Here is a 72,089-nt window from a genome sequence, read left to right on the forward strand (position 1 = left end):
AAGACTCAGAGTTTCTAGCTGTGTCTAGCTCCATGGCAGCTCCTCCCTCTCTTTCCACAAGGGATCTGTGCCCTATACCAGGGAAATGGAAGAAGCTAAGTGTGGAATGTGGTTCATTTGTCCTTTATATCCACTTAAAAACTTGGGATGCAAACCTGCTGCCGTAGCACTCTAACTGCAGGAAAACCCAACAAAGCATTGAGTGCTGGGCTTCGTGCTTTTGCACCCTAACACACAAAGGCACTTTTCAAAGGTCATGTGAACTTATTATCAATTTCCAAGTGCACAACGCTGTTTGGTGTAATGATATACATTGTTTACATTTGGAGGTCATTGTCCTCATTTATTGCACAGTGGTTTATTCTCTTAGTATTCAAGTTAGATAGATATTGAGTATTATAAATCAATAGTCATATATGTTTGTCATGTTTATATTTAGGCTAATCAGGTTCTTTAGATACATAGAGATTATACTTAGTATAGATAGTATGATCTTCAACCTCTTCGAAGAGCTGTAGAAAATGGCCTTTAATCTAACCTAGAGTTCCATGATAATGAGACACAATCACTCCTGGCAACACTGCTCTACTCCCGAGAGAACGTTGAGCACCAAAGACACTCCACTTGGAGCTTGTCTTCTTCTTGGCAGAACTGGCCTTTGGGCAAAGAAAAGCCCATACCTCGACTACTGACAAAGATACAGAGTATCTGTAAATGGATAAAACAGGATTGTCTTACTCTGCCAAGACAGGGTAAGATAGTTCTAAAAAGTTTCTTGCCTTTGAAAATGGCATGTCAGTTATATTAGGCCTTAGCCAAAGTTGGTTGCCTCAACATTGCAAATGAGACCTTGGGTGATTGCCCAGGTAGTCAGTTGTCTCTGTCATTTGTTGCACATTTTGGAAGTTTCTCGTTTGTACTTCCTGGTTGCTCAAGTAATATTACTTCCCTTTTCAGATCTTTGATGGAGTTGAAGATTAGATAATTGTAGTTACCCTCCTCATGATTTCGCTAAACTTAACTTCAATACATTATTTAGACTCCTTGAAATAGAATGTTTAGTATAACTTTTGTTATATGTTTCTTGCTTAATATTGTTTGTTGTTTGTAATTTTATATTTGGTATCTGTTCCTACTATATATAGTTGTATTGGGTTTAGTTCGATCTTGTTTAGACAAAGGGGGAGATGATGGGGATTTCAGCCAATCACATTCTGTTTAGGGTGTGTCCCCCTGGGGCCATAGAAACAGATAAAACATCCAGGTGGGCTTGCCTCACCCTCTTTGTTCCATGTGCTCCTGGATCACTGGAACCCTGGTTTTTTAAGTTCTCTTTCTTCCATTTATTAAAGCTGAATTGATTATATTAAACTGGTCTGGTTGACTCTAAGTACCAATCGACCATGCCCCTTCAGTTTGGCTACAGTCAGGCACACTTCCTAAACATGCTGTTCATTGTGGTAACCAATATTTTTATTGACTTCTCTCAACAACTCTACATATGTTTTTATCAATTTTGTAGATTCCATTGGTTCTATGTAAATCTTGGTAAATACCAAAGACTAGAGCCACACTTGAAGTCAATGAAGTTGGAAATGAAGGAAAAAATAGAATCTGACTATTTTTACTGTAGAAATCAGAAGCATTTATTCCCCTTTGAGGGAGTATAAACCCACAGAGAATGACCTGGGCAATGGAGACATGAGTTCCTTTCATTTACTAGAATATAAATTCAGACAATGTAAAATACTGAATAAATAACAGGAGGCTCATTCTCTGAAAAAGGAATTTCAACTGTTAGACACACACATTTAGGTAAATGGATTATAAAGTATAATTATGTAGTTTCAGTTACTTGGAAATATTCTGCTGTAGAAATCAAATGGGTTAGGACAGGCTCCAAAACCACAGAGAAACCCTGTCTCGAAAAAAAAAAAAAAGAAATCAAAGGGGTTAAATTAGGGTAATAAGACCAAGACATGGGTGGAAGGGAAAAGCTGATGCTGGCAAGGTGGCTTGGTGGACAAAGACACATACCTCGCAAGCCTGATGACCTGGACTTAGTCCTGAAACCCCAGAACCCCTAGTGTAAGATGAGAGACAGAGAAAGAAGGAAGGAAACAGTGTGGCCCAGCTCGTCTGGAATAGGATAGACACAATGAGACACCCTGAATCAACAAGGTGGGGGGTGAGAACCAACTCCCAAGAATTATCCTTTATTCTCCACATAAGTTAATAGAACGTGCAATTCTGCAGTCACACATACATGCATCATACATACAATAATACAAAGGCTAAAAGAAAGTAAAGGAGGAAGCTGAGTGTGTCTCTGTCATGGCAGTGGTGCAATGAACCAAAATCACAGGTCGGATTCAGGCTGATATAATGAAGACTTACACATACTTAGAATTGCTTAGGGACAGGAGTGTAGGTCTATCAGAACAAGTGCAGGAGGTCTACAGTAGGTGATAGAGAAGGACATCCTTCTGTCCATTTCCCTTGATGGGCATCAAATGCTAAGTGCCATGTACCAAGTTGCTAGGTTTCTCATGACTTGTTGAAAGCCAGATGAAGCATGGGTATCTGCACAAGACGAAGTTTAAATCCCAACTCCATCACTTACTGTGTTATTTGAGCAAATTTCTTTCTGTGAAATGAAGGTACACAATTATTGCAGGAATCAGTGGATTTGTATAACAACATGTACCAAGTACTCCCTGCATTTTCAATATGCCATTTAGCACCTTTTTCTTAATTTCTTTTAATTAGCTTATAACACAATAAGTTTTTTCTTCATATATACTTCATTTAATACTTGGAAGAGCCAGGAGTGTGACAACAAATGTCTTTCTCCTGCCTGGCCAGTATCTGCTCGTTCCTTTCCCTCTGCTTGCATTCACTGCAACCGGTCACCTCCTTAGTGACTCCCATTAAAATAGCTGCCCTTTCACTTCCTCCGAGGAACATTACCAGGAAACAGGGTACAATGATTCTGAAGAGGTCGACCTGATCCTTCCTTCCGTTGGTCAGATATGTCCTGTAGAGGGAGCCATCCCCTGTCTCTCTCATTTTACATGTGGCCCTGCAAAGGGCCTTTCTTGGAGGTGTGGTCAGCCTATCCCCTATCACTGCTTAAAAGAGTTTTTTATTTGACCTACTTAGAGAAGGGTTTAGATCAAACCAGACTACTGTTCATTCCTGGAAAGAAATGATGAGTTAATGGCAGTGAGCCCGCACACCGCCTTTTCTCAGCTCTTTACTATTCACTGGGAGTGAAGTGAGCCATGGTTTACCTGTTTCTGATGGACAACCACCATCCATCCCTAAATCTTTCCTGCTGAGTGCCCTACATCACCAATCATTGACATAAAACCAAGTTCATTAATGCAGTGGTGTAGAGCAGCAATGACCGTTGGCCGTGCTTTACTTGCTTAGGTCTAGCCGATTGTCGTGCCTGCTCCACTAGAAGTTGGCTAGAATCTGGCTGGTCTAGAGTGACTTGACTGCGACAACTGAGGTGTCCTCTCCCTCTCCACCTGGTCAGGCCCAGTTTTACAGAATCTTAGGGTCCGGGACCCATTGTGCTCTCATCCTTCGCTTACTTGATATCTACTACCATATTGTCTAATGAAGTCAGGACATTGAATTGGATCAGATCCAAAATCAGCCCATCTCTGTCTCAAATTTTGCTGTATGGGCTGGTGTATTTTACCCACTGTTAATTTTCTTCCACTGAGCCAACATGATAGAGGAAGACTCATCTGAGTATATGGTATCAGGGATTTTAGTTCCTGCCATGGCGATAAAAGCATGGCAGAACAGTTCTACATATGACCATAGACAGGAAAGAGTGAGACAAGAAAGGGACAAGGCCAAGGTACTGTCAGCACCTCTCCCCACCTGGTGACCCACTTCCTTCAGCTGGGTCTTCCCTACCCTCCCAGTTTCCAGACCTGTGTTGACAAGCAGTCAACACAGCTGGGACAGTTGCTATTCAAACCATAACATGTATTGCACAGATGAGAACAGTTTTGTCAAGAGAGCCAGGGAGTTTTATACCAAAGGACATTCTTGAGGAAAACTTTAGAATCTAAGCCTGTGTTCTTTAAGATAAGGCAGAATAACATAAGAATACAGCACCAATCAAGCAAATACTCTGAAAACCCACAGTTGAGAGTACAGAAAAAAAAACAGAAATAGATTAAGATATAAAAATACAAGACGGAAGTTGCAGGCTTCACCCAAAGACTACGTGAAGCCTCAAAGCTTTTCATGCTGCGAGTACTGTGGTCAGCTTCCTTGGGAAAGATGGTTCTGTCCAAAATCTAGAGAGAGAAGAACAGCTGCATCTGCGGGATTGGCAAGTCAGAGGGGTGCTACCAAGCTGCTCCGTCCTCCGCCCATTCTGCTTGGTTTAGCTGAAGAGAGAGAAGTGGTTCTAATTCACAAACTTGGAGTCCAGTTTTTTGCATAGCTGTCAGACTATAATATATCTGCACTCTGTACACATACACACACACACACACACACACACACACACACACAATCACCACCATCAGAAACAATGGCTGGAATAAGAAGGGAGGCCAAGCTAATGCTTGTCCTTTCATTTCCATCCGGAAGCATCTAGAATTAAACTGCAGAGAAATGGCTTACTTAATTCATGTTATTTCATGCAATATCATTAGCAGTATTCAGCTGTATCTTTATTACCCTTGTACATGCTTTCTCCGTAAGAGTTGAGAGCAACAATGGGTTTTACTTATCTTCAGGAAGCTAGTCCATTCTTTTGATGAAGGAAAAATGGCCCTAGCCCCAGGTTGCCATAGACACTGGAAAAGGCTGTCACCAAGCCGCAGCATACCTATTTCCCAGTGACACCCAGAATTAGAGGTATTGGAAGATCAAGGGGAAAACTAACTTGACGAAACAAAGAATCCCTACCGTGTCTCCTGACACACTGCTTTGCAGAAGCAGCCTCCCCTTGCCCTTCGCCTTTCCCTTCCTCCCTGAACTCACGTGAATGGATTCAAATCCCAAGACCTTAGCTAGAAAAATGAAAGCAGTAACTTCTATTCGAGGCTCAGATTCATGCATAGAACAAAGACCTCCTTTAAACAAAGTCAGCAGCTTTGTGAGGCTCCAAATTTCTTTTGTGTGCATGAAGTATGAAAGTGTGTGTATCAGTGATATGCATGTGTGTATACATGTTTTGCATGTGTGGACTCACCTGTGTGGGTGTATATGCACATAGAGGTGGAGACCCAAGGTTGATTCCAGGAATCATCCATGATTGCTTTCCCAGGTTACTTACCTAGGCAGGGTTTGCTGGCTGGTTTTATGACAACTTGACCCAAGCTGCAGTCATCTGAGAGGAGGAACCTCACTGAGAAAATACCTCCATAAGATTGGACTGTAGGCAAGTCCGCAGAGCTTGTCTCAATTAACAATTGATGTGCAAGGGTCTAGCCCACTGTGGGTAGTAAGCCCTAGACTGGTGATCCTGGGTTCTACAATAAAGCTGTCTGAGCAAGCCATGAGGAGCAAGTCAGTAAGCAGCATCCTTTCATGGCCTTTGCTTCAGCTTCTGCCCGCAGGTCCTGTCTAGTTTAAGTTCCTGCCTTGGCTTCAGGATATGTAATCCAAATAAATCTTTTCCCTGCCAAGTCATGGTGTTTCATTACAGCAGTAATAGCCCTATCTAAGACACAGGATCTATCAATAAAACCCACTTCTCACTGGCATAGAAAACTAGCCTATTCACCTCAAGAATCCCGTCTCTGCTCTGAGGCTAGAATCATGGAAATCTGAACTCCAGTTCTCTGGCTTTCTCAGCAAGTGCTTTGACCTCTGAGCCATCTCCGATGCCCACAAAAACTTCATGACATGCCTGTAAGTCCCCCAAAGTTAGACATGTGCTTGTGCCTCCAAAATCCCTCAGCTGTCCTTCAAGAGCCACACTATCTCCCCCTGCGTTCTTGAATGCACAGAGTAATTTCACAGCCGGGGCACTGTTTACATAGAAAACATCTCTTCAGCCTCCTGAGTTCAAAGCTTGGTCCTCAGCTAATTTTGAAAGGTACTGGAAACATTAGGAGGTAGAGCCTACCTACAGGAAGTAGACTGAGGGAGGTGTCTTTGGGAATGGTATTTTACCCTGGCCCCTTCCTTTTTGCCTGGTTCTGGCTCTTGGCTGTCATGAAGCTAATAGCTCTGCTCCACTGCATCTACTGCTCCCTTCCCTTCCACTGTGGTACATGCATCTACTGCTCCCTTCCCTTCCATTGTGGTATATGCATCCACCGCACTGTTCGACTGTGGTATATGCATCCACTGCACTCTTCCACTGCAGTATATGCATCCACTGCACTATTCCACTGTGGTATCTGCATTCACTGCACTGTTTCACTGCAGTATATGCATCCACTGCACTCTTCCACTGCAGTATATGCATCCACTGCACTGTTCCACTGCGGTATATGATGTATTCACTGAGGAGGTGGACACAGGGGGACCCCTGGAGTTCATCTACGAGCCTGACTGGCCTACTTGCCAAGTTCTGGGACAGTCAGAGACCCTGTCTCAAGAAACAAAAGGATGGATGGCACTGATGAAGGACACCTGGGCTTTCCTCTAATGTTGACAAGCAGAGGCACACTCGTGTGTGGGTGTACAGAGAAGATGAGTCATGCATGCTGCTGATAAAATCTAAAGAAAAAAGAGGAGGTGCTGATCGGACTACTTTGTGCTCTGTGAATCCTGCTGCATAAGTAAGCAATCAATTCACTTATCACTGCTGTCAATACCCAATCCTTCAGAAATGGTCCAGTGTAACCGGACAGACAGCAGTCACTCTAGAGAAAGGATGCATAGGACCCAGGTCTGGTTTGCAGCACTCATACCTAGCAGCCTATAGCCAACTGTAACTGCAGTTCCAGGGTATTGCTCTATCCTCTTCTGGCCTTTGAGGTGCCAGACATGCATATGTTGCGAATGTGCATATGCAGACAAATATTCATACACAGAAAAAATAAATACACCTGTTTAAAAAGGCATGGTGAATTGAGGCCTGGAAAGACTTAGGTTTGTCTGCATTTTAATGCAAACAAATTTCATAACCTGATGGAGTCTTCACAGGTAACATTAGCCCTTCACCTTTTGGCAGGTGTTTATATGTATATGTTAATCTGTACAATATACTCCTATGAGAAAGATTTACTTCCTACCCTATTTTTCCTATCCTAAATTTTGAAGATGAAAAAGTTAAAAGAAGGTTGAGTCCCTGAGTACACTAAGTTAAACTGCTAAATAGGGGCTTTCAGTAAGGATTGTATTTGGACAGCTGTGTAGAAAGTAAAAGAGTGGTTCCTTTATAAAGAAAAGGTAAATACCATGTAGGTTGTGGCAATTTAGCAGGGGTGCTGGGAACCATATGGAAACACAGCACCAGCCACAAACATTACAGAACAAAATCAAGTAGGGACTATTATAAAATAAGGGTAATGACTCGATCAGCAGGTTATGTCCTTAAAATTGAGACAAAACAAATGTCTGTGGTGGGATAATTCTGTCTCTGTGTACAACAATGTAACTATCACCCAAATCAAGATACAGAGTATTTCCATCATTCCAGAAGGAAGAAAGAACCACACTCCTCTGATTCCATCCCCAAAGATTAGACTCTAAAGTATCATCTGGCTAGTATGAAGGATGTGCCTATGGCTAGAAAGCACAGACGACAAGACAAACATTAGAAGAAAGAGATTAAATCTGACAGTTTCACAGGGACAGAATCGACATTGGGGCCCATTCCTCTATGCTTTCATTTTACATTTTCAGATATTCTCCTGAGCTCATATTGTAAACCCAGTTTTATACTCTGTATTTTAAATGCATCTTGGACCATACACAATTTCCCAACACACATTCTTTGTAATATCCATATTACATGACTTCACATATCTCATTAAGGAAATGTTCAATTCCCTTCACGTTAATTTTTTTAGTTTTTTGTGATTTCTGTCCTGAGCATTTTTTTGCATAAAGTTTTGTCTGATTTCAGGTTAATTGGAATAGGCATGAAAGTGTGGGTTAAACTGACATGCATTCTACAAATCCATGCTAGTCATTGTTAACGGGCTTTCCACAGACTATCACTATGCCATCCCATCAACTGTGGCCACAAGAGCCCAAGTGCACCAGACACAGGGCACTGGACCCTACTACTTCTTCTTCTTCAGACCTGGGATTGGGGATATAGCTTAGCTGGTAAAGGGATACCCTGTACTGTAACCCTAATACCAGTACAGGACCCCAGTCAGAGCCCAAATAAAAAATCTGAATGTGTTAGCATGTGTTTATAATCATAACTCTGGAGCAGTGGAGACCTCAGGGGCCCTGGAGCTCACTGGCCACCCAGTCAAGCTCACTGGCTACCCAAGCAAAATGAGAGACCCTGTCTCTAAGGACAAGGTGGACACCTGAGGAACAGCAACCCAAAGTGACCTCTGCCTCAGGATACTTGTTAACACACATGCAAATGCACTCTTGTACATGCATACATACACACACATGTACAAATGCACACACATGTGCACACACGCATATTCATGCACACATATGCACGCACACACACAGCCATTTTTTTTAAACCTGAAGAACTATCCAGGAAAACTGAGAAAAACTGTTGAGCTAAAAGTGTTCTTTAGCATCCACCCAAAGAAAAATGCTGCTTCATTTGTCCTTTCTAGTCCCACAAGGCTTATAGATGGTGAAGAGGTGACCTCAGAAATTCCTTTGGTTCAGCATCTGGAGTCATTGATGAGCAATAAGGACAGAGGGCAGAGGAAAGGTGTCTGTGTGCTGCCTTGGAAGTGGGTCACAGATGGCTCCCCTTACATAAACCCTGGAGAGGAGGGCGTTCTGCTCTCTATTCCCATCACAGAACAGCAAAGGAAGGAGGTGACAGGTTAAGTCTGTGACTTCGGCAGCATCAGAGGAGCCTTTGTGATGACCAGGACAGCATGAGAACCGGTAATTATGATGTAGGGCACAGTAGAGAGGCAAAGCAATCATGGCCAACCTAACATTTAGGTCAGTCTCCATTATGGCCTTCCTCTCCAATCCAACTATATTAAGTTGAAGGATGCATAATAATTTTGGTTGTAAATGTATCTGTGATTTTTACAGGAGACGTTATTAAGTGATGTGATGTTTACCGTAATGAGAATCACATTTCTGTGTCGGTCTCTCACTATCTTACAGAGACAGAGAGATAGAGAAGAAAGAGAGAGAGAGAGAGAGAGAGAGAGAGAGAGAGAATTATTGTGGATTTTAAAGAGAGCTTTTTGCTTTTCTCAACTTTCCTGGATGCTTTTATGCTTTTGTTCTTGTTCTCTCTCTCTCTCTCTCTCTCTCTCTCTCTCTCTCTCTCTCTCTCCCTCCCTCCCTCCCTCCCTCCCTCCCTCCCTCCCTCCCTCTCTCTCTTTTTCCCTTTCTCTCCAAATCTTGGTTATGATACAAAGGAATAGTGCTTCATCTTACCTTTGTGACTCCTGTAAGGGTATAAGGGAAGAAAGAAACATGGAAGGGGAAGGGAAGGAATGGGAAGACTTTGGAAGGGAGAGGAAGGGGAGAAGAGGAAGGAAGGGAAGGGAAGAGAAAGAAAGAAAGGAAAAGGAGGTATCGCCCTCAAGCCTCTGGCAAAACCTGCATACTCCCTCTCTTGATAATTCTGACTTTCTAGGCTCCTTCATTTTTATTCCATGGTTTCCCACTTACAGCTCATGCCCAGCCCATGAAGAAAGTGGTTTCTGTTTCCTTGCAAGTTAGACTGGGACTGAAATGGCAAATGTCTGCTGCCAGGTGTCCCGAACAGCGCAGGCTAACCCCTCTGTGCCCATACAGCGCAGGCTAACCCCTCTGCAGCACTCATGGAGGGTGTTCTTACTTTCTCTACCTGGCTGTGCTGTGAGAGCAGAAATGGAAACAAACAGACCTTTCTTCTTATCTCTCAGGTGGTCCTCTAAATTCCTGGTGCTCTCTCTCTCTCTTTCCCTTCTGCCACTCTTATCCTCAGATCCTAGTCTCTGTCCCAACTCTGCCCCCTTCTCTGTCCCCTTCTCTGTCCCTTCTCTCTTCCTCTTCCAGTAAGCCTCCCATGTGAGCCCTGCTGTATGGCATGATTCTCCTCCCACCAATTTTGAAATGAACATCCATGTGTCATGTGATCTCTTCCATGTATCTTCCTTTTCTTTTTGGAGGTAGGCTCTTCAGGTACATTAGGTTGACCTTGAGTTTGCTATGTAGCTCAAGATGACCTTGAATTTCTGCTCATCCTGTCTCCACCCCTGAGTTACAGACTGTAATTCCAGTTTATATGGTGCCAGGACTTGAATTTAGGGCTTCACATAAGCTAGATAAGTGTTTTACCAAATGAGCTACAGCCCAGCTTCTTCAGGGAATTTCTGAGAATTAGTATCTGAAAAGGTGGTCATATCAGCTTTGATCAAGAATGCCAAGCACTCTTTTTTAACAGGACAGGAGGATAACACTCAAAGCAAAATGCAGGTGGACTTGATTGGTTTTGAACTCTATCTCTCTCTCTCTCTCCCTCTTTCTCTCTCCCTTCGTCATTAATTACTCTGCTCACATGTGTTTTCTATTTATTTTTCCAACCTCCAGCTCAGAATCCCATACTCTGGGTTACTTGTTTGTATTACTTTACCAATGAACTCACCTCCCATTTCTGCTGGCCTTATTTATCTGCTTCACTGAACATGTCATCCCACATTAAATGTATGACTGTATGTAATATGAGCATCTTGCAGGCAAGTACACAAATGTAATTCAGTACCAAGCATATTACCTTGAACCAACATCCCAATTTATGTCAGTAATAATACAGGGAGCATTTACTATTGAAAGCCCCCCAGTGCTGGGGAGACTCTCATTCAAGTCTCGGGATAACACGACCCCCCAGTAACTCACGAGAGACCGTCCTTGCTGCAATCACACGAGGCTTTAATCGATGAGATGAGTCGGGAACCAGTGCACTGGGGCCGAGACTCATAACCCACGCAAGGGAAGAGTTCGACCCCGAGTGACCTGGAGAAGGGGTTTTTATAGGAAGAAACCACAGCCCAATAATCCGAAAGGGGCAGGGAGGGTGTCACAGAAAGTCACAAGGGGACAACTCCCTGCCTCTCAAGATCACTCAAGGTCATAATCAGCTAGTTCCTGAAACACATTATTCCAAAAATACCAATGATAATTACAAGGGGGAAACTCCCTGTTTCTCAAGATTATTTTCAAGATTATAATCTAACTTTATCTTCAGCTAGTTCCTGAAACACAGTCACTGAACCAGTTAATCCTAGATTCCTGATTCTTCTCTTCCTGCTTAGATTTTTGGCTGTTTTCTTCCTGCTGGGGGGTCTGGATTTATCCAGGTCTTTACTATTTGTTAAGCGGTATACTAAGAACCTTAAAAACAAAACACTCCTTATTTGTCTGGGAGGTAGTATCAACATAATTAATAATAACCATCTCCCATTTTTAAAATTAGAAAACAGAAGTCAATGAAGGTCCAACAGTTGGCCTGAAGCTACATATGGGGTAAGTTGTTGAGTCTTGATTTGAGTCTAGGTGGTCTGAGTTTAAGTAAAATTCATGAGTTGGAACAACCTACATCACGCAATATTTCCTAAGTAATATGGTCACACCAAGACTAAACAACTCAGTTAGATGAAAGGGCAATGAAAAAAATTATCGCAGATGACCTAAGAATAGTAGTCCCTACTGTCATAGTACTTAGACCAATACATCTTCAACAAATATTTACAGACAATGCTTTAGGGACATTGTTAGGTGCTGTCTTTCTGTAGTAAAAAGAGAAAACCTTTGTCTCCACAAAACTTAGCATCAAAATTCTTGCCAACATGATTTTCCTTCAGCAAGCATCCCCCAGAAACCTCTTCTTTGCCAAGATTATGGCAGGACCTGGAGACACGATGAATCTGGATTAATCAGGGCTCTTTAAGGATCTCATAAATGATTGAACGTACATGCAATACTAGTGAAAGGGTACTAAGTTCAAGCTACAGATGGCTTCTCAGAGGAGACACGGTGACACTGGGCTCTCGAACTGGAGAGCATTTCTGAAAGTGTAGAAAGAGGAGGAGGTATGACCTGTTATTTGGAGCAGATTAGGGCTTTGGAAATCTAGTGAGACACAGCCAAGACAGAAGATGGAGATACGGAAAACTGTAGACAAGAGGACACACTGGGAGCATGGGCCTACAGGAACTGTAGACAAGAGGACACACTGGGAGCATGGGCCCACAGGAACTGTAGACAAGAGGACACACTGGGAGCATGGGCCTACAGGAACTGTAGACAAGAGGACACACTGGGGAGCATGGGCCCACAGGAACCTCAGATTTCTGGATAATACTTCCAGACAATGAAAGTGATGCAAACTGACCTTCATGAGGAAGGGGCTGAGCCTCTTCTGAGAGGAGATGCCCGTCTCCATTGGGAGACAACTTCTGCATGACAATCATTGCCTCGCCAGGCCAACAGATACTTCGCAAACAAGTTCCTGGACTTCCAGACCAGACCCCTACTTGGAAGAAAAACGAAAGTGGGCTTAAACTTTTGGTATGCAGAGGATTCCATAAGCAACAGGAAATATCAAGAGGTAAGAAAATTAATAAAGACAGGCCTGAGAAGAATAATGAAGGGGCCCCAGTGGGTGGTTTATGATGTGTGGTATTTTGTTAATGTTAAGATTTCCCAGGTGTACCATATAAGCCACAGAACAAGGCAGTAGATGGAAGTTTTATTTCCTTGTTTAAAATAATGAGCCCCTGTGAGCTAAATAAAAACATAGGGGCTAGGAATATGGCAAGATGATTGTAAAGGCATCAAATTGAACGCAGGGGTAATGCCCCATCATGTATTAACGAAAACTCCCACTCTTATTGCTGTCTATGTATGCCTGCTATTTTCAAGATTATCAAGTGCTTATGTAATTCTACTGCAAACGTGAGATGTAGAAAGAATACGAGCCCCGTCTATGGATAGTGAGGCCTTTCAGGTAATAAGGAGGTGCACTGGGCTCGGATCAGGGGCTGTAACATCGCCTCTTGGTTTCGAGAGCTGCTAACACATCTTCTAGCCAAGTTCTTCTCCAATAATGTTATTCAGAAATACCATAGCCAACAGCACATCCTGTTACAACTTCCTTTATCTTGATTTAAGTTTTACTTTTGAGATTATAATTGCATCATTTCTCCTCTCTTTCCTGCCTCCAAACCCTCCCATATGCTCTTTCTTGCTCTCAGATTCATGGCACTCTTTAATCATGAAGTGTTGTCACATGCAAAATGCATAGTACTTAACATAACCTTCTCAGTCTGTATACTATTACTCATATGTGGTGTCAGGGCTGACCTTTTGGTACTAGCCAACCAATTGGTGTGCTCTTCCCTGGGGAAGACTATTTCTTGGTGGTCTGTCGTTCTTCGTGTATGTTTGAGATCTCTTGGAGCTATTGTGCCATCTGGTCTTTGTTGTGGGGCACAGGGTCATAGATGGGTAGGCATGTTGGTTTCTTTCCTACTTTGGAAGCTTGCATGGCACCTTCTGGGACGATGAAGACTGGTCCTCAGAAAGGAGACTTGCAGGTCAGTCCCAGCTCAGGGGCTTCTGGGCCCTTTGTCTTTGTGCATAGTGTCTTCAGCAAAAGGGATTTCCTTCTACCTTGGGGTTGGTGGGTGGGGCACAACCAAGGCCAATAGTAATAGCCTGTCCATTTTGAGTCTCTTGAACAGTCCTAAGCAACAACTCAAAAGAGGATTTCTCATGCCTGATGGTGGAGTTTTTGTTAGGCGGCCTTTGACTCTTAGAGGGAACATCGTCAGGCCACATAAAAATTTTTATTTAAAGTATGTATGTATATTTATACACAGCCTTTCATGTTTTATAGGATATTTCAGGTAAATGGTATATAGTATGATTCCGTTTGGTATTTCACGCATCCTTGCGTTCTCTCATCATCTTTCTTCTGTACTTATCTCCCCCTCTATAATTAGAGCCCTCGTTTCCCATTCCCCTGCTACTCTGCTCCTTGTTGCTCTCCAACTCCATACGCCAGCAGTGGCTTGGTTTTACTTCCCTGGTTCCTGTAGTTACTCCGGGGCAGTAAACCCATTCTGACCGCAGCTGCTATCACCTCCTCAGGATGGGGAGCTTGCTCTTTCTGGAGCAGCTAGGATCCCAGAGACACTCTTGTCCATGCTCTCCAGTGAATTTTCTCAGAAATCCTTGTTGCAGAGAGAAGAAAAAGGGAGGGAGGGAGGGAGGGAGGGAGGGAGGGAGGGAGGGAGAGAGAAAGGAAGGCGGGAAGGAAGGAAGGATGGAGAGAGAGAGAGAGAACCTATTTTTATTTGGTCTAAAGAGTGTTTTGTTTTGAGAAGTTCCTATTTTTTAAGTTTTAATTTTGAATCATATATTCATGTATATATTTTTTAAAGTTACAAAACCACTCCAGGAAGTCTGGTGTACCCTGACCAGCTTATTTAGTCATCTTACAGATCGGTGCTGCAACCTCAGTGCAGACATCTCTGCTAGTGAGCCAGTCCCTCAGACATAAACAGAAGAGCAGTGGGAGGACCCGGGGTTTACCAGAGATCCTAGATGTGTAGCCTTCTGTAACCCGCCCTGGCGGGTTAGTTAGTCTAGGGTTTGTAACCCTCCTGGCAGGGTCAGTTATTCCAGGGTCCCGGAGAGGTGCTATCTGAAAAGACATGGGCAAGAGAGAGGAAGGAGGCCAAGCAGAGTTCTTGTCAAAGCCTCTGCTTACTAGCATCATGGTTGTGGCTTATATAGCCCCTGGATGAGGAATTTGGGTTGGGATGGGGCCAGGAGCATGTCCAGGGCAGGAAGGGATCTTGCAGCGATGGTCACGAGCCGACACTTGGTCATGAGTCGGTCAGGAGAACACAAGTCCTCGGTCAGGAGGTCAGGAGTTGACACACGTAGTGTTCTCTATGCAGGCGGAATCGTTCCTTTTGTGATTCCAACCACAAACAGTTCTCTAGATAGTTGGAATGTGGGGCAGGTTCCGCTAACAGATAGCTCTCAAGATAGTTGGGTGTGGGGTGGGCTGCCAACAAACAGTTCTCAATACAGTTGGGGTGTGGGGCTCTCTGCAAACATCCCTAGGACAACGGTTCCTGCCATCATCCATGGAAAATGGCTCCTGACAGCCTTCCTTAGAGACAGGAAGAGTTGGCAGAACGCTTGCATGGGGACATCAGCAGACCAGAGGGGACTGCCCTGGTTATTTCTAAAAGTCTGTTCTTCCTCAATGAGACCAGAAATCCCTTGGCGTGGCTTGAGTCGAGGTCCCTAAGGATTAGGGACCCTCTGCATGCTGCTGTGGTGACACAGTGGAGCTGGGCCTCCTGCCGTTGCCACCCACAACACACCAGCTCACATTTTTCTTCAGTCATTTCCAGATATCCTGAGTTCCTGCGAAATAAAATGCATCGTTTCTCTGACATCTGCCTTCCTCCTCACCCCAGTCTTGAGCTCAATTTTTGCTCTGATGAGTTGGGTTCATTTCCCTGGCTCCCTGAAGATCACTGCCAGAGCTCAGAACATGTCCAGACTATTTCCTTAAACAAAAGACAGTCAGGTTTGAGGTAATAGAAAAGACATTGGGAAGGAAACTCCCAATGGAAAAGGACAGACTGTTAAGAGATCAAGTAGGAGATAGTCAATCTTCACATTTTAAATAAGGATGTCTGTATCTGCTCTGCCTTAAAGACAGATGATGGCAAAGGCTTCCTTACCCCTTTTCCTCCTTCCAAAAAAGCTGAAATTCTGTCCCTGAAACCCAAGCCAGCAGAAGACAGGATAGATAGAATCAATTGCTAACTCTCCTGTACAGCCCTAGTAGAAAGACACACACCCAAAAAACTGCTGCTAAGAGATTTAGGAACGGAGACTTGAGAAGAAATTGAGCAACTTTGAGAAGGAAGGAGTGTATTGAGATCGACCCTGACACGTGATTAAGAAGCCATAGACATTCAGGCTGGTGATGTGGCTCACTCGGTAGGATTCAGTGCCCAGCATAAGTGGGACATGATATGTAATGATAGAAACCTAGCATTTGGGAGGTGTCTTAGCTAAGGTTTCTATTGCTGGGATGAGACACCATGACCACAGCAAATCATATAAAGAAAACATTTCGTTTGGGTGGCCCGCTTACACTTTCAGAGATTTGGGCTGTGGTAGTCATGACAGGGAACACGGCAGCGTGCAGGTAGATGTGGTGCTGGAGGAGCAGCGAGAATCCTACATCTTGCAAAGGCTGAGCAAAAGAGGCCTCCAAGCCCGCCCCCACAGTGACACACTTCCTCCAGCAAGGCCACACCCACTCCAATAAAGCCACACCTCCTAATAGTGTCACTCCGTATGAACTTATAGGGGCCAGTTACATTCAAACTTCCATAGAAGGTGAAGGCAAGAAGATCAGAGATGACTGTCATCCTCCGCCATACAGCGAGTCCTAGGCCGGTTTTGGATGTGGGAGACACGGGTTGTTTGTAAAGCTATCCATTCTTCATGGGTCTGTGACTGGTGCTCTACCAGGCCTCCTGCTCTCTGTCAGTGCAGGAATACTGAGCTCCTCCCCCCACAGAAACACTCCTGCCTCTTGGATATGGTGTGTTTGCCTAAGCATTAACTCAGCCTCTCAGCAGCATTTGCCTCATTGTAGGCTCAGCGGCCCATGCTGGTAAATCACTGAGATCGCTGCCCCTCTAATGCGGAGTTTGGAAGGTCAGAAGAAGCCGAGCTGGCTCCCAGCTGGGCTTTTGAGAACTGACCTTTTATTTCCTTAGCTGCTCTGTGGCAGAAGTAAGCCCTCATTTCCCAGGAAGGTCCTCGTGATTGGATTTAACACAATAGCAATGGCAGAGACCTGGGCAAGGTAGAAACACAGCCTCACATTTAAGGGATGAAAGACCAGAGAACGCCAGACACCAACAGGAGCCACCTCCTCTTCCAAAGCCCTGACTTTCCAAACATGGCCAAGCATGAAAGACGGGCTGTCCTGAACCCATAAACTCATGACTTCACAAAGGTGTGTGTGTGTGTGTGTGTGTGTGTGTGTGTTTAGAGCTCTTTAAAGATCTAGTTTGGACTTGGAAGACTGTGGCAGGAAGACTGAATCTAAGAGTTGAATACCAGCCTGGGCAACATGGGAGAGCCTCTTACAAACTTCCTTTAAATGGTCTCAGGCAGCTTTTCCCTGATTTCACACCCAAATGCTCAAGACTCTGAGTAGGTGATGGAATACATGGCTGGTGACCCTCATCTGAAATTTAGCATCACTTTTGTGTGCGTGAAACTACAGATGCCCATGTTCTCCAGGAAGAACAGACAAAACCACACCCATATTTCAATAGAGGGAGTGAATATTCTTAGCCGGGAGTAAAGACGGTTCTTGTTTTAGATATGCGCTGTCATGAGTTGAATCTTGGATTGATGGTGCTTAAGGAATTTTTAATGAATTTATGCATTATGAGTCTTATATCTTGATCCTGTCCTTAAAGGCAAGTTCCAAATTCTTTATCTTAGTATCTAATGCAGGACAGCGGTGGGTCTGCATTGCTTCTGTTGCTGGTGGGTGAGTGTACATCTGTGTACTCTGAAGTTTGCTGTAGGCACACAGCGAGGTATCCATTCTCTGCCCACTACCCTGGGCATTGATCACCGCAGCTTCTTCATTTTGCACACTCTTGCACAAATATCTCCTCTTTCCTTACTTCCCAGACTCCTGCCACGACCTTCTACTCTGTTTCTATAAACTTGACTTTGCAAGATTTCACATTAAATGAGAGCATTGACATTTCTTTTGTACCTGGCTGGTTTTCCCAGCACAGTGTCCTCCAGGTGTGCCCTGGCTGTCACAACAGTGAGATTAGCAAGGTTCCGAGCATGGTGTCTTGTCTACTTTGCTTTGCTTTAAGGTCATTGTCTCCAGTTTTCTCATTAGTGTTTTAGGGGCAATGAAAGAATGAGACAAATTCTGTTTGGTGAAGCAATGAAGACAGTAATTAAGTGGTCATTTAGTCATTTCTGAGCTAGCTAATCCCAATTATTTTTAACCTTTTTCACACAGCCCTTTATTCCTGAATATTTTAATGAAAATTTTCTTTTTTATATACAGCCCTTTTCTAGAGGTGACGCTCTCTTCAAGCAGTTTGAAGAAACTGGTCTTGTAATAATGAAATGACTGTTTGCCCCCAATCACAATAACAGACTCTCACACATTGCGTGTGTGCGAGAGAGAGAGAGAGAGAGAGAGAGAGAGAGAGAGAGAGATGTGTGCGCATGCATGTGGAAAGACAGACAGAAGTCAATGTCAGATGTCGTCCCTTCAATTGCTCCCTACCTTCCTTTTATACGCAGGACCTGTCATTAAACCCAGAACTTGCCGATTTGGCTAGACTGATTGGCTGGAAGCCCTCATGTCTCTGGCCCTCAGCATTAAGATTACAGGCATTTGCCACTGTTTTCAACTCATCGGTGCTGGAGCTGAATTCAGGTCTTTGCGTCTGCGTGACAAGCACTGTAACAGCTGAGTTACTTCAGCAACCCTTTGTCACCAATGTGACCTCAAATCCCTTCTTTACAAGACAAGTGTCATTCACAAAGACCAGGTGACATTAGAAGTAGGTTCAGAAATGCTGTTACCTCTGGTCAATGAGGCTCCATTGGGAGGGGCATTCAAAGGTTCCAAATATCAGCAGAATCACTATGGTCTTGTTATGGCCCTGGGGCACTTAGGGGGAGCGCAAGCTGTGGGCAGTGAGGCTAGCTTGCTGCTCCATCCTGCTCTTCAGTTACGCAGCCTCTGCCTAGCTTCAGTTTCTTTTTGTTTCTCAATACCAGGAGCATTGAGATCCCCTACCCCATTGTACTTTGGGGACATTAATATGTTTAAAGCACTTAAAGCTGAGCTAAGCTGGGCAGACACTATTATTAATTAGTTATTAGTAACCATCTTCATTGCAGAACTCTTTCCCCCAGTTGAAAAGGACATCTTTTAATGTCCATCTTTTCTGCAGCCGCATCATTCTTAGGGTAACCATGGCAAACAGCCACATCCAGATGTTGCCACGACATTTTTTTTTCTTGAACAAAAACTTGAAAAAAATTCTCATTTGGGAACTAAAGATATCTAGTTCCACCTCCCCCAAACGTATTCCGAAAGGAATTTATTGGAGCCAGAAAGGGTCTTAAGCATGAATGCAGGGGATCGGATAGGGTGTCCCAAAGCAATTAACTACACAAACGACTAAGACAGAAACTCGATCTATGTGAAGCACAAGGTCATTGTGTTTTAAGGGGACAGTGGGGTAAAAGCAGGACTGGAAACAGGAGGGTCCAAAGTACCAGTTTGTCTCCTACCAGCTTGCTCCTTTGGGGGTCTTTTAAATGTATAGTTCATACTGCGGTAGAGCACAATACAGCAAAGGATGCAATCTAAATTTTTACAAATAATTGAACAGGTCTGGCATATCTTTCCCTGGTTGGTTCTAGTTTCCATTTTCCTTCCTACTCACAGCCCTAATGAAGAATGACAAGATCTGGATGTTAAAAATAACAAACCGCTTTCTAGGCATTGTGACCCACGGGAGACTGAGGCAAGTGAATTGCTGGGACTGTGAGGCTAGCCTGTGCTGCAGTGTGAGGCTAGCCTGTGGTGCTCTGTGAGGCTAGCCTGTGCTGCAGTGTGAGGCTAGCCTGTGCTGCAGTGTGAGGCTAGCCTGTGGTGCTGTGTGAGGCTAGCCTGTGCTGCAGTGTGAGGCTAGCCTGTGGTGCTGTGTGAGGCTAGCCTGTGGTGCTCTGTGAGGCTAGCCTGTGCTGCAGTGTGAGGGTAGCCTGTGGTTTAGAGTGAGGCTAGCCTGTGGTGCTGTGTGAGGCTAGCCTGTGCTGCAGTGTGAGGGTAGCCTGTGGTGCTCTGTGAGGCTAGCCTGTGCTGTAGTGTGAGGCTAGCCTGTGCTGCAGTGTGAGGCTTGTCTGTGGTGCTGTGTGAGGCTAGCCTGTGCTGCAGTGTGAGGCTAGCCTGTGCTTCTGTGTGAGGCTAGCCTGTGCTTCTGTGTGAGGCTAGCCTGTGGTGCTGTGTGAGGCTAGCCTGTGGTGCTGTGTGAGGCTAGCCTGTGCTGCAGTGTGAGGCTAGCCTGTGCTTCTGTGTGAGGCTGGCCTGTGCTTCTGTGTGAGGCTAGCCTGTGGTGCTGTGTGAGGCTAGCCTGTGGTGCTGTGTGAGGCTAGCCTGTGGTGCTGTGTGAGGCTAGCCTGTGGTGCTGTGTGAGGCTAGCCTGTGGTGCTGTGTGAGGCTAGCCTGTGCTGCAGTGTGACATCCTGTGTGAAGGAAAATGAGGATATGACTGTTGCAAGGTGTGGTTGAGGGGAAGATTTTTATTGCAGATGTGAAGGGGACAACAGCCAGAGGAAGGGTCCAGACTGGACAGGTCCATGATAGAAGTGAGAGAGGGGGAGAGGAAGAGAGGAAGGAAAGGGGTGAGGAACAAACAGAACAACAGAGGCAAGAGTGAGCCAAGAGATACATGGTCAGAATGGCTGTGTAGGAAAGAGGAGCTGGGGGGAAGGCAGTGAAGCCCTTGGGCTGCAGGGTTTAGGGAGGGGGCTGTGGTAGTTTGAAAGTAATTGACCTCTATAATCTCATGGGGAATGGCACTATTAGGAGGTATGGCTTTGCTGGAGTAGGTGTGGTCTTGTTGGAGGAAGTGTGTCACTGTGGGGGTGGGCTTTGGGGTTTTCTATGCTCAGGATACCACCCAGTGTCTCAGCTGACTTCCTGTTGCCTGTAAAATGTAGGACTCTCCGCTGCTCCTCAAGTACCATGTCTGCCTGCACACTGCCATGCTAGATGATAATGCACTGAACTCTGAAATTGTAAGCCGCCACCTCAGTTAGATGTTTTCCTCTGTAAGAGTTGCCATGGTTATGGTCTCCTCTCAGCAGTAGAAACCCTAAGACAGGGACAAAGTGAGGAGTGCTGAGAGGAACTGCAGACACTGAGTGAGCCTAGAGGCCTAGCGGATGGTTTAGCGTGAGGATGAAGCACCACAGTTGATGGTGTAGCATGCCGATTTCTTCACCACGGTTAGCCTTTTGTCTCGGTGTTTCTTCACCTGACACTGCGCTGTCTGACTTTTCCTGGGAGTTGTTAGCAGACTTCCATAAGGCATCAATGATAGATAAAGAATAGATCCCCTCAGGGAGCATGAGTGAGCAGTTAGAGAAGTGTGGGTGATCCTCAAAGAGTGGCCCCACCTAGAGGTCCCTCCCTAGCTAGAGAAGGCTTCCCAAAGGCGGCATGGATCGAACAGCCCCCTCTGCTAACTGTCTACCCACTAGGTACTGGGGTACTTCCTGAGACCATATGTAGCTGAGGCCGGCCATGAGGGAGAGCTGAGCTGGAGCAGGTGGCTAGCTTCTCAGACTAGCCCTACACCCTCCCGTGGGGGAGTGTCCACCACAGAATCTTGTGAGTGTCAAGGTCAGGCTTCCATTTCAGCTTGGCTAGAAAATCGCATTTTACAATGCCCTTTTTAAAAACTAAACAAACAAAAGGATTTCAATCCTGCTTTGAAATTGCAAAGGTGACAGGATTTATTCTTCCTCTATCTCCTTCACATTTTTAGCTGAAATTGACCCCACCATAAAAAAAGGCTTCAATGGCTCCTGATAGCTTGTATGTTAATGGCTCATTATCAAATTGTCTCCTACAGGGTTATTCCAATGAACACAAAACCAAAGCAATACAAAAACAAACAAACAAGAAGCCCAGTAACCTTGCAGGAGTAGTATCATCTTCCAGAAAGTTGCAGCCTTCTGTCTGTCCTGTGCCTGCTGCTCTGTCATTTACCTCTGCTGTGTGAGCCTTGCTTATCTTCACACCCACATTTCCGATCCCCTGAGGCTGAGGGCTTGCAGCACCTCTTTGAAGTCTCTGCAGTTCTCAGTGCTCTGACACACAGAGTTCTTTCAATTATTGATTCAAAGAATGGGTACATTTCTGTTTCCGGGTAGTGCATAATGTCAGAAAAATAGAAGTTTTATTACAAATACAAACACAAAACCTTGGTATATTCCCAGAAGCTAGTGTTTTCTTTAATTAGCATCATGGATCCAGTAAATTGTGAAAAAGAACAGGATACCTACGGGCTGGAATCTTGTACACATTTGCAGTTTAGATTTTTGCATTTTAAGGAGGAATTATTAATTAAGTCCCAAAGGCGTGCTGTGTTTACAACATATTCTGAAATGTACCAATCTCTATCCAACTGCTTTAAATCGGAGAATGACTAATGGGCTTCTCGGTGCTACTTAGAGGCACGCAGGAGATGCTATGTTAAGAACCCAGTATGTTATCCTGTTCCCGACCGCCTCCTTTTATTTAGTTGAGTCAATTGCCTACCATGTAGCCCAGGCTAGCTGGGCGCTCCCTACCCAACGTTGGCCTCCTGAGTGCTGGAATGTTCAATAAGTTGTCACTATTCCTGACTTCACAGTCTCCACACTTCATTCATTCATTTCTCAATCAACTGAGACCCATTAGGTATCTACTCTGTACCAGGTAATTCTTGCCTGATGCAGAAACATGAAGACGCCAACACAATCTGTCTAAAGCACACCTAGCACACTGGGTCCGCAATTCTGGAGGTATGAAGGGAAGTCGGGTGAGAGTTCTCCGTTTAAGCTCAGCTCAAACGCTGTGAACCTCCTCCATGCACTCGCAATGTGACTGCTTAACCGATACCTCAATGTAACGTATTAGTCAGCGTTCTCTAGAATAATGGAAATTATAGAATCTTTCTCTATATATAAAAAAAGGATTTATTAGAATGACTTACAGGCTGTGGCCCAACTAACCCAACAATGGCTGGCTGGGAACAGAAAGTCCAAAAATCTGTTAATTTCTCAGTCCACGAGGCTGGGTGTCTTGACTGGTCCTCAGTATAAGCCATATGCCTGAAGAAGGAGGCGCTAGTGATAGTGAAGGAAAGAACTTGCTTGCAAGTCAAGGGTAAACAAGCAAAGAGTAAAACTTTCTTTTTCCCTGTCCCTACATAGGCTTCCAGCAGAAGGCATGGCCCAGATTAGATCTGGATTAAAGATCTGGATTACAGATGTGTCTTTCTATTTTACAGATCCAGATTAGAAGTAGTTCTTCCTACTTCAAATTAATAAAAAAATCCCTAAAAGGTGTGCCCTCCACTTGGGGGTTTTAGTTATAGATATAGTCAAGTTGACAAACAAGAAACATCCATCACATGCAAAGACATGCAGAGACATGCTGAGATACGCAGAGACATGCTGAGACAAGCAGAGACATGCTGAGACACGCAGAGACATGCTGAGACAAGCACAGACATGCTGAGACATACAGAGACATGCTGAGACATGCTGAAACATGCTGAGACATACAGAGACATGCTGAGACATACAGAGACATGAAAAGACATGCTGAGACATGCAGAGACATGCTGAGGCATGCAGAGACATGCCGAGACATGCTGAGGCATGCTGAGGCATGCCGAGACATGCAGAGACATGCTTAGACATACAGAGAAATGCTTAGACATGCTGAGACATGAAGAGACATGCTGAGACATACAGAGACATGCTGAGACATACAGAGACATGAAGAGACATGCTGATACATGCAGAGGCATGCTGAGGCATGCAGAGACATGCTTAGACATACAGAGACATGCTGAGACATACAGAGACATGAAGAGACATGCAGAGACATGCTGAGGCATGCAGAGACATGAAGAGACATGCAGAAGTGAGAATGCAAATTTGAGAAGTCAGATGGAAATTTTCCGTTCAGAGAATAATCTATAGTTGCTGTGCTTTCAGTTCAGAATGAATAATTTACTAAATATATGGCAAGCAGAAGTGAAAGAATAGATAAGAAGGGCCAATAGGAAGCAGAATACCATCAGTTCAGAGCCTTCTAAACACACAACAGACATCTTCTGTGGAAGACCCATTGAAGCAGCCAGCTGGAGTTCCCCAATAGAAAGAGTTCTGAGAAAAGCAAGCAGTATGGAATAGACACTGCCACTCAGGCCTTCACTCCATCCTGCAGAAATGGAGCAGAAAATAAGGAAGAAGCTGGAGCTCCAGCTGAGCTTTCGTTCCATGGCTGAGCTTTCTCTCTACCCCTGAGTTTTCCATGGCCTATCTGCCAGTTTTTGGTTCCCAATGGAGGGACTCTCATACCATAAGATAAACAGTAGTACTCTCTGTTGGAAGCGGTCCATCTTCTAGATGTTTTCGAGAACATGAGGTTTTTTTCCTCGTGGGCTGTTCTGTCTTCTCTTCCCTGTGTCACAGAGTGGCCTTGAGGACACTTTGTGATAAACACGTTTGGGTCTGAAATATCAGAGAGGCAGCCTGCTTCTAGAATAACCTTCTCAGTAACATTAAACAACAAATGACTATTTACTAAGATAATGCACATTACAGATGTAATCCTGGCTTTAATTTTATTAAGTAAAGATCGCAGGAGGCCAGTGTTTTGAACTCCTGAAGGCTAGAGGGTGTATCTTCATAAGAAGATGGCTTGCCTAGCATGGAAATCCACATACTGCAGAATATAACACAGAAGTGAGGGCTCTTGTCTATAATCCCAAAATGTAAGATCTGGGTATTGGAGAATCAATGGTTTAAGGTCATGTACCACATAACAAGTTCCAGATCTGCCTGAGCTACAACAGACCCTGTCTTGAGAACAAATAACAAAATGGAGCACCTATCTGAAGCTCCTCACCACCAAACTGAAACTAAGTTGCTAACTGATCTTCAGATAAATTGAAAAGGGGTAGAAAGGTGGGAAATGGCCACATTTTCCGGACAGGCTAGCTTGAATAAAAATGATTTTTTTTGAGACATGTTTCTCTGTAGTTTTGAAGCGTATCCTAGAACTAACTCTTGTAGACCAGGCTGGCCTCTAACTCACAGAGATCCTCCTGCCTCTGCCTCCCGAGTGCTGGAATTAAAGACATGTGCCACTACTGCCCGGCTAAAAATGATTTTTTAAAAAAGTATTTTTGCCTCCACCCCACATCTGAAAATAAAAATTGGCTTGGAATTCCTAACTTATCCATTAGTTTTCTATTAACCTGTTTCCTTGTCCCTGTCTTACAAGGATGGCAACTATGAATTCAGACCTCACAGCTCAGTGCTATAACACCACTATTCCAGAGACTGAGGTCCGAAGCCAGGCTTACCACAGAAACTTAGTGAGAGACTGTAGATACACTTCAGTGGTGGAAAGTTAGGTTCTACCCCAGGACTACAAAAGCTAATGGATCAGGAAGAATGAATCACCAGCTCTTTCTATAAAGTCTCCTGCTTTAGCTCGTTGGAACAATTATTCCATGGTATAGGAGGGTGTGCTGCTTGATTTTACAGATTGTGTTTGTGTGTGCGTGCGTGCGTGCGCGTGTGTGTGTGTGTGTGTGTATGGAACTCCTTACATGTCCTGGGAAAGCGCTCTTACACAAATCCGCAAACCCAGCTACAGCTCTGCTAATTAAGCTCTTTAAACTAAATTGTCATTTTCTCTTCTCTATTTTTGCCTTATATATTTCATCATTTGTTTGCTTGTTTGTTTATTCATTCATTCATTTATACTTCTGGCCACCCTAATTGTTCTTTCTCTCCTTTCCTTCCTTTTGTTTCCTTCAGTGCTCAAGCATGCTAGGCCAGTGCCCTACCACTGCTCAGTCCTTGGTCACATAGCTAGCCTCTCTGCACCTCGTTTACTCACATATGAAATAGGAATAATGCATGATGCCACGAGATGCAGTCTACATGATGTATTTCCAGTATATAGAGATGATACAGCTATAATGCCAACAGTATTTGTCTAGACACATAACATTCTCTCTCTCATGTTCATGATGTGTGCACACATAACATATCCCCTCTCTCATGCTCACAGTAAGTATACACACATTGTCCATTTATTCAGGTTCACAGATGAGTGTTCATGCTTGCAGTAAGTATACACGCATAACATATCCCCTTTCTCATGCTCGCAGTCAGTGTGCAAACATAACATATCCATTCCTTCTCACGCTTGCAGTAAGTGTGCAACATATCTGCACTCTCATGCTCACAGTAAGTGTGCACCATAACATATTCCCCCTCTCATGCTCACAGTAAGTGTGCACATGTAACATATCCGCGTTCTCATGCTCGCAGTGAGTGTGCACACATAACATATCCCCCCCATGCTCTCAGTAAGTGTGCACATATTGAGCATTTATTCAGGTTCATGGATAAGCACTTGGTTTTATTTCTCCTGTTTTTGAGGTACTGAGGATGGAATGCCAGGTCCTGAGCATGCTGGGCAAGCACTGCCCCACTGAAGGAAAGCCCAGACTAGCACAGATGAGCACATGAGACTCAGGAAGGCTGTGGAGTTGCCTAAGCATCACAGTGAGTTAAGAGATGAGTGTGGATTTGGAAACAAAGTCCACTGCTTCTTGTATTCATGACCTTGCCATTCTATTGTGACAGTTCTTCTAGAAAGATGTGGTACACATTCATAAGTAGTAGCTAACAATATTGACCCATTGACAAGATGTGCTCACTCATACAGTAGTGCCATGGTGGTTATGGAGCAAGCATTTATTTGTGATGGGACATGAGGCTTGCGCCACAGGAGAGATTTGATGTCTGATACTGTAAACTGTTCAAGAGCCAACGACTGGGAAGATCATAGGTCCTAAAGTATTCCTACTTTTGTTGTTTTGTAAATATACATGGTATCAAACTGCATGATAAATATTTATGTTTATATCCACAGATTTATGCTACTCTCAACTTTATTAAAATTCTTTTTGCAGTGGATAGTGGTTAAGGCAGAGACTCAGAGCTGATAGAAGTGCCAAACAGAAATAACTTTGAGTGTTCTATTGCAGATGGGTCGTTCTTATAAATCTACTATCCAAGTCTCAGAAGAGTGGGTAGAAAGGATGGAAGAGTCAGCAATGTTTGGGGGGTGGAGTTGTGAAATGCTGGCTTCTGGAGACAACCTGATGCTGTGTAACAGCTTCCTTTGAGATTGAAACATTCCATCCTGCAGGAAGTTCCTTAAAGAGGAAGATAAACAGCTTCAGGAAGTCATTGAAACTGACTAGATTCACTAGGTTGCCAGAGCAAGCAATAAAAGCTGATGAGAGTCACTCTCAGTCAGTACAAAGAAGACTAACTATACCAGCTTTGTGGAGGCGGATTAGACCAAGCTGAGTCACTGGGGAAAAACAGTCCCTAGTCTGCTGGTCTGCTTGCAGGGTGTGCAGTGTGCTCCAGATTCCCAGCTTTTTGAGCTGTCACCCATGCTGGCATGGGCTTTGGTGATGCAACTGTCTTTGAATCACTTCCGCTACTGTAAGTGACCCTCAGCACTCCTGTGCTGAGAGTCAGTCTCCTTTGGAAACAAAGTTGCTGGGATAATCAAACCCTGTCAATGGCCACAAATCCATACACACAGGGCAGCACTAATTAGACTTGCAATGCTATTAATAACAAAAAAATGAAAACAAAAAGGACATGGGAAGGAGAGGAGGTGGGAGACGTGAGGTAGCTGCAGTGAGGTATTAGTGGATACATGTGATCAGTACACTTTGTATATATGTCTGAAACTTTCAAAGAATACAAATATTATTTAAAAGTGTGGAAGCTGAAGAGACGGCTCAATGGTTAAGAGCACTAGTTGCTCTTGTAGAGGACCCAGGTTCCATTCCCAGCACTCACCTCATAGCTCACAACCATCTGTAACTCCAGTTCCAGGGAATCTGATAACCTTTCCTGACCTCTGCACCAAGCACACATGTGGTACACACACACACACACACACACACACACACACAGAGGGGGGGGGCAGGGCAAAACACTCACATGTAGAGTAACATGAATAAATCTAATAAAATTATTTTAAAAGTATGTGGTAGTTATTAATATTGGTATAATAAACAAATTATAATGACCTTTTAAAACTGCAAACAGGAACTAAAAGCTATCACGATCACCCTGTCAGGCACAATCACCCTGGCTCCACATCTTTGTTGTGGTTCTAGGGTGAATCCAGATTCAGCACCCATCTGACTCAAGTTTTGGTTTTAGTAAATTAGAGGCTTTTTATTAAAAGAGTGAAGGCGCAAGTCATAAACAATCCCACACCAGTTTGGAACTGTGATTAATAGGGTGGTATTTATTTAAAGGGGAATAAACTTACAGATCACGGTCCCAGACAACAGCCCTCTGCGCATGCAATTGGGAAGAAGTCTAGTCGCCGGAACCGGAGCAGGAAGTAAAGAGAGAGAGGAGGGAAGTGGCCGCTTTTTTTAAAGGGAAAGATACCACGCCCCAATGGGCTGGTATCTTGGCGGCTATTGGCTGGAGGAGCGGAAGGACCTCCCGCAACACCTCCCCCTTTTATTTAAGTAAGAGAGTTCTAAACCTACTATGAAATTATATACAATAAGTACAAATATCCTATTCTAACTAGCTTAGGTCTTATATAATAAATAGCTTGGCTAAGTTATGAGTCGAAAGTAACTACATTTATATAGTCTTCAACCCCATCGAAGATCTGAGAAGGGAAATAATGTTACCTGAGTAATTAGGAAGTGCAATCAAACAACTTCTAAAACATGCAACAAATCACAGAGACAACTAGCTACCTGGGCAATCACCCAAGGTCACGTTTGCAGCGTTGAAGCAACCAACTTTGGCTAAGGCCTAACATAACTGACACACCATTTTCAAAGGCAAGAAACTTGTCAAAACTATCTTACCCTGTCTTGGCAGGATATGACAGTCCTGTTTTTTCCATTCACAGATACTCTGTATTTCTGTCAGTGGTTGAGGTATGGGCATTTCTTTATCCAAAGGCCAGTTCAGCCAAGAAGAAAGGCTCCAGGTGGAGTGTCTTTGGTGCTCAACATTCTCTTGGGAATAGAGCGGTGTTGCCAGGAGCAATTGTGTCTCACTACCACAAAACTCTGAGTTAGATTAAAGGCCATTTTCTACAGCTCTTTGAAGAGGTTGAAGATTATCTATCTATACTGAGTATAATCTCTATGTATCTAAAGAACCTGATTAGTCTAATTATAAATGACAAACTTAGAATACTATTGATCTATATAATTCTCAATACCTATCTAACTTAAAGACTAAGACAATAAACAACTGTGAAACAAATGAGGACAATGACCTCCAAATATAAACAATGTACAAATATACATTGCAGTATGGTAAATGTATATCAATACACAAGCAATATGTAAGTATCTTAATCAGAGGTAGAAATGTACACTGCAATATGGTAAATATATACAATATATATCAATACAATATATGTCAATACATAAAAAATGTTTTTAAACAGAGGTAGAAACATGCATGCATACAATAGTCAATATAATTTCACTTTGTATCAATATATAAGAATCGATACCAATACATTTGTCTCAAAACAATAACTCACAAGTACCAACAAGTACCAATCTATTATCCCTCTTTTTTTTTTTCAAATGATCCCTGAGCTTATTATAAAATTCCTTCCCCAACCCTCAACCATATACCAATTTATAATCAACCCCTAAATGATGTCCCTAAACCCAAGGGCAAACTTTACTGGGAGAGGGGACGTCGTCCTCTAGAGTTACTTCCAGCTGTCATGGGGGCGACGTTCTTTCTGGGGAATCCTGTGAAAGTAAAATGATGGTTAAATTTCAAGATCAATGTCTTTTAAAATTGCAAATAGTCTCTGAGTATTTTGTGCAGGTCTGGCCAGAATGTTGTATAAGAGGTGCACCATTTCAGCTAACCAAGTTGGGATCGTCTTGTGCAGCTGGTACCCAAAACAGGTCTTGTAGTAGCGCTATCAGTATCATGACGTCATATCAACCAGGTGGAGTCGTTGTTATGGGGCCCCATCTTCTTCCTGGAAACTTTAAATGTCACTTCAGGAAAAACTCATTGTTCATTGTGAAAAACTTAAACATTAATCATATAGACATATACACACACACGTATATATATATATATATATATATATATATATATATATATATATATATTCAATGAAAGGAATGATAGATATATTCAATGAAAAGTATGATAGATATAAAGAAAAGCAAAGATGTTTTCTAAACTCATATTTCTTTCTGTCCCCTATCATGGCTCTTGACATGAGACAGAAACTCCAGAAACTCTGGGTTTTTCTCTTACCAACAGGCTTGGAATTGGAGAGGGACTGAGCCAGAGTCCAACTTCAAAACCAGCTCTATAAATTTAGAAATATGGTTTAGTATATTTTACTTACACAACTTATTCAGTTTTCTTGATAGTTCCTATTGGGCAAGTATTTTTCCATCTGTCAGTATCCAAACATCCAGGATCCCTTGAATTTTTCAAAGATGAGTGTTTTCCTGTGGAGATAAGAACAGAACCCTGCCCCCATTCTATATGTTTTTCTTACCACCTGTAGGAATATCATCATTGTGGATGAGTTGTCATTTCTCCTTTCCAAGAGGTTTCTCCTCTTCAAATCGAACCTTTATTAATTTTGATGGTATCCACAATTTTTCTTCTCCTGTGGAAACAAGAGCAAAACCCCTTCCCCAACGTAGCACATCTCCTGGCTTCCATTGAGAGGTCAGCACATCTTTGAAATAAATTGGTTGATTTAGTTCAGCAGACTTTTCCATTATCCAATGTCTTTCTGCTGCTGTCGTTCCTTTCTCATTAGCGTTAAGAAAATTCAGGGTCAATAAAGCATTATGTAATCTATTTCTGGGGGTATTTTTGGTCCCTTTCTGTTTGTTCAGCATATCCTTTATAGTACGATTTGATCTTTCTATAACTGCCTGACCTGTGGGATTATGTGGTATACCTGTAATGTGTTTTATATTATAATAAGCAAAAAAGCGTTTCATTTTCTTAGATACATATGCTGGACCATTGTCTGTCTTTATTTGTGCAGGTATTCCCATGATGGCCATAACTTCCAATAGATGTGTGATTACTGAATCAGCCTTTTCTGAGCTCAGGGCAGTAGCCCATTGAAAACCTGAATACGTGTCTATGGTGTGGTGTACATATTTTAATTTACCAAATTCCATAAAGTGGAACACATCCATCTGCCAGATTTCATTTCTCTTAGTACCCTTTGGGTTACTCCCTGCAGGCAACGGTGTTTGATTATAGAAGGAACAAGTAGGACATCTCTTTATAATGTCCTTAGCTTGTTGCCATGTAATGGAAAATTCTTTCTTTAGGCCTTTACTATTGACATGATGCTTCTTATGAAATTCTGAGGCCTGCAACACGCTTCCAATCAATAATTGATCAATCTCAGCGTTGCCTTGTGCTAGAGGACCAGGCAGACCTGTATGGGACCGGATGTGTGTTATGCACATCGGACAAAGCCTGTTCCTGATTATGTCTTGTACCTGGATAAACAATGAAGTCAACTCTGTGTCATCTGGTATAAATTCAGCAGTTTCAATATGCAAGATAACTCTTTCTGCATATTGTGAATCTGTAACTATATTAAGAGGTTCTTTAAAATCCCTTAGCACCATAAGAATGGCATATAATTCTGCCTTCTGGACAGAATTATAAGGGCTTTGTTCCACCTTACTCAATTCATCTGACTTATAACCTGCTTTCCCTGATTTATTTGCATCAGTATAGAATGTACGGGCTCCAGTTATTGGAGCATCACGTACAATTCTAGGAAGAATCCAAGAAGTTCTCTTTATGAGGTTAAGTCTACCACTTTTGGGATAGTTGCTATTAATTTCTCCCAAAAAATTAGCACAAGCTCTTTGCCATGGTTCATTGTCTTCCCATAACTTTTTTATTTCTTCAGTAGTAAAAGGCACTATAATTTCTGCTGGGTCTATACCTGCTAGTTGACGAAGTCTCAGTTTACCCTTTATAATTAATTCAGAGACTTTTTCCACATAAGTTTTTAATTTTTTACTTGGTTTATTAGGTATAAATATCCACTCTAAAATAATATCTTCCCTCTGCATTAGAATCCCTGTAGGAGAAATTCTGGAAGGCAATATGACTAGGATGCAGCTAAGATTTTGGTTCACCCTATCCACATGTGCCTCCTGTAATTTTTCCTCAATCATTGTCAGTTCCTTTTCTGCTTCAGCTGTCAGTTTTCTTGGACTATTCAAATCTTTATCACCATCTAAGGTTTTGTTTAAATGAACTATTAGATCAGGTGTTATCCCAACAGCTGGTCATAGACTGGAAATGTCTCCTAACAATCTTTGGAAATCATTAAGAGTCTTTAACCGGTCTCGCCTAATTTGTGCCTTTTGCGTTTTAATTTTCTCTAACCCTATTCTGTAACCTAGGTAATTAATAGAATTTCCTCTTTGAATCTTTTCAGGGGCAATTTGTAATCCCCACCTAGGCAAGACTTTCTTTACTTCTTCAAACATCCTTTCTAAAGTATCTTTATTTGAATCAGATAACAAGATGCCATCCATGTAATGGTAAATTATGGACTTGGGGAATTGTTTACGAATTATTTCCAATGGCTTACTTACAAAATATTGGCACAATGTAGGACTATTGAGCATACCCTGTGGGAGGACAGTCCATTGATATCTCCTATTAGGCTGAGAATTATTATAAGTAGGCACTGTGAAGGCAAATTTTTCTCTATCCTTTTCTTGTAACGGTATGGTGAAAAAACAATCTTTCAAATCAATAACTATAAGAGGCCATCCTTTTGGTAATAGAGAAGGCAAAGGAATTCCAGATTGTAGTGGGCCCATAGGTTGAATTACCTTGTTGACAGCTCTTAAATCTGTCACCATTCTCCATTTACCAGATTTCTTTTTTACAACAAACACAGGAGAATTCCAAGGGCTGGTTGATTCTTCAATATGGTGAGCATCTAGTTGCTCTTGCACCAGCTGTTCCAATGCCTGTAATTTATCTTCAGATAGAGGCCACTGTTTGATCCATATTGGCTTCTCAGTTAGCCATTTTAAAGGTAGGGCTGTTGGTACCTCTAAAGGTTTGGTATTTGCTGTATGTTCTTGTACAGCCTGAATGGCTGGTGACCTTTTCCCATAATATCTCATCATGTCCTTCCCAGAATTATGAGTTCCTGGAACTACAGGAATGTTAATCTGGGTATTCCATTGCTGTAGCAGGTCTCGGCCCCATAAATTTATTGCGATATTGGCAATATATGGCCTTAGGCTTCCTATTTGCCCTTCAGGCCCTATGCATTCAACCCATCTTGTGCTTTGTTTTACACGAGATAGGGTTCCAATTCCCAGGAACTGAACATCTACCTCTTGAAGAGGCCAATTCGGATGCCAAGATTCTGGAGTAATGATACTTACATCCGCACCTGTGTCCAATAAGCCTTCAATAAAAGTGCCATTTATACAGACTCTTAGCTTTGGTCTTTGATCATTAATAGAAGTCTGCCAAAATATACGTTTACTCTGTCCTACTGGGTTTTTTGACTCATCCTCCATGCGTAATTCATCATTTAGACCAGTAATATTTTTTACAGCAGAAATTGGAGCTTTTAATTTTCTTGGTGAGGCACGTTCTCTACTGTGACTGGGAATGACTGGGCCACTGTTGGCTTGGGGGCCTGCGAGAGGCCCCTCAAGGAGTTTCCCGACTGTATCGGGTTGCCTTGTCTGTCTGTTGTTGACCTGCATTCGTTGGACCAGTGTCGGCCTTTACCACATCTCCTACATATACCTGAAGGCCGAGGTCTCCTATTTTTGTCATTCCCAGAAGGGATATTATTCCTAGAAATCCTTTGCCTGCAATCCCTTTTCAGATGTCCTAATTTACCACAATTAAAACACCTGGCAGTTTGATGTCTCCTCATTGCTTTGGAAATCGCTTCTCCTACCCAAGATTCATCATTATAGCTAAACGTCTCAACATTCATTGTATGCTGAATCCATTCATCCATAGGTGCTGATCTAAACTTTAAAGGCCCAATTATCTTTTTGCATTCTATGTTTGCATTCTCAAAAGCTAGAGATTCAAGAAGTAGTCGTCTAGCTTCTGGGTCTGTTACCCCTATGTCCAGAGCCTTAATTAATCTTTGCAAAAAGTCAATAAAGGGTTCTCTCTGTCCCTGCCTAATTCTGGTATATGATTCAACCCTTTTTGCTGGATCTTGTAGCCTATTCCAAGCATTTAAAGCTGCTTGGTGACATAAACACAGTACTTCATCATCATAAAGAGCTTGGACCTGTGGGTCAGCATATTCTCCTACACCAAGAATTTGATCTTGGGAAACCTCCACACCTTTTGCTCTTCCTTGCTGTTCCATATGTTTGGATTCTTCTCTGAAATAGATTCCAAACATCAAGGAAGGTCCATTATCTAAAACTGCAGACACTAACTGATGGAAATCGTGGGGGGTAGCTCTAGCATTAGAAGCCCAAGTCCTTATCATTTCCTTAACATATGCAGAGTGCAAGCCAAAGGTAACTATAGCTTGCTTAATTTCTTTTAGATCATTCATTGCTATTGGCATCCATCTAGCTTCTCTGACTCCCTTTGAGCCTTTAGAAGTTGACGCTTTGTCAGAATGAATTACAGGGTATGTCGCTAAAACCCTGGGTAAGCCAGATCTAATAGCTGGTGGTGGCATTGTATCCTGTCCTTGTGCCTTCTTACTCTGTTCACCAGCTCCAATAATTTCTTCAATCATTTCAAGTCTTTTTATCATTGTCTCTCTTAAATCCTGAATCTCCTGAGCTACATGTGTTTCTAGTGATTTCACTGAGGTATCAATTTTTTGGTCCCCATTCTGCACCTGTGATTTCAAAGCTTTTGAATCCTGAATCTCCTGACCTGTATTAGTTTCTGGTAAAGATTGCATGGTTCTTAGGAGTGCCATAATTTTCCTAAATAATAGAATATTCAAAAGAATACTGAAACCTAGTAACCAGTAAATTAAGTTATCTCCATAGTCGTATAAACCTTGCATGAAAAAACCCATTGTTTTGGTAGTCAAAATAGTAAAATTCATGTTGGAAACGAAAACTGCCATATTACCTATTATCCAGCAGGTGGCGCTGTTCCCAAGTCGCGACGAAAACGGGGTCCTGTTTCAGTGTCCGCCTAGTATTTGTTAAAAACTGGGAAATGCAAGTTGCTCAACAAAGTAAATGTAATTAAATCAATTCCGTACACGGAACCATAAACCCAGAATCCAGGGGTAGAGAAGAGTAACCCGGAAGCTGTGTATGCCTCCACGTGACAGAGTCGTCCCAAGGGGTTGCAGCTTTCCGCAACCGGTAACCGCGTGCTCTGGTTCGCTCCGCTTAAGAGCTGTGCTTGCAAGGGAGATTTGAAAACGATTCAGAAAAGAGCAAACCACGTGGGCAGAGACTACGCGGGCCTGTGGAATTTAAATCCACGTAGCGAGGCAAACGATAGGCTGCGTGGGGACTTGAAGTCAATCTGAAGTGTCTAAAGGGAAAATATAAAGAACTGCAGCAAGAAAAGCCACTGCGTGATGATTTATGTTAAACTGCTGGCTCCACGCACAAGGCACAGGCCGCAAGGCACAGGCCGCAAGGCACAGGCCGTGGCCGAACTGGCGGCCGGCAGCCGAGCGGGGGAAGGAGGGGTCCTAAAACCAAACGTTGGGTGCCAGATGAAGGCGCAAGTCATAAACAATCCCACACCAGTTTGGAACTGTGATTAATAGGGTGGTATTTATTTAAAGGGGAATAAACTTACAGATCACGGTCCCAGACAACAGCCCTCTGCGCATGCAATTGGGAAGAAGTCTAGTCACCGGAACCGGAGCAGGAAGTAAAGAGAGAGAGGAGGGAAGTGGCCGCTTTTTTTAAAGGGAAAGATACCACGCCCCAATGGGCTGGTATCTTGGCGGCTATTGGCTGGAGGAGCGGAAGGACCTCCCGCAACAAAAGAGACTGGCCAATACCAAACCAGAAAGCATTTTCTAGGTAAGACCCCAGCCATTGTTAGCCAAAGGATTATAAAAGCCACAAAGGTATAATTTTGAGGAACGGAATGGACTCATATCCTATTGGGTGCAGGCAAGGCTTGATTTTGTAATAGACGTCCTCAGGTGCCCCAGTCACCAAAGCAAACAAGCATTCATACAAAGGCAGAACTTAACAGTTAGCTTGTCTAATCTCGTGACCTGTTATACTTGCAGGAATAGCTGAGGCACTGAAATACTTTGCAATAGTCAGCAATTTTTTGAGAATAGCCCAACTGCACCAGGAAGGTCCATCTCAGGTCAGCGGACAGGGTACATTCAGGGTAGGAGCAGCTTCCTCATGCTTATACAGGCTAAAACCAGTATTGTTACAAGCCTAAAACCAGTATTGTTACACCGTAGATTACCCTACACACAATGTTAAACATCATTAGTTCCCCATCTAACTAAAGTACTGAGTGGCTCGAAATGCTTTCTCTAAGAACAAAATAAAGCAAAATGAAGACAAAACCAACAAAGCAATCAAATTTCTGAATGCTTCAAAGTTACCCTCCATTTCAAACATTTCCAGCTCAGTGTTGTATCCAAGTTGAGACTTCCAGAAAGCCCACCAATGTTTGGAATATTTCCTAACGAGGGCTCTCTGCCGACGCGAAAATCCCAACCAAGCCAAATCACAATTCGAATTAAAGGATATCCAGGTTTTAATGGGATTCCTGCGCTCTTGGGTGGCCCCAAGGGGAACCGGGAAACCGCCAAAGTGACTTTGGGGTATGGGGGGCTAGGGTATGGGGGAGACCACTAATGGGGGAGCAGTTTAAACAGACTGGGGGGGTGGTCAAAGTTTGGCGGGCTGCCTTGCCCCTCCTCCGGGGGAGGGGTTAAGGATTTGATGGGCACAGGGTGGGGCCTCCAAAGATGGAGGCCAGAGACCAGGATTTACAACCAAGTCAAGTCCAGAATACAAAAGCAAGGTTTATTTAGCATGTTCTTCAGCCAGGCTGGGGTCTCAGCCACCACTCACTACCCAGCGCAGCAGGCAGGAGAGCCCCCTCATCATTTGGGGTTGACATTACACAGGCAAAAACTGCAAGCCAGGTTCATTTTGGGTCAAGGGAGTTGGTCTTGCATAACAGCAGGTGTGCCTTATCTCTAACAGGCCCCCTCCCAAAGTGGTTATCTCAAGCAGGCCCCCCTCCCCAAAGCGGTCAAATCTCCTGCTCCCTATAGCCCACAGAGTTAGGTGTTAACAGGTGGCCTGCTGCCGGGAACACTTTGTGGTAGGCGCTTTGAGCTCAGAGTCCTGTCTTCAACCAGCCCTAGACGTCTTGCATTTGAACCTAGTGCCCTAATCAGCTCCTAAGGAAGCAAAAAGTTCCTTAAATTTTTCCAAGTCCTTACATCAGCAGCCTCAAATTTGCCTCTTCCTCTCTGAACTCATCTTTCCTGAAAAACAATTCTTACCTTCTACTCCAGATTTTCAACTTCTGTTAACCAGCAACATCACAGTCTCAGCCCAGGGAGCAGCATCTGTATCACAATCGCCTGCAGCAGGCCCAGGGACCAGCGTCTTTTTCACAGTCAGTTGCCGCAGGCCCAGGGAACGGCGTCTGTGCACAGACTGGCAGGAGAACACAAGTGCACATCATCTGTTGGACTTGAAAGGCACAGAGAAGAGGAATGAGAGAGCGCTATAGCATGAAACTTGACAAGACTGACGTACTGGGAAGATAAGTTGACTTTCTTTTATTATATAGATAATGATCTTAATTTCTAAACATGTCTTATATTTATGAACTTGCTATAAAAATACAGGAAGATGAATGCATCCGAAACCATAGGTTTGGCTCATCTTAGTTGCCAGCTTGATTGGATCTGGAATCGAAAAGCAAACTGCTGGACACTTCTATGAAGGCCCTTCTTGGTCAGAGTATTTGAAGAGGGAAGACCCCCAAGTGTGTCAGCTCCTCCTGGGGTCAACCTACATTTGTTATTGTTATTTTATTGTTGTTGTTTGTTTGTTTGGGAAAGAAGAAAGGAAGCTTGGTTTTTGTCTGTTTGCCTCCACTCTTGCTGGCCAGTTCATCTACTCGGCTTCTGCCTCTGATGATTTCTTCATGGACATTAAAGCAAACTTCTTTGGCTTTCCCTGTGGACTGAGGAAAACAGCTCCCTAATAATCCTGCAGGTCCACAGAGGCATACTGAGGGTGCAGAGACACCAGCTTCATGGACTAAGCGGCTGTTCAGCCCTCAGTTGTTCTGTTGTGAGACAGCCATTGCTCGGCCAGCCTTATTGAGTAAAGCAGCTAACAAATCCTGTTGTAATTTATGCTTATCTTATTGTTCTGCTCATTTAGAGAACCCTGAGTAACTTATCGCAGCTTAAGCTGAGTGACTTTTAGAATCACAAATCAGTGAGGGAAATCCTGTCTACATAAAGCAGGCATCATGCTAGAAAATAACCAAAATAAAAGTGAAATAAACTCTGGTGTTTTTCATTTCTATTGCATTAAGATGTACTTTTAAAATTTATTGTTTTGTTTGTTTGTTTTTGTTTTTTAGTTTATGTGTATGAGAGAGTGTGTGATGATGCCGAGTGGTGGAGCTGTCAGAGCCTAGGACAGAGCATCCGTCGCCCTGGAGCTGGAGTTTTAGGACATTGTGAGCCACCCAACATGGATGTTGAGAGACAAACCCATATCCACTACATGAGCAGCAACTGTCAAAACCACTGAGCAACTTTCCCACCTCCCAAGTTCTTATGCTGAAACTACATGTTCAACCTCTAGAAGAATGAAAATAGATCCATGTCTATCACCATGCACAAAACTCAAGTCCAAATGGATCAAAGACCTCAATATCAGTCTGAACACACTGAGGCTGATAGAAGAAAAAGTGGGAAGTACTCTACAACATATGGGCACAGGAGAACACTTCCTACGTACAACCCCAGCAGCACAGACATTAAGGGCAACACTGATTAAATGGGACCTCCTGAGACTGAGAAGCTTCTGTAAAGCAAAGGACACTGTCACTAAGACAAAAAGGCAACCCACTGACAGGTAGAAGATCTTCACCAACCCCGCAACTGACAAAGGTCTGATCTCCAAAATATATAAAGAACTCAAGAAACTAGACTTGAAAATGCTAATTAACCCAATTAAAAAATGGGGCACTGAACTGAACAGAGAATTCTCAACAGAAGAAGTTCAAATGGCCAAAAGACACTTAACGTCATGCTCAACCTCCTTAGTGATCAGGGTAATGCAAATCAAAACAACTTTGAGATACCATCTTACACCCGTCAGAATGGCTAAAATCAGAAACACCAATGATAGCCTTTGCTGGAGAGGATGAGGAGTAAGGGGTACACTCATCCATTGCTGGTGGGAATGCAAACTTGTCCAACCACTATGGAAAGCAGTGTGGCGGTTTCTCAGGAAATTTGGGATCAACCTACCCCAGGACCCAGCAATACCACTCTTGGGAATATACCCAAGAGATGCCCTATCATACAACAAAAGTATATGCTCAACAATGTTCATAGCAGCATTGTTTGTAATAGCCAGAACCTGGAATCAACCTAGATGCCCTTCAATGGAAGAATGGATGCAGAAAATATGGAATATATACATATTAGAGTACTACTCAGCAGTAAAAAACAATGACTTCTTGAATTTTGCATGCAAATGGACAGAAATAGAAAACACTATCCTGAGTGAGGTAACCCAGACCCCAAAAGAGGAACATGGGATGCACTCACTCATAATGGGTTTCTAGCCATAAATAAAGGGCATTGAGCCTATAATTCGTGATCCTAAAGAAGCTAAATAAGAAGGTGAACCCAAAGAAAATCATATAGTTATCCTTGTGGATCAGGCGATGAAAGGAGACAGAGACAGAGACCAACATTGGAGCACCGGACTGAAATCCCAAGGTCCAAATCAGGAGCAGAAGGAGAGAGAACACGAGCAAGGAACTCAGGACCACGAGGGGTACACCCACACACTGAGACAATGGGGATGTTCTATTGGGAACTCACCAAGGCCTGCTGGACTGGGTCTAAAAAAAGCATGGGATAAAACCGGACTCGCTGAACATAGCGGAGAATGAGGGCTGCTGAGAAGTCAAGAATAATGGCACTGGGTTTTGATCCTACTGCACGTACTGGCTTTGTGGGAGCCTAGGCTGTTTGGATGCTCACCTTACTAGACCTGGAAGGAGGTGGGAGATCCTTGGACTTCCCACAAGACAGGGAACCCTGACTGCTCTTTGGGCTGCTGAGGGAGGGGGATTTGATTGGGGGAGGGGGAGGGAAATGGGAGGCGGTGGTGGGGAGGAGGCAGAAATCTATAATAAATAAATAAATTAATTAAAAAAACCATACTCAGTCACTCTTTATATTATTTAATACTTATTCCCTTCAGATTTATAATCTCTTACCTTGTAAGGATAAAAGTAAATATTTACTGCTCCTTTTTCTATTGACTTAGGTGTTTTGGATTCTTAGAATTCCTTAAAACAAATCTTTGGCACACTGATTTTTGCCCATTTTACAGATGAAAAAATCAAAACTTAAAATCTTACCTGCTTAAAGTAAGACCAATAGTGGATGTTTACTTAGGGTTGTCCCTGGCAGAGTTCCTTCCACTCCCCTTGCCTGAGTTGTAAATTGTGCAAAAAAATCTGTTTCTAAGAGGTTTTGACATGAGTGGCTAGATAGTCTTTATTTATATTTATATTTATATTTATATTTATATTTATATTTATATGTGTGGTCCACTAATATTTAGTGACCTTCAGACAATGATAAAATATTGTACTACCCATCCTTATTTTTTCATTCTATGCATAACTTAACTCAAACCACATTAACTGACTTACTATTTCACTTGAAGAAAAGCAATACTGGCCTCAGAACACCAATCTCTACCATACAGGCAAGGCCCATGGAGGATGACAGTCTGACAGCTCATAACCTTTCTATTTATGTCCCCTGATTCTCTTCTCATTCTATAAAAATCCTTCGTACCACTGAGTGTAGCAGGCTTTTTCTTTCGGGTCACCAACCAGCTCTCAAATAATGACGTGGAGACTTCTCATAGGTTATAAATGCCTTATCTGATATTCTACTAGCTCTTAAACTTAGCCTGGTCCTTTCCATCTGTGCTTTTCCTCAGAGCTTTTTACCTTTCTTCCCTTCTATAGATCTTACTTTCACTGCTTCTAGTGTCTGGCTGGCTGGCAGCTGCCTGGTTTCTAACCCTGGGTGACTCCCTCTCTTTTTCCCTTGTTTTCTTCTTCTTCTCTTTCTCTCTAGCCTAGATTTCACTTCCTACTTATTCTCTCTGTGCACCAGCCCTGCTTATACTTCTCCTGCTTGGCTATTGGATATTACAGTTTTTTATTATACCAATCAGGTGCCTTGGGCAGGCAAGGTGAAACAAATGTAGCAACTCATCTTTAAATCATTAACAAAGGCTGCATAAACAAATGTAACAGATCTTTGCCTAGCTAAAATTATATTCTGCAACACTGAGATCCTTAATATAGTCTCTAGAGCAATAGCAACTTCCCTGTCATCTAGACACTAGCTCTGAAACCATTTCCTTCCCCCAGTGAGCGGCTTTTTGGTAGGGAGCAGGTGGACTTGGGTGGAATATGTTACTACTGGAGCTATCCAAGCACTCTGAAGCTAGAGCCCTAGATATTTATTAGTGACATTGTGTCCTGGACTGGGGATGTACCTCAGCTGGAATACTGGTTGCCTAACTGTTGTAATGAGGAGTGGCGGGCTATGTCCCACCGCCTAGCTAGCTTACACCCGAAATAATTACACAGAAACTGTATTAATTTAATTACTGCCTGACCCATTAGCTCTTATTGGCTAACTCTCACATCTTGATTCAACCTATTTCCAATAATCTGTATGTCACCATGAGGTCGTGGCTTACTGGGAAAGATGCAGCATGTCTGACTCTGGCAACTCCATAAAGGGTCTCTCTGCCTGCCTTCTTTCTCCCAGCATCCAGATCTGTCTAATCCTCCCACCTAAGGACTGTCCTATCAAAAGGCCAAGGCAGTTTTCTTTGTTCAACCAATGAAAGCAACACAAATATAGAAGGACCTCCTATACCATTTCCCCTTTTTCTGTTCAAACAAAAAAGAAAGGCTTTCACTTTAACATAGTAGAATTACAGTTATAATATTTATATCTATTTTATCTTTTATCATAACAAAGGAAAACTATAATTATAATTATCCATTCTTCAACTCCATCAAAGACTCCAGAAGAATAAAATATTACCTAAGTAAACAAGAAGTAGGCAACTTCCAAAACTCTAGAAATGACAGAGACATCTCACTTCCTGGACAGTCACCCAAAGTTCTTTTGTACTGTTGGGTTATCCATCTTCAGCCTACAGGCCCATAGCATCCAGCAGACATTTCCATGAAGCAGGAAATTCCAAAGACAGTTTAGTCACTTTCTTTTGTGTCCTGCAGAATGTCACTCAGACTCTTTCATGAAACAGGAACCCCAAAGGAACATCTCACCTTTAGGCAAGTTCAGCAGTCCTCTCTCTGTGGGTTCTTTGTGTTTATGCAACAGTCCAGGCAAGATCAGTTTCTTACCCAAATGGCTATCAAACTCCATAAGAGGCCTCTTTGATGCCCATCTTCCTCTTGAAGTAGATTGGTGCTGCCAGGAGCAGACGTGTCTCATTGTAATGAAAAGCCCTAAGTTATTAATACATTTTAAATGCCATATTCTATAGTCTTTGAAAGATATGAAGAATGCCTATCTAACTGAAATATATCTTTATATATCTAGAAAATCTAACTAACATGACTACAAGCTTGACTATTATTGATGATTATCCATTAACAACCTATGTTTGCTAAATATACATTACATTTTTAAATGAACTACACAATCACAATACCTTAATCAAGAGCAGAAATATGTATACATATAACAAAATTGACCTTAAACTTATATCAATAAATCAAGATTTATACCAATGCAAATTATTCATATCTATATCACATCCCCCTTTAAATGTAAAAGAACTTTAAAAACAATATTTGGGAATATGGGCACAGTTATTTTTCTCCAAACTGCTTCATGCTGTGTGGGGGCGCTGTTAATCAGTCCTTTATGGTGTATCCTGTTTGCTAGGTTTATCTCAGTCGGCAGTTGAGCAAAGTAAGTTTTTGAGGGTGTTCACAGCAACCTTTCAGGAGGGCGTGGTTTATCATACCATATTGGGATAGAAGCAATCCACAGGGTCTTATCCTTTGTGAAAACAAAAGAAGAACCTCTTTTCCAAACATCATATCCTTAGACCCAAATTCTGAACTAATAATAATTTTATAATATACCCAAGCCTACATATGTCTAACACTATGACCCATTTAGAGGGCTTTTATGTCTGAATCTGTCCTATTGCATTGTCTTTAATTCTCCTCTTCAAATCGAACCTTTATTAATTTTGATGGTATCCACACCTAACATTCATGAAGCCCTGGGTTCCACCCACAACACCTGATAAACTAAGTGTAGTGGCACTTACCTATAATCTCAGAATTTGAGAGGTAGAAGAAAGATGAGTGAAAATTCAGATATCTTTGACTACATTACAAGTTCGAGTCCAGCCTGAGCTAGATGAAATCCTATTTCAAAACAAAAAAAGCAAAACATAATCTTCTTCCTAAATCCCCATGTGTTCTGTTAAAATATCAAGAGACAAATACTTGGGACACCCTTTACTGTCACCCTTTTGCTGAAGCAAAGCATTGCATCAAAGAATGAAGACTCCATGGAAAGAATCAGGAGGAAAAAGGAATTAGAACCCTTATTTGTAAATCTGGCTTAATTATCATCATCTAAGTTAATCAGGGAGTAAAATGATTAAGTGCTGATAACCACAGCACCTGTGAGCTGAACCTTCAACCACATCCGTGTAACACAAGCCCTCAGACAGTGGGGCCCTGTAAAGACCTTGTCTCAATTCCCACCTTCCAATCTTTATGTCTGTGATGGTCTGAATAAGAATGGGCCTCACAGGTTTATGTATGTGAAAGCTAACTCACTAGGGAGTAAATAAAGGTATTTGAGAGGATTTAGAGGGTTAGAAGGTGTGGCCTTTTGGATGTAGTGTGCCACTGAGGGTTACTTTTGAGGTTTCAAAAGCCCATGGAAGGCTAGTGTCTCTCTCTCTCTCTCTCTCTCTCTCTCTCTCTCTCTCTCTCTCTCTCTCCTCTCTCTCTCTCTCTCTCTCTCTCTCTCTCTCTCTCTCTCTCACACACACACACACACACACATACACATTCTCCTTCTCCCCCTCTCTCACTCTCCCCCTTTCTTTCTTCTCTTCTCCCTCTCTTTCCCTTTCCCCCTCTTTCCCTCTCCCCACCTCCTCTCTGTCTGCTTCATATGGAACAGGCTAAAATTCTCACCCACTTCCCCATCACCATGACTATCTTCAAGGTGCCCTGTTCCCCACCATGATGATAATGGACTAAGCCTCTAAAAAATGGTAATCAAGCTCCCAATTAAACACTTTATTTTACAAGAGTTGCCTTAGTTATGGTGTCTCTTCACAGCAATAGGCCAATTGACTAAGACAATGTGTTTCTTCACCTTTTATTTCCTCTTCCTTATATACAATTAAAATGGACATTTGCATATTTAAAAAATTTTACTATAAGCAGTTAATAGTTTTGTTCACCAGAGAATATCTGCAATGTCAGGAGTCAATTTTGGTTCTCATGATATGGGGGGCCGTGCTGCAGACACTGAGTAAGTAGAGGTCAGGAATGCAACTAAATACCCTGAGGTGCACATCCCATCCTGACTCAGCTCTCATCAGAGCTCCCTGAGGAGCCCTGCATCACACTATGCTAACTTGCAAGCCTCTCCTCCTCCCTTTTCTTTCCTTCTTTCCCTTCGGTTGTTTTTCCTTCCCTACTAGCCAGTTTTTCCCTCTTACTGATGTGTTCTTTTCCAACTTCTTTTGTTTCTTGATAACAAATGAAAGGAAACAGCTTTTCTTAGGTGAGTCAGTATTAATTACCCCTTAAAAATCAAATGATATAACTACAAGAGGCAAATAACATGGTAGAATTTAAGACTTGCTGAAGTGGGATACATTATGAATGCACAGATTGTTTCCAGGAGATAAAGATTCCCTTACATGGAAAGACCCAGTATTGCTCAGTCCAAAGTGCTCTAGTTTACTTCAGGGGGCTATAATTATATTACTAAAAACTATATTAGATTGCTCAAGCTGTCATAAAAATATACTGCAAAATAGGTGCTTAAGCAACAGAAATGACTTGTCTTTCTTTTTAAAAAAGTATTACAGACTTCATTCATATATTTATAAGTATTCTCAGTCTTAAAGCCATTGACTTTTGATTGGGGGGGTCAAAGCCATGTATATAACTTTGCTGTTTGTTTTCAAGAGTTTTTTTATTATGCAGTTTCTTATTATCTTTGTTCCTCTCACTTGTACACTTGCTATTTTTATTTATTTTTCATTTTTAAAGAATTCTTCTCTTATATATTACATTCCAACAGTTTCCCCTCCTTCTACTCTTCCAGTCATTCCTCCCCAAGTCCTCCTGTAGGGTATGGGTGCCATTTGTGGATGGAAGTTTCTGTCTTGCCTGGTCTTGCAATCATTCAGTTCCAAAGAAACAGAAGCTTATATCAATTATAAACTGTTTGGCCTATTAGCTCAGGTTTATTATTGACTAGCTCTTACAATTTAAATTAACCTATAATTCTTGTCTATGTTTAGCCATGTGGCTTGATACATTTTCTCAGTGTAGTATTCTCATCTTGATCTTCTGTGTCTGACTGGTAACACCTCTCTGTCTTTCCTCTTCCCAGATTTCTCTTAGTATGGTTGCCCCACCTATACTTCCTGCCTGGCTACTGAACAATCAGCTTTTTTATTAAATCAATATGAATTACAAATCTTTACAGTGTACAAGAGTATTATCCCACAGCACTTCTCCTTTTTTCTCTTCGAAACAAGACCCTGAATCTAATCTTGTTTGTTCAGCTTTTTTCCTCACCATTATCCATAACAACTTGTAAACAACACACTAAACAAAGACAAACATCCATAATCAATTTTTGGGTGAATGTGGGTGTAGTTTTCTAGGCTATTCCCAGATGTTTGTGGACACTGATAATCTTATGGGGGACCCTGAGAAAATTTAGGTTTATGGTCAAATCCTGAGTGGAGTATTCTGTGAGCCTGGATTACCTCAACCAGCAGTCTTGAGGCTCTGCTGGATATAGAACTCAGAGGAAACTGCAACGGAGGTTCTCTGAAACATTGGATCATCTGTACTATCAGTTACCATTGGAGATTTTTCAGGGGGTCTTCCTTGATCAAACCTATTTTTCTTAACCAAGAATAAATCCACAGTCCCTCATTTCCTATGGAAACAAAATCAAAACCTCTTCTCCAAAGTAACATGTCTTTTGATTTAAATTTTTAAATCAAGGCACTTCCAAAATATTTAGGTTGAATTAATTCAGCAACATTTGTAATCAAATATCTTTAAGCAGCTGTTACTCCTTCCTCATCAGTCAAACAATTTAAAGAAAATGCAATAACATACGATACCCAGGTTCTTAGTGTATTTTTCCATCGTTATGTGACTTTTCTTTTTTTTACTCCATTTCGTTCATCTTTATTTTTTAGTTTTTTGAGACAGGGTTTCTCTGTGTATCTTTGGCTGTCCTTGAATTCATTTTGTAGACCAGGTTGTCCTCAAACTCACAGAAATCTGCCTGCCTCTGCCTGCCAAGTGATGGGATTAAAAGTGTGTAAACCAAACCTGATTATTTCTTTTTTTCTTTTTAAGGACTTTCTCTATCCTTTTTCTTTTCTCTTCTAAGCCTATGTATATTTTTAAACACACTCTAAACTGTTTAGAGAGGTTTTTTTTTTTTTTTTTTTTTTTTGGTCTGAATCTGTTCTTACTGTATATCTCTATCTTTTCCTGAGCACATGAGTCTTTAATTTGCTAAGTGATATGGCTTTGGCAACTGGCTCTTCCCATTTCTTAGCTTTTTGAAAGTCTAGCTTCATGGCAGAGGTACAGGCAGGAGCCAGGTTTATTGCCAGAAGTCTGTGGAGTTTCTAGGTCAATTCCACCACCAAGAAGTGTGCTTCTAACTGCTCATAAATGCCACTTAAGTGTCCAGTGGTAGGATTTCTTAAGAGAACTGCAAGGTTTTTGTGGCCAAAGGTGAGTCAGGAAGCATCTCATCAAGGAGCCACACTTCTGCTTGCCTCTAGCAAACAGAGCCTACCAGAGAAAAGACAGTTATCTAGAAGATGAACTTGACTCTGTTCTTGTCTGTCTAGAATCTTTTTTTTTTTTTTTTTGAGTTTTCTCAGGTATTATATCAAAATTCTTGCCAAATGTTTGGGTGCCATTTGAGGTGGAACTTTCTGTCCTGCCCTGTTGCCCAGTCCAAAAAATCACACAGAAACTATACTAATTACAACACTGTTTGGCCAGTGTCTCAGGTGTATTCCTAGCTAGTTCTTAAATCTTAAGTTAACCCATTTCTATTATTTTTGTATTGTACCATGAGACTCGTGATTTTTTACCTCACATCTTGCTTCTTGGGTAACTACATCACAACCGCCTAATTCCATCATTTTTCTCCCTGTATTAAGTTTAATTTTCCCACCTAGCCATATTCTTGTTCTGCCACAGACTGAAGCAGCTTCTTTATTAACCAACGGTAATAAAACATATTCATAGCATTCAGAGGAGAATCCCACATCATCTCCCTTTTTCTGTCTAAATGAAAAGGAAGATTTTAACTTTAACATAGTAAAATTACATATAACAAAACAGGTATCAAGCAAGTATTACAGTCAACAATATTTAGTCTATCTGTATCTGACAAAATCAAGGACAATATTCTATCATCTATCTTTGTGAGATACACAATTGTATCTCACATGCATACAAAGGACCTAGTTCAGACCCATACAGGCTTCTTGATTGTTGATTTGGTCTCTGTGAGCCACTATGAACCCTACTTGTTGATATTGTAGGCCCTGCTCTAGTGTTGTCCTTGACACCTCTGCCTCCTACAATCCTTCCTCTCCCTCTTCTACAATGTTCCCTGAGCTCTGCCTAAAGTTTGACTGTGGGTCCCTGCATCTACTCCCATCAGTTGCTGTATGAAGCTCTCTGATGACTATTGTGTTAGGCTGAAGTCTATGAGATAGCAGAATATCATTAAGATTAATTTCATTGACTTTAGTTTTGTTTTGTTTTCTTGGCCAGTTGTGTTTGGTTCTATCCTAGGTCTCTGGGCTATCTGATACCTGGTTCCTGATCATCCAGGAAATGTCAGGTGTGGGCTTCCTCTTATGTTGTGGATCTCAAGTTGGACCAATCATTGCTTGGCCACTCCTACAAGTTCTGTGCCTCCATTGTTCTAGTGCATCCTGCAGGCAGGACAAGTTGTAGATTAAAGGTGTTGTGCCTGAGTTAATGTCCTAATCTCTCTACTGGAAGCCTTGCCTGTTTACAGAAGATGACCAGTTCAGCCTTGCTTTGTGGTCACTGCAATGTGTCCCTGTATTCCCTATTACTAGGAGTCTTTGGTATGTTCTTACAATCTTAGAAGACTGGTATCTGAAATCAAGGTGTCAATAGACTTATGGTTCCAAGATCATTCCCCCTGGCTTAAGACATCCATTTCTCCCTGGAACTTCACATGTTCCTTCCTCCATGTGAAGTGTTTCTGTTCTAATCAATACTTCTAAGGACACTAGATGTGCTGACTTGGTACTTGTTAGAATCATTGTTCCAAACATCATTTACATCATTAGACACCATATCTGCAGATTGAGTTGTATTGAGAGTTGCTGGGAGGCTAAGACTAACATATAAATTTTGGGAGTGGACATTGGGAAGACAAAGCATTAAGTCATAACAAGCACCTGAAACAATTTTTTTAAATCTTTTCTACTTTTCTATCCCATGCTAATATTACTATATAAGAGATGCTTTGGAGACAGGGCCCAAGTATGGTCTCAAAATTGCTGTACTTCTGTCTTAACTTTTTTTAGTGCTAAGATTCTATATGGGCACTCTCAAGCCAAGTGCTAAAGTCTGCTTAGTGAAATCATAAGAAGTCCACAGTTTCAGGTGCATGACCCTATAGTGGGAGCTGCGGGTTGTGTTCCTGCTGCCCCAGCTCCCATTCGCCTGGCTAGCTTATGCCCTGAAATAACAACACACAAACTGTATTCTTTTAAACACTGCTTGGCCCATTATATCTAGCCTCTTCTCGGCTAACTCTCGCACCTGGACTAGCCCATTTCTAATAAGGTGTGTAGCACCCCAAGGTGCACTTACCGGGAAGATTCTAGCCTATGTCCATCCTAGGTCGGAGCTTCATCATATCTGCCCTGGCGATGAGCTGCTTTGCATCTGTCTCTGAGAGGAGCTGGCCTGCATCTGAGCTCACTTCCTCTTCCTCCCAGCATTCTGTTCTGTTTACTCCACCCACCTATGTTCTAAGCTATGAGGGCCAAGCAGTTTATTTTTTAATTAACCAATGACCTTCCTCCATCATTTCCCCTTTTTCTGTTTAAACAAAAAAAGGAAGACTTTAACTTTAACATAACAAAATTACATATAACAAAACAGTTATCAAGTAAAAATTACAATATTTACATCTATTTTATCTTTATCATAACTAAGGAAAACTATAACTATCTATTTATTCGTCAACTCTATCAAAGACTCCAGAAGGATATATAATATTACCTAAGCAAACAAGAAATCCAAAATTCTAGAAATGACAGAGATATCTTGCTGCCTGGACAGTCACCCAAAGTTCTTTTGTACTGTTGGGGCATCCATCTTCGGCCTTTAGGCCCATAGTATCCAGCAGACATTTTCATCAAGCAGGAAATTCCAAAGACAGTTTAGTCACTTTCTGCTGTGTCCGGCAGAATGTCTCACAGACTCTTTCATGAGTCAGGAATCCCGAAATACCATCTCACCTTTAGGCAAGTTCAGCAGTCCTCTTTCTGCGGGTTCTCTATGTCCAGTTTATGCAACAGTCCAGGCAAGTGCAGTTTCTTGCCCAGATGGCTATCAAACTCCTTAAGGAGCCTCTTCGATGCCCATCTTCTTCTTGAAGTAGATTGGTGCTGCCAGGAGCAGAGTGTCTCATTGTCATGAAAAGTCCTAAGTTATTAGAACATTAAATAGCATATTCTGTAGTCTTTGAAAGATATGAAGAATGTTTATCTAAAATATATCTATGTACATCTAGAAAATCTAACATGACTACAAACTTGACTATTATAGATAACTATTCATTAACAACTTATATACATAACATTTTTACATGAACTACACAATCACAATACCTTAATCAATATCAGAAATACATATACATATAACAAAATTGACCTTAAAATCTATAGCAATGCAAAGTATTCATACCTATATCATCTCCCCCTTTAAATGTAAAAGAGCATTTATAAACAATATTTGGGAACATGGGCACAGTTTTTTCTCTCCAAACTGCTTCCTGCTGAATGGGGGTGTTGTTATTCAGATATTTCAGGGTATAACCTGTGTGCTAGGTTCATCTCAGTCGTCAATTGAGTGAAGTAATATTTTGAAGGTGTTCACAGCAACCTTTCAGGAGGGCGTGGTCTATCATACCATATTGGGATGGAAGCAATACACAGGGTCTCATCGTCTGTGAAAACAAAGGAAGAATCTCTTTTCCAAAGTATCATATCCTTAGATCCAAATTCTGAAGTTAAGGTATTTTCAAAATATCTATGTTGGATTCGTTCAGTAGCATTTATAAACAAATATCTTTTAGCAGCTGTTGCTCCTTCCTCAGCATTCAAACAATTCAAACAGAGCATAATAGCATACAGTATCAAAATTCTCTGTGTATTTTCCATCTTTGTGCGTTTTATTTTAACCTCTATTTTGTTTATTTTTACTTTTATTTTATATTCTCTGTGTATCTTTGTCCTGGAATAACTCTGTAGAGCAGGCTGTCCTTGAACTCTCAGAAATCCATCTGTCTCTGCCTCCCAGGCATTGGGATTAAAGGTGTGTACTGCCACACCTTGAAGTCACAGAGGTCAATCTCCCTCTGCCTCCCAGGTGTTGGAATTAAAGGTGTATACTACCACACCCAACTACTTCCTTATTTTTGTTTTTTTACTTTTAAGAACTTTAACTTTTAGCCTGCATATATTTTTAAACACACTGTAAATCATTTAAAGTTTTCTTTGTCTTTGAATCTCTCTTTACTGTATATCTCTCTTTTTCTGACCACATGAGTCTTTAATTTACTAAGCAATATCAGTAGGACGAAAGCCGTGGCTTTGCCAGCTGGACAGCCCATTCCTTAGCTTTCCAGCCTCATGGCGGAGATACCGGCTGTAGCCATTTTTATTGCCACAAGTCTAAGTCTATGGCATTTCAAGGTCCCTTCCAGCAAGCAAGCTGCAACAGACAACACTCAAGTCATCTCTCTGTAGTCGGCCCTCCTGCCTCAAACAGTCAGAGTTTGCCCTGGCAGGACGGCCCAGAAAGCCCGCATTTTAAAACAACACAACTTTTTTCCTGCTACAGCTGAAAACAAACAAACATGCAGTCAACTTTTATCAATACCATTTAAGTGTTTCGTGGCAGGACCTCTCAAAAGAGCTGCAAGCTTTGCAGCTAAAGCTGAGTCAGGAAGCCTCTCTTAGATGAGAACGCTTGCTTGCCTCTAGCAAGCAGAGCAGACCCAAGAAATTGCTGCTACCACATCAGGCACCATTCTGTAGTGGGAGCTGCAGGTTGTATTCCTGCTGCCCCAGCTTCTGTTCGCCTGGCTAGTTTATGCCCTGAAATAACAACACACAAACTGTATTCTTTTAAACACTGCTTGGCCCATTATATCTAGCCTCTTCTTGGCTAACTCTCGCACCTGGACTAGCCCATTTCTAATAAGGTGTGTAGCACCCCAAGGTGCGCTTACAGGGAAGATTCTAGCCTACGTCCATCCTGGGTCGGAGCTTCATCACATCTGCCCTGGTGATGAGCTGCTTTGCATCTGTCTCTGAGAGGAGCTGGCCTGCATCTGAGCTCACTTCCTCTTCCTCCCAGCATTCTGTTCTGTTTACTCCACCCACCTATGTTCTAAGCTATGAGGGCCAAGCAGTTTCTTTTTAATTAACCAATGACCTTCCTCCATCATGACGCCTCTGAGGCACATCCCTGACCTTCCAGAATACTTCTGAGATGGTTTCTCCGTGACTCAAATTGTGTCCCTTCAGAATCCATTTCTTGAGATCTTTATGTACAACTCTTTGTGATGTGGCCTTACTTGGAAATGAGGCTCCTTCAGATAGAGTTGAGATGAAAAAGGTGTTGGGTTGGGGTAGGTGTATCATTTAGTCCATATGCTATCCTTTAGAAAGAAATAAATGACCATTTAGAAGCAGAGTAAGGCACAGAAGGAAGAAACACAATGTGAAGCCAGGGACACACTGCAGTGACCACAAAGGCAAGACTGTGGTGGCATGGAAGAAGCCGGGAAAGGTTGCACATGACCAGTAGACAACCAGAAGGACAAAGGCATGGGACATGCTTTCTTTATGGCTTTCAGGAAGCAGTGATGCTGTTGCCACCTTAACTTGGACTCGTAGCTTCTGGAACTGCACTGCAGCAAATGTCTGTGCAGATTTGCCATGGCAGCCCTAGAAAACCAACACACATCTTGTTCTCTGTGTTCCCATAACTACAACCAGAAGTGAGGTGTGCATCATTTCTTATCTGGCCTGCCACAGTCAGGGTACAAGTACACCACTCCCACTGTGATGCCTTCCTCTTTCTGTCATTTTAAAACTGTGTGCAGATATGTGTGTGTATGCTGGTGGAGAAAGTCTCACATGTCTGTTTTATTGGAAGTTTCACCCCAGCCCCCTGGTACCTCTTTATCCAAGGAGTCTAGGATGTTTGATTAGAAATTTTACCCCTGCCCCCTGGTACCTCTTTATACAAGGAGTCTGGGATGTTTGATTGGAAATGTCACCCCAGTCCTCTGGTACCCCTTTATCCAAGGAGTCTGGGATGTTTGGTTGGAAATGTCACCTTAGCCCCTAACATCCTTATCCAAAGAGTCTGGAATGTTTGGGTGGGGCATCCATTTTGGAGTGTTCCAACAGAAAATTCCATTTCCCTGGCTGTTTCCTCTATCCAAACTCCTCCAAGAAAGCCAAATGGTGAGCCCTCCCCAGAGAGGGTCAAGACCACTCCCACAGGCTATTTAGACTGCTCCCCAGAGAATGAATATGAGGTCTTTCCTGTTCTCCTTTCCTCTCACTGTGGTTCCTGGGTCTCTCTCCCTGGGGAACATGGGAGGCCACCTGGGAGTGCTGACATCCATTAAACCTGGGATTTTTCTAATTTGGTTTGATTTGGATTATTGTGTCTTGGAGAGGTTTGTCGGGCCGCAAAACCTTTACAGTGTCATCCCTTCCGCCTTTTGTTTGAGACAGAATCTCCTATCAGCTTGCATCTTCATTAGTGGGTGATTCTAGCCGGCCTGTTAGCTTCCATGGCTGTTCTTGCCTCTGTCTCTCATATTGCTCTTGCTGTTGCTGGAATAAAAGGCACATACTACCATGCCCAGCTCATTTATATATGAGCTAGGGATCAGATTTGAGTCTCCATGCTTCAACAAGTACTTTACCAACTGATCCATACTTTCAGCCCCTGCTTTGTGTATTTCTAAAATTCAAGAGCTTCTTACTCTCATCACTCTCTCAGGATGTGTTCTGATATCGTCACTCTAGCATACAAATATACAGTGTTTCATTCATAAAGCCACTTTCCTCCTGAGAATCATCTGTGTTTCATTTGATTTTTAGAGGTGTTAATTTTTGTGGTGAGGGTCAGAATTCACATTCTGGGATAGAATTCAACAGAATTCTCCTTTGAGAATTATTTGAAATTATTTCTCCAATTAGAGTTTGTATATTTTATAAGCCACTGAGGGTCCTGAGTTCTTGGTCAACGCACTTGCCAGTTTTCTGTGGCATCCAGAAAAGAAGGTCAAGCCAGAGTGTGATTCAGCTTTCTCTCCCCCTCTCCTCTCCCTCCCTCTGCCTCTCCTTTCTCTCCCTCAAGCAAGAATCATAAACTTTATTATGCTAATTTAGGGCCACAGTGTTCCAGGGATAATTCCTCAAATCAGATTACAAAGACTCCAGGCAGGGTGCTAGTCACTGAGTGAAGGCTGAGTTGAAAGTTGAATTTTGCCCGTACAGTCCACACTAATGTTTCATCTTTCCTACTGGCTGATTGATTGTTATTTTCTAGTTTGTTCGTGTTTTGTACCACAGCGACACATTTGACTTTGAAAATTATTTGCAGCATTTCTTATGACTTTAAGTACTTTCTCCCATTTTACCCTCAGGGCGAATGCTAAGCTTTCTGTTCTTTGTTCCTGGAAACCCCTCAATGTGCAATAGATATTTACTAAACACCAACATTGTGCCAAGTGCTTCACAATTCCAGAAACACAAGTTTATGACCAATGAGGCCATTGGCTCCTGGTGGAGTGGATTTGTGCTTTCAGTGACTTGCAGTTTTCCAGAACAAGGTCTTTTGCACCCCCTTGTGATAGGAGAACAAACCCTGACTTCTGGTGCACCCCATCTGCTTGTCTCCATCCCTTCATTCTTTTCTCTTCCCCCTTCAGCCTGTCCAAATCACTGTGCATTGATTTCCCAGACATTTACTTTCTCTCTGCCTTTTACTTGGAATGCTCTTCCCACTCTTGCAAGTTTATCCCAAACTGCCTCAGAGAAGGCATTGAGAAATGCTTTCCCTTTCTCTGTTAAGATACTCCAATGCCTAATTAGAATGATTTCAGGTGTTCAGTTCTCGAGTTTTTGTTGGTAAGCAGCTTTTGCATTTTAATCTATTTTGCATTATAGTAACCTGCTTCCACTTCTCTGGGAAGTCAGATCACGCTCAGCCATTGTCTGCTCTAAGACCTTGGATAAGCACCTTAGCAACTCTTCCTTCCTTTGTAAGAGGAAGAAGAATAACATTAGCCTTCAAGTAAGTATTTCATTCCTTTTCTTTTAGCATGCATTGCTGGCTGATAAATTCGCATCAAATCAACAAGTGATATTTCCTGGCTTGGATATTTAACGGAAGTGAAGTATTCCATGGCTCCATTTTCTTTATGCAGTGCCAAACAACACTATTTCAAATACCAAACAGGCATATCACAGACAGAATATTCTAGAAAGTTAAAGACTTCTCTGCACATTCTGGTCTTAGAGTAGGAGAGTTTCCAGCTGACTGTACAAAGCATATAGCATGCTAAGATTCAAGGGCGAGGGCTGCCTGTTACTGCAGCAGAGCCTGTCCTGCTCTGACTAAACCAGCCATCCTTATGCAAAATGCTTGGTGCTACTTTGCATATGGGAATGTTTACTCATTTTAAATATTCATATTCACATGCACATGGTGAGCTAGGGATGATATAAGTCATACTCCTGCATGGTCGTTCGATCTCAGTGTTGTATTCTGGTGTTGTTTGAAAGATCCCACAAGCAAAAAGCTTTAAGTTATATATGTGGTACTTATTTCCCACAAACCCATTTGTTTCATCTCAAATTAAGCCCTCCATCATGTCATGAACTTATTTACTGCGTATGATTGGTAGGTAGAAAAGGTGCTTCAGTAAGTGTCTTTGTCTCAGGGGAACGCCAAGACTCTCTCTGCTGCCATGTGGGAGAGGCTATGTCCTCTTCACCTTAGGAGCAGAAGCAATGTGAGAGGCAGTTTATCCTAGGGGGCCTGTCTCCAGGAAGCAGAGGATCCTTGGTGTTGGGTTTAGGTCAACTTTTTGTTGGGTCACAGAGAACCGTTTTCCGCATTGATTCCAACATTTCCTGGTTCTGTGAACCTACAGGTCCTGGTTAACTTCTTGAGATTAGTTCCCCATTCATAAAACTGGAAAAGAAAAAAAAAGGCTATTTGGTAAGGTGCCAACTCTGTATTAAACATCTAATAATGGCAGTTCTTGCCATTAGAACAAGCTGCAGCTCAGATCACTGTTTCTCTCTAATACTGCACAGAACCCACTGAACAGTGGTACTCCTTGTACAACAGTCAGGAAAAAAAAAGAGAAGAGAAGAGAAGAAAGGAAAGGTAAAAAAACAGAGAGCTTCAGTTTGAGTTTGGAAGAAAAGAGGGCTTTTCTGAGCCTATGAACTTCTTCTGCAGATGGCTGAGAAGGCAAAGCACACATAAATAGACCTTTGGCAAGCTGTAGGAGTAGCACCTATTGTAATGTTCTGTCTCTTTAAGAGACAAGCCATGCCTACTCCCTTTCTGCTTGCAGCCTCAGCCTCCTCTCTGTCTGTCCCCTCTCTCAGAGAGGCAGCCTCTCTCCCCCTCTTTTTCTCTTTTTTTCTCTCTCTCCCCTCTTCTCCTCTTTTCCTTCCCCTTCATAACATCAAATAAATGTCCAATTCCATTCTGTATGTTGTGTCTATCTCTGTGTCTCCCACCAGCTGCCTATTCGTTTGTTGCCACCAGGGGACCAGTCACCTTCCCTGCCGTGTGGTCTCTGGGACTGGCTGCTTTCGGGTCCCCAGCAGTCCTGGAGACTTGCAGCAAATCCATTTTACCTATGCCTAAGGGTTCAGCAGAGCAGCTTCATTTCATATACAACCATATGGTATTAAAGTATCACAATATACAAGAACTTGCTTCACAAGCATGAGGACCCAAGTTTGAGCCCAGAGGCAATGCAAAAAGCTACATATGGTGTAGCACACCTGTAATCCGAGCAATGGAGTGATGGATAGATCTCTGGCTCTGGATCTTGCTGGCTAGCATCCCTAGCTAACACTGAAATTCCAGGCCAATCAAGACCTAAAGAAGGGCTCCAAATGTTGACTTCCAAATGCACATGCTCATGTGCATAACACAAATTATAATAATACACAGAAGATACTAATATAGAAATTATTACATTTATATATGCAAACTACTATAATTTCATTGTTTCTCTGGAGTTTTTGGGTTGCATAAGAGTTCTTCCTTTGAAGAAACAAGCAATCAAACAAAGACAACAACTGTCAAATTAGAATTTTCAAGGTGCTGTAAAAACTGAGAATGACAAAGTTCAGGACTAAGAATTCCACAAGATTTGTCCAGGGATGGGAGTCTTCGCAGGTGTAGACTCTTTCCTTTCCTTTTCCAGTGCAGTTAAAGGAGCAGAGACTCAGTTCAAAGCACTGAGTGAATCATAGCCTCATATGGCTGGGTTGCTTAGCAGGATCCCAGGGTGGTCCTGACTCATACCTGAGTTTGGAAATAGATACTGAGACAGACACATTGGCTTACTAATGTATCGCTTTGGGTACTTTTGTATTACAATATTAAAGGTGAGCAGCTATAACAAAAACCTGAGCTCATTTGTAACCCACCTTTGCAGAGGGCTCTGATGATAGCATTACATTCCTAGCAAGGGACTTCTGATGGAATACAACTTGGACTAGGGGTTAGTGATGGCCAACACCCAGGTTTTGTTAAGTCATGCCTCACATTTGCCCCCATCTGGCTCTTTCCTCTCCAGAACTTAATGTATCCAAGCATCAGCCTTTAGTGACTAGTGCTGACTTGGGAGCTCAGGGTGTTTTCAGGTTGAAGAGAAGAATAGTCTGAGAACCATGGAGCCAGTGATGGTGGTGTGGCCAGAGGTGACCTCAAGAGACACTGCTGGAATAGCAAGAGAGAAGGAGCTGGTTGCAAGAAGTCATTAAATGCTGGAGCACTTAGGCTTATATAACACGTGTAAATGGGGATGATTTGGGCAAATGATGTATTTCATTTTGGGATATTTAGGATAAGTCTGGGAGATACAAAACAAACTACCTGTGTATTTGAGGACGGGGTAGACCTGTTTATCTGAGGATGGGGTAGGCCTGTGTATCCGAGGATGGGGTGGGCCTGTGTATCTGAGGATGGGGTGGGCCTGTGTATCCAAGGATGTGGTGGACCTGTGTATCTGAGGATGGGGTGGGCCTGTGTATCTGAGGATGGGGTTGGCCTGTGTATCTGAGGGTGGGGTGGACCTGTGTATCCGAGGATGGGGTGGACTTGTGTATCCGAGGGTAGAGTTGGCCTGTATAGCCTGTGTATTTGAGGATGAAGTGGGCCTGTGTATCTGAGGACGGGGTGGACCTGTGTATCTGAGGATGTGGTGGACCTGTGTATCTGAGGATGGGGTGGGCCTGTGTATCTGAGGATGGGGTTGGCCTGTGTATCTGAGGGTGGTGTGGACCTGTGTATCCGAGGATGGGGTGGACTTGTGTATCCGAGGGTAGAGTTGGCCTGTATAGCCTGTGTATTTGAGGATGAAGTGGGCCTGTGTATCTGAGGACGGGATGGACCTGTGTATCTGAGGATGGGGTGGACCTGTGTATCTGAGGATGGGGTGGGCCTGTGTATCTGAGGATGGGGTTGGCCTGTGTATCTGAGGGTGGTGTGGACCTGTGTATCCGAGGATGGGGTGGACTTGTGTATCCGAGGGTAGAGTTGGCCTGTATAGCCTGTGTATTTGAGGATGAAGTGGGCCTGTGTATCTGAGGACGGGGTGGACCTGTGTATCTGAGGATGGGGTGGACCTGTGTATCTGAGGATGGGGTGGACCTGTGTATCTGAGGATGGGGTGGGCCTGTGTAGCCAAGGGTGGAGTGGGCCTATATATTTGAGGATGGGATGCACCTGTGTATTTGAGGATGGGGTGGGAGGGCCTGTGTATCCGAGGATGGGGTAGGCTAGACCCAGATGCTCTTCTGTTTGTTTTTCTCTTTCTTTGAACTCATCTCGCTTTTATAATAAGACAAAAATGTAGAAATGATTTCCAGGTAAGCACAGGCAGATGTCAGGCGTCTGGAGTGCTGGTCTTTCTGCAAAAACACATAGACAACCTGTTCCACGTCATGTGGCAGATCAAAGGCTTCCTGTTTCCTGGGCGAGCATCAGATGCCTGACCCTCATGAGCTCATGGGTGCTGTTCAGAGAAGATGCCTCCAGCAATCTCATCATTTATGAGTTACTGACTCACAAAACTTAGAGCTAATCACATCTACCTGTCTCATCTGGTAGCTAAAGGGAATGATTCTCAAAGATATTAAATTATTTATAGGAAAACATATGACTGATTAGTGGTAAAGTTAGGATAAGAATCCACAGTCTATAACTTAAGGTCTAGTATTCTTTTCTCCTTATTCCAAAGTTGCCACAGGAAGCCTTGATTTTTTGATCTAGAAGGAACTTTAGCTCTGATTCTGTAAAATGTAGACACAAAATTAGTAAAAATAACCTATGATCACTCACCAGGTAGCTGAGATCACAAGCAGCGAGTTTAGATTTCGCTGTTTCCCCAGTTGTCCCGGGTCGGCCTTTATTCATGCACCCGGAAGTGTGTTTTGTGTTTCATACCCACTCATGGAGATTTTTCTTCTTGCATCTCTCTACTGTCTCAAAAGAAGCACTGACAGACTGCAGTCACATCTGACACAGGGCTGATCTGTGCAGATAAACTGTTCAGACTCCCAGTGCCAAAGAAAGGTGTGAGAAGCTGGTGGCCCCGACTGTGGTGGGCTGGTTTGTCTTGCTCAGAGCACCCTGCAAAGCCAGCCCTTTCTGTTAGAGTGTGTAGAGCATGAACCAGCCCACAGACTGAAGATCACCCCACAGGCTCACCACTGGACACTTAGATTTCCTTTCAATCCCGTCCATTCGACATTAGACAGGAAAGTGTTGCTCCAGTCTGATATTTGTCTGCAAAGATGCCCCTAAGCTGGTGTAGTGGAAAATGTGGCTGATGAGAGATCCCGGGAGATTTAGGCAGAGTGGAACAGTGGAATGGCCTGGAAGAAAGAAGAGAGAACAAATGTCCGTGGATACGTGACGTGTGCCAAGTACAAGTATTGAACCATGTTTCATGCAGAAAAATACCCTTCAAAAATCACTTAGTGGTTGCTGTGTTCTGTTGAGGTCTCTGTGTCTTGCTTCACCAGAGCCCAAGGAGAGTGTATTAGAATGATGTGACATCAGGAGGATCTTGTCAGAAATGATGCAGAGAAGAAACCGTGCAGCCTCTAGCTGGCCTGGTGCCCGAGACCCTCCTTATGTGGCATAGACAGGAAACGAAAAGGTACTTGTTGGAGGGAATGGGTTAGCGCCTTTAGCAAGAAGTAGCATTACCTCTGTCTCCTGGTGCATCAATGTCTGCATGAGAGAGGTTCACAGTGTTTTGCCGTCTGTAGGGTATCAGCTGTTCTTAAAAAATACGGAATAGGAAACAGCCTGATGTGTGTCCTGGAAAGAAATGAACATCCAGAGAGGGTCAAAGGCTCTGAGCCTTCTGTGCATTCTTCCAGTATTGGTGGGAACCCAGTAAGGCCTTTAATTTGCTATTTTATAGATCCATTGCAGTCACACAAAGAGTTCCTCAAATAAACACACCCTCTGTTACCTCTGCATCTGAGACATGCTTCTTCTACATCAACAATTTTCAACCTGTGGGTCACGATCTTTTGGGGGGTCACATATCAGACATTTACAGTACAATTTATAATAGTAGCAAAATTACAGTTTGAAGTAGCAATGAAATAATTTTATGGTTGAGGTCATCACAATATGAGGAACTGTATTAAATGGTTGCAGCATTAGGAAGGTTGAGAACCACTGCCTTGTATAGAACACTTCCCTTGCCCGTTTCTATAACCCCTGTGTTAAGAGCAAGGCTCTTCTCACCTCATTTGAACAAAGTAAAACATCTGAAGTAGGAGCCAGGAAGTTATGGTTTATAGGACAGTCCATCTTGCCTTCCGGTTTGTAAATATTGAACAGTCATGCCCATTTATTGACAGCTGTGGGAGACTGTTCTTGGGCCAGTGAACTCAGTGTTTGCAGTGAAGACAATTCCAGATAACCAAACCATTTGGCATCTGAGAAGATACATAAAGAAATAGCTATTTACAAATATTGCTTCTAATTTTGATTTTTCATCCCTTTCTTCTATTAGCAATTATTCTTGCCATGAATCTTGAGACCCCAGATTTCTGTGCATTGTACATTACAAATGGCTATAGCATAAACCTTTTTAATGTTTAAGAGAGAAATAATTGTGTCTTAGGCCAAATGTCATTAAGATATTTTTGCTTTTGAAATTCCATCCCCTCGTTTTCTACCTAAGTAAGTTGAGCCGGCTTCCAAAACACAGATGCATCTTCCTCATCCTTCCCCTGTAGTTGTCATAACTCTTCCCCCTTGGAGGTTGTGCTTATAAAACCTTGTATGTGAACCATTTATTTGGGACTTCCTGGTGGCATCTCTTATGCTGTCTTATACTATTATTCAATGTATATTAACTTCATTTTTCCCAGTTAGACGCTAACCCCCTGAGAGTGAGGTCATTGAGCACAAAGCTTGTGTAACAAGTTTTATGAAATATGACTCTCGTCTTTCAAACCAGGTTGTACACATGGGCTTATGTAAGCCTGACTGGCCACTTCTCTGGTTCTGTGCCAGCTGCTTACAGAGAGCCTCCAGAACCCTTTAGAATGAGCCGAGTTTCTGTCTAGGAACCCCCCAGGATGCCCTCATTTGTGTTTATTGCTTGAACAGTTAGTTGTGGCCACTGTGCTTTGCTCTCCTGCTACAGAGACCTGTGCTGTTAGTTCTGCTCCTGGAGTTGCCTGAGTTGTGTCTTGGTATACTCATATGAAGTGTGTTGTCTTCATATTGTGGCAGTCGTGTTGATACTTGTGACCCTTGCAGAGACTGAGTCACAGTGTGACTCTGACTTCATGATGAAGGTGAAAAAAACTATCCCACCTATGTTATACTTTTTCATCTGTTGCCCCCTGGCCCCAGATCATTTTATCAGAATTTCTGAAATTCACACTCTTTCCATTGGCCTAAGCCAGGGTCTCCTGGTTGAGTACCAGAAGATTGTCATATTATAGGAAAATCCAGTGGTTAAAAGGAGGGAAGCAACGCCTGTCAGTCCCACACATTCTAGCCTGGCAGTTCAGGCATGAGGCATGCCAGGGAAGCAGCACTTGGATGTCACAGATCCAGCAGACGCCACAGCTAGAATATTAAAGCTTTAGATCTGCGGTCTTATTTGAACCGTTCCAGCCATTTCCAGCCAGTCAGTGATGACAGGGGTTAGTTGAACCCACAACAGACATCAGTATGGGGCCCTGACCTTGAAGCCTTCCCTTCCTGACAGATTGCCACTTGCTGACGACCATTGACCAGTACCAGAGAAGACACTTGATTCTTAGGAAAAGCAGAGGTAGGTACCCCACAATGCCTACTCTATAGTTCTCCTTCTCTCTCCTAAGTCTTTATGGTTTTTTTAATTTAATCCCAAGCAAGAGACTAACAATGGCAGTCCCTCCTTAGGACCACTCTTAGCAGAGAGAAGCTTTGTTGATCTCTAGCCCAGCGGTGGAACCTTCATCCTGAAGCCATGACTTCCCACTCCCCTGCTTCTCGCTAGACTTCCTTCACTCCTGCACTCACCTGCTATCTGTGGGTTTCATTGGTTGAACTCATGAGACAGGAATCCAGTGGTGGCCTGTGCTCTTGCAGGCTGCTATGATCATTAGTACCGGGAACCCAGGGTGGCCTGTGCTCTTGCGGGCTACTATCATCATTATTATTATCTGGTACCTTTGTGCCTACACCAAGTCTCTCAGAGTCTTTGTACCAGATTGTCACACTCAAGGAAATCACTGAAGTCTCACCAACATTACATAACACTGACAGGACACAATCCTTCCACATGCTTTCAAATTCCACAAAATCACAATTACCTTAAAATGGTCATTATTTATGTCCCTTCAGTTTAGGACTTCTGATATGTAGCCATTGAGAACAGAGCACTCTTTTTAATGGCATTACTCAACTACCCCACTAAACACATGTATGTTGACCATATACCCAGTAATTTACACGAACCTAGACAAATCACGGGCTCACGGATGAACTCATGTTGTTCCTTTTAGGCTAGGGCCTCTACTCCATCTGTTGATTCAGGGTGTAAAGGAAGGAAAGATACAAGACCTTAAAGTAGGGAAGAGGGGAAGGGAGCTATGGTATTTTATCAGGGAAAGGCAAATGGGGATTGCATAGGTATCATGAGGTGTGAATGCTCTAAAGAGATTTTGGCCTGCCCACGATGTTACCACACCAAAACTTGAGGCACCTTCTGTTTGACTACACCATTTGGAGGAACCAATCTAGCATGTCCATTAGGAAACCTTCCATGCTGCTGTTCTTATTGCAATGAGCCTGCCCATGTCCTCACTGAGCAATGCCCCGATGGGCTCTTTCTTGAGCAGGTTACCCACACGTTGCTGGCCGCTGTGCATAAATTGTCATTGCAGGTGGTGTCTACTGGGATAACCTGTGGTGCTGAGTGAGTCTGATACATAAGTGCCTGTCACTCTGCCATTCATGTAAGCAAAAAGCAGCAATTACACTATGATGGAAACTCACAGCTACTAAGAGAAAGCAAGTAGATGGAGCAAGGACATGCTCACTGAAAAGCTTCTGCACTCTGATAAACCTCTCCACCGATGCAATAATCCAGATCAGACCAAATCAAACCAAATTAGAAAAAGCCCAAATTTAATGAATACAACTCCCCAAGATGGCTTTCCATCACCCCCACCCCACCCCCAGAGAGGAGACGGGAAAGAAAGACAAGAAAACCACATGTCTGTTTTCTGGGGGACAGTTTAAACACCCTGTGGGAGTGGTCTTGAGCACCTCTGGGGGGAGGGGATCATCATTTAGAGGACTTTCTGAGATGCAGCAGGGTTTGGAGAGAGATGGGGAGGGGGCTTGGGGTTGAGCTTCCGCCTGAGCATTCCAGACTCTTGGGTATATGGATGCAAGGGGTTGGGGTGAAGCTTCCACCCAAAGTTACTTCCTGATTCTAATCCATCATGTCTGTTTGTCCACTTGTTTTTTATTTCATCTCACTGTGTATCCTAGGCCAGCCTCAAACTTGAGGTCCTCCTGCTTTAATCTCTAAGCACTAGGATTGCAGCCATGCACCAACCACTCTAGCCAGTCCAGCCGTTAGCATTAACTCACTTCTCCTCTAGTGCTGGGTGTAGCTCCTACTTTTATTGTTTTAAACTTAAAGCCTCCCAAATCACAAAATTGAGAATACAAGGAAGCTGGCTTCCATTCTTTGTAAATGCCTCCACCTTCCAATTTTTCCAAGTGACAAAACATGTCATAAACATGAAGCAACAGGCTTCCCTTTGGTGCCAACCACCCTTCAACACATCATCACAAAGTCTCTGCTGATGTTATCCGCCCTTTACTTCCCAGATGACTGGACCAATCCGCATCTTCTGCAGTTACTATGCCATGAGATATGGCATGATTTATTCAAAAGGAACCTTGAGCAAGCAGAAAGTTATAACCTTCGCAGTTTTCTCTGTGGGTGACTTGACTTTTGATAAACAGACTTTCTCCATCTCGGGTAATATTTGATCTTGACACAAACAGGTTTCTCCCAGAGGAAATTTGGAGAATTCATCTTGGCTGTTTGAGAGTTTCCCAGGAATAGACCTGCAAATTAAAATGCACCTGGTTATCCAAAGTCAAGTGTGAAGAGATACATTACGTGATGGCAAGAACTGGGTCACTGATGTGGGGTTCTCTATTTTTACCTGTTGTATAGTTGGAGGCAGCACAGTTAACCTTTCCTACCATGTTTCTCCAAGAAGGGCTGATGCCTCTATGCCCTTATGATGCCAAGTTAATTAAGCACAAAATGCCAGAGCCTAAAAGAAAGATCGGTGGTGAATATCAGACCCCATCGTCGTTCACAAATCTAGTAGGCTTTAGTTAGCGTGTGTCTTATTCTTGTGTGATTTTATTTTAGATTTTACTTTTGACTTATTCATGTGTGATGTACCTTTGGGATATGCCTAGGTTGTAAGAACTTTCACAAAGGGATAACTCGGCCATTGAGTCAGAAAACCAGCTCCAGAGGGAGGCATCGTCCATCCCCAGAAGGCCCGGCTCGAGGCTTCCTTTAGGTTGTCCACTCTTCTAACATCTTATTTTTGCCTATTTTAATCTTTCTTCCTTCCTCCCTTTCTTTCTTTCTTTCTTTCTTTCTTTCTTTCTTTCTTTCTTTCTTTCTTTCTTTCTTCTTTCTTTTTTCTTTCTTTCTTCTTTCTTTCTTTTCTTTCTTGTTTCTGTTTTTTGAATTTTGTTTTTCAAGACAGGGTTTCTCTGTAGCTTTGGAGCCTGTCCTGGAACTAGCTCTTGTAGACCAGGCTGGCCTTGAACTCACAGAGATCCACCTGCCTCTGCTTCCCAACTGCTGGGATTAAAGGCGTGCACCACCACCACCTGGCCTATTTCTAATCTTTATATAAATAAAAATTCAGTATACTTTTTAAGTAGAGAGCTTCATGTTTCCCAGGATGGCCTTGTGTTTGTAATGTAGGAGAGGATGGTCTCAAACTTCTGCCTTCTGCTCCTCCTCCCTCCATACCCCTGTGAGTGTTTTGAGCTGAGGGCATCACGAATGCCAGGCAAGCGTCTTGGACTTTAGTGTCTGGCTTCTTTTGCTCAGCATATATTTGCAGGACTCAGTCACGCTGGTGCAGGTCTAATATCCTGCTGTGAGACTCTTACTTATCTTATCTCTGCATCACAGGGGGACAGTGAGCAGAGTCTAACTTCATGGTCGTGGGCTTCACATTCAAGCACTCTAGTCGCTTTCCAAGGTGGAGCTGGGAACGACTGAGGCTGGCAGTGGATGGCGCAGTGCACAGCGCCTGAGTGTGTTCCAAGGTGGAGCTTTGAACACACAGCTCTTGGCAGTGGATAACAGTGCACAGCGCCTGCGTGTGTTTGGGTGAGATGATACTAAATGATTTTGCACAGCAGGGATCCCACTGTACATTTCCACCAGATACTGATGAGAGCTGCATCCAGCACCCACTTCCTGCCACCCTGCCTTTCTTTCTTAGACTCTGGTGGGTTACGTTGGTTTTGTGTCTCAAAATCAGCCTGACAGAGAGCAATGAAAAGAACTTGGCAGTAAAAATAAATCCATTTTGAGCCTGTAACTCCTGAATTTGCATCCCCTGCCCCCAGACATGTGACTTAGCTAGTCACTTTACTTCTCTGAGCTGTTTCTTTGTGCTTAAAATGAGGTTAATAATGTCCCCAGGGATTCAAAGCCCTTGCTTCCAGGAATGCTGTGTGGGCATTTGTGAACTCCTACTCCATCCTGTTTTCAAATCCACTCTTCTGGTGCTGCGGCTTACTCATCTGCTGGGGCTGCACACAAATAACAAACTGCAATCCTTGGGTCAAGGGAGTCATTTCTGGGTTGGGAAAGTTGTGTTCTAATGGGCCTGCTGGTTTTGTAACAGGGCTTCGGATACGGGATCACAGCACAGACAGCACAGGGTTTGTTATCCTCCTGTTTACTAAGTGAGGGAATTAAAACAAAACCCTGGAATTGTTTGAAGCTGTACATGTTTTTGTACACCTAACTCTCTCATTTGCAGGCTAAATATGATAACTCAGTATGATAAAACAGAATTTCACTCCTGAGGAAAAGACTGTCTGAGAAATCTATCAGAGGTGGAACTCAGAAAGGCAATCTGGTCACAGAAGATGCCCTGTTGGTTCTGCCCCTGGCCTCAGTTCAGCCATTGCTCCAGCTCCAACATAACTTCAGATAGTGGGATAAAAAGATTCAGCTTTAGTTTAGAGATGTTAATTGCTTCTTTCCCTTGGATATGCAAAATGTCAATTATCTGATCCAGATACCCGGTAAACCTGCTTCTTATCACATGTGCATCCCAGGCTCCCAACACAACAGTGCCTGATTAATGAGAATCTCAGCATCAAAGATTCTTCCTCACTGTACAGCTCAAGGACCTGAAATCTTAGCAGCGGAAAATGACTTGCTTCCAAGAGGCTAGGAAGCAGGCAGTCTGGGACATGGAGTTGATCCCAGGGGCAAAGTGTGTACTGCACAGAATCATGAAGAACTGAGTTCAGACTTGCAGAACTCGTGTGCAGTACGGCACTGTGGTGGGAGTCTTTATTCCAGCTTTGTAGCAGAGATGGGAGGCAGATAGGGTCTCTGGAAGTTCAGGGTGCACCTAGCCTGGTATAGGCAGCAGAGAACAATAAAAGTCTCTGTTTCAATCAAGGGACGGTAAGTACAGACACTTGAGGTTGTCCCCTGACCTCCACATGTACCTATACTCATGCACACATTCTTATACATACACACGAGTTGTATACATACACATGTACATACACATACATTTATAAAGGAGAAATAATTTTATGTTCTTGTTTATAAATGTAAAAACTAATGACAAAGGAAGACTGTGTCTTCCTAAATTTACTAATTATTATTCATAGAATTTTTTAAAATTCCATCAGGGAAGTGTGAAGGTCAGCACACACAGAACAGTGAACGCCACACCTGTGGCTACATAGGCAGCCCTGCAAGCTGGAGAGCATCACTAAGACTCCATCATTCAGACCCCTCAAGGTCTCCTTTGTGAGCATCCCGAGTCCTCGCCTCTTTAGAAATTAGTCTCTGCTGTGCTGGTTTCTCAGACTATTTTGTATATTTCCCTATTATAACATTAATTCAGCTATCTATTTAATTGTCTGCTTGTCTGTCTATCTGCACTCCCAAGTATATCCCACAGTATTGGAGTTTGTTTAATTATCTCTCTTTTTTGAATTTAAGAGCTGACCTTCGAATAGGGTACAATGGTTATTACATAAGACAGAAAGTAGAAAAAAGGCAAGGAGGGGAAGGAAGAGAGGGAACAGAGAGAAGGGGGTGGGACTCCTGTTGTCAAGGATGACTGTCATCTTGTACACTGAACACCCTACTCCCTTCTGTTGACACTTGCATCCTTGTGATTATTCAAGAACTGGCACCCTTAAAACTGAGCTGGAGCCAACCTCACAGTCTGCACCGAGGGGTGAATCGGTGAGTCAGTCTGGCCAGTTGTGCATTCTTTCTTTTGGTGATGAGAGTTGATTATGCGACTCTGCCAGATTGGCTGAACATAATACTGAGGAAGTTATCTAAACCCCTTTCCTAGCCATGGGCGAGATGTCTGGGTCTGTGAAGCTCCCCCAGTGTTCGGATGACCACTGATTCTCCTGATTCTCCTGAACCCACAGGTGTCCTGGGGTATGGGATTTCAGTACTAAAACCCAGAACCTGGAAAGAGGTGGACTGACATGTTTAGCATCTCAGCTTGAACATTTTTTTTTTTATTATCTTAACCCAGGATACGGCTGAGGACATTTCCAGACCCCGAGCCTGTGCCTTGCCCAGTGTGGGATCTCCCTGTGGCCCCTCCTAGGCTCCCTTGTCACAGCACCTTGCCATCTGGTCTCTTCTGGATGTCTGTCTTCACCAAATAAAATTCTCTCTTTGCCCAAAAAAAAAAAAAAAAAAAAAAAAAGACTCCCTTGCAAATCATGTGTTGAAAAGCCAAAATCACTGTAAATATGTTACAATGACTATGCTCTTAAAAACATAGTTTTATCTTAAATATTATAATGAAATTGAAACATAAATTGGGAGAGACGGAGAAAGGAAGGGACGGGGCATATTTCAGCATTGACAGCTGTCTGCCTTGGTTTCCTGGAAGGATGTTGCTCCTCTGTTAGAAGGCGTATTGCAACTAAGACCTCAGAAGACAATTTCATGTGGTTCATGTGTAGGTATCCCTGACTTAAGCCAGAGAAGTAGTCCTGTGTGTGCTTGGGCAGGCTACTGAGAAAGGAAAGACAGCTGGCGGACTAGACAGACTCCGCGGGGAGAATGCACTGGGCTCTTCCTTCTGAAATGCTTCCTGCATTTGGCAGACCTGTCATAGAACAGCAGTGATGGCCTACTGACAACTCAAGTACTAAGAAGCTTGGGCGCTGTGACACTGGCAGCTGGTGGCCAAGTCTCACCCTGATTGATGTACAGTTTATTTTCTAAGTACCCTGCTTTCCTGTGACCCCCATTCTTCAATAACGTCCAGGTGTTTACTGTCTCTGTACATGGGGCAGGAGTACTGTCCTCACCACAAAAGAGACATCGCTGAAGCTATCTTCTTTGGATCTCAGATGAAAATCATGTCTGTCTGAAGACACATCTTACCCCTTCCCCTTGGGTAAATGGCTTTCCTGGAGGAACATGGTCCCTGGACCCCGCACATGTAGTACAAATTCTTCAGGTAGTTTTCAAAGTGCTTGCAACCCATTCCGGGCCTATCCAGGGATACTAAAGACAAGGGCTTCCTCTGAACTCAGGTTTACTTACCTTAAGAAGTAGTTACTGTTTAGTTTTTTAAAAAGTGAAGCCATGGTCAATTTCAGTACCCACTCACACAGGCAGGTGTTTGTTTAAATTACTAGTTTTATTCATAATTCTAACAGTGAAAGAGAATTAAATACCAACATTTTGAGCAAACAAGTGTTCTGATTCAGGGACAACCTAGCAGGCTGCTGTTTAATGAAATTTAAAACATTATATAATTATTATAATCAATTTAGTGTCCTTGAAGCAGCCAGCCTATTTCCCTGAGCTGAAGTTTTTGACAAACCCTCTTTTTCTCACATATTTCCCAAACTGTAGGTTCTAATTCTGTGTTCCAGTTCATTAGCAATGCCTTTAATTTTAGACAACCCCTATCAGTTAAGATACCCAAAATTCCATCTCTGTTTCCAAAGGTGTCTGTTTGTTGTTCCAGAAGGTGCTCAACTACCAAAATAAAGAGATGACGTGGCTGCTCTGAGGACGCTGTTGCCTCATTGGGCGTGTGTCTCTCACGATGCTGGCTAAATTTAGATGCCAGTTTTAGGGCCAAGATGCCTGCAAATTTGAAACATGTTAATAAAAGTGTTGATTGGAAATATGCTGCTTTGGTTTCTTGGTTAGTGGGGTTGTGGAACTAATTCACCATTTTCAAGCATGGAAATTCTTAACCACTGAAAACTAAAGACTTTTATAAACAAATAAATATTTTTTAAAAATTCTAATTTGGAGAGCAGGAGAGATGGCTCAGTGGTTAAGAGCACTTGCTGTTTTTGCAGAGGACTAGAGTTTGGGTCTTAGCACCCAGGTCAAGGGGTTCACAGCTTCCTGTGTCACCAGCTCCAGAGGATCCCATGCACTCACCTGGGCTCCGTAGGCACCTGCATGAACCTGTTCCCCCGCTACACACACACAAATAAATCTCAAAAAATATCAACTTCAGAGGTGGATATAGTAGTATGTACCTGTAGTCCTGGCATTCGGAAGTCCAAAGCAAGAAGATCAAGAATTTATATCCAACCTGTGTTATCTAGAACCTCAAGGCCAGTCTGGGATACTGTAATGGTTTAGACATAAAATGCCCCCCCCGCCCCCGCAGTCTTGTGTGTTTGAACTGGTTCCCAGCTGGCAGCACCGTAACGGGGTTTTGGAACCTTTGGGGCATGGTGTCTAGTGGACACATATAGGGTTCAAAGGCTGGGATAAATGAAAGAGATAGCCTCATTTGAGATCCATACCATCTGCTTATGGTCTTCAGAGGAACGGCAAATCCCAGAGAACTCTCAGCCCCACTTTCTACCCCTATGAACTCTGCCATGCTTCCCCGCGATGATGGATTGTACTCTCTCAAACTGTGAGCAGAGTAACCTCCTGCCCTTAACTTGCTCTCACCAGGGATTTGGTCACAACAGTAAGAAAAGTAACAAATACACATTTGAGGCCAACCTGGGTTACATGGCAAGACCCAGTGATAAATGTGTAAAGTGGCAACATCGGAGATCTTCCCAGAAAACACCATCTAACGCAGAGTTCCCATTTGTCTTTCATTCCCCAAACCTCTGGGTCCTAGAAGATGACGGTGCTGAGTCACGTGGTTTAGAATGTGTCAGAGTTTGTATTTCAGGGCCGCATTTCAAATAGAAAGGAATAATTTCTCTGGATGGAATGAAAAAGTTCTAGTTGTGTTACTACTATTGATTTGTCCACAAGATTGTCTTTGCTCAACAGTCGCAGTGATACCCACCCTTCAGAGACTGCACAATGTTATTAGAACTGCTTCCATTTTGTTCCATAAGCATGTGTTGAACACCCAAAAGTAATTCGCTCACTTGACAAATGTTTGTTGAATCCCTCTCTAAGTGTTCCAGGCAGTGTGCAAAGCTCTGAAGATAAAAAGTGTTCAAGAAAGAAACACCTCGGCTTCCAAGATTTCTTAGTGTACTAGGAATGAAAGAATTAAAGCGTAGCTAGTTTCTATTTAAAGCCTCCATATAAGGACAGAATGAGCAAGACATACATTTTCTGTACATCAAGTTAAGGTCCATTCTTAGCCTTTGGCACATCTGGGTGACAGGTAATTCTGTCATAGACACTATTAAGAGTCGCTGTCCTAGTATGGGACTTCTCAAGGGACCTCAATTCTAGATTTGCAAGACATTGGGCTGAGAATATAAATAAGCTTAGTCCAGACTTCTGAGCCATAGTAACCATAGGGTAACACATTTGTGTCATTTTAAGCCATTAAACTGGCAATTTGTCACAGAGCAATAGAATATAAGAACACAATTCCCTCTGACCTTTATGATATGCCATGCTTTCTATTAAGTGTCCATTTCCCAAGCCTACATAGTCTCTGAAACTACCAAAGTTGCTGTTTCCATGATAGCTAAGAAAAAGTGTCGGTGGCTGAGAGTCAGAGGCTGAAACCTCTGTTGAAATCGTCCCTGGGGACCCATAAAGCCTCTCCATCCTCGCTCTGGAG

This window comes from Chionomys nivalis, chromosome 7, assembly GCF_950005125.1.
Source record: "Chionomys nivalis chromosome 7, mChiNiv1.1, whole genome shotgun sequence".
Taxonomy (NCBI): domain Eukaryota; kingdom Metazoa; phylum Chordata; class Mammalia; order Rodentia; family Cricetidae; genus Chionomys; species Chionomys nivalis.